This window comes from Labrus mixtus, chromosome 21, assembly GCF_963584025.1.
Source record: "Labrus mixtus chromosome 21, fLabMix1.1, whole genome shotgun sequence".
Taxonomy (NCBI): domain Eukaryota; kingdom Metazoa; phylum Chordata; class Actinopteri; order Labriformes; family Labridae; genus Labrus; species Labrus mixtus.
Genome location: NC_083632.1, coordinates 11950699 through 12022787, shown reverse-complemented (window position 1 = coordinate 12022787; position 72089 = coordinate 11950699). Strand labels below are relative to the sequence as shown.

Here is a 72089-nt window from a genome sequence, read left to right as displayed (position 1 = left end):
GACCCCTCTACCCCATTGCTGGAACAACGACCGCTCGATCACTTGATGGAAGTTCTCCTCTGATTCTCCTGCAACACGATTTTGTGTACTTTGGACATGCATATAACCAGATATATGTATGTAAAAACAATTTGAGCAATACAAAAATCAATTATATTTTTTTGAGGAATCGTATTGAATTGAATATTTCAGACATTTGAGAATCATGGATGGAGTTTAAATAAAAATATAGTTACTTATGATATTAAAAACTTGCAGGGTTTCAGCCAATGTTTTGCAAGGCGGGCAGCTCTCCAGGCCTTAGTTTATCCCTCTGCGTGGTAGTCAAAGTGTTAAATAACTGGATGAGCAACATCTATTGATTAAAATGCTGTGAGGAACCAAGTAGGTTTGAGATACTTGTACTTAACCCTTGTGATGTTCAACACTTTTTGCTTTCTATCATTTAAGCAACCTACGAAACTTTGCAAGCTAGTTAAAAATATAATAAAACTTCCTCTTTGACCTTAAGGGATAATATCAAGGGTGCAAGGTAAATGCCAATTCAACCTATTCAGCCAATTTTTCTCAAAAGGCCAAACACTGGTGGTGGTAATAAGAGAGAGCAACATTGCAGTTCCTTGATGTACATAACCTTAACCCATCCACATTTCAACAAATTGCCGCCTGCAGTCAGGTATTCCTTGATACAGCAAAGCACCCTGTTGTATCTTAAATTAATTATTTCTTTAGGTTATAAAAAAAGGCATCAGATTCATAATTTTGTGTCCTCAATTACATTTTTGCACAGAAATGTTGAAGGAACCTTTTTGCGTTATACCTTTTTTACATTCTCAATTGCACTTTTTTTATGACTCTGTTACCATGTAAACTGTAGGACCCATCATCTGTCCCCTGTCAAAAAAAGATATTTGACCACAGACCATGCCCTTGTCATAAGATGTTTTCCACCAGGCCGAACAACTTTTCTATAGGAAATCCTTAACTTTAACCAAAGATATGCTGATATGGCTGAACATGCTACTGTCATTACAAGTAATCTGTAACGACTAATTCTTTTTTGCTTCCAGGTGAACCACAATGGACATATTACCTTTCACTCATCATGGCATAGTTACATACCTCAAATGTTCCCAATGCATGGTACCAGAGACATCATTGCACCATTCTGGACAGATTTTGACAACAGAGAAACTGGTTGGGTCTACTACAACCAATACACCAGCGGCAGTGTTCTTAATCAAGCAAACGAAGACATTAATAACTACTTCCCAGGCCTGAACTTTAACGCCAGCTTGGTCTTTGTTGCAACATGGTATGAGATGGCCTACTATTCAAACACTGGAACAGTAAGTAAATCATGTAATGAAATAGGAAATACATCTAACATGTTGTTGTGTTTTACCTTCGTCTTAACCTACTATAAAAACTCTGAATCCCTTTCCCCTCCAAGAAAACTACAGTTCAAGCAGTCTTGATCTCTGATGACCAGTACTCATTTGTGCTGATGAACTATGGAATCATAGCCCCACCGGTTCACAATGTGCAGGTTTGAGACATTTTAACTATATGCAATGTACTATGATACTTGTTTTGAATATGAAGCAAAGGACATTTACAAAACATTTAATTAATATTTGTATATACTGTATGTAATGTTTATTTATGACATGTGCTGCTGCCCTCTTGGTCAGGTCACCCTTGTTAAAGATATCTTAATCTCAATGGATTCATTACCTGGTGAAATAAAGGTTAAACAATGATATATCTTTATGACTGCATTTCAGGCAGGATATGACACAGTCCATTCATCATACCATTTCACCATACCCGGATCATTCTCCAACAATGGAACAGGCAATAACTCAAGTTTCCGCCAGAGCAGTAATGTCGACGAACTCGGTCGCTGGGCTTTCCGGGTGGACAATGGAACGAGAGGCTGTGTAATCAACTGTAAGTGATTTTTTCTCCTTTTTTTCTTTTGAAGCAGGGTTGTATGATGAAGCTGTTGATAGTAAGTGTATTTGTCGCAGGAGATGCCCCTGTCAACCTGACCCTTGTGTTGAGAAACCAGGCAGGAAGTTAAGTTTTAGATTGCTGCAGGTATTATTTAATTTAGCAAATTTTAAGAAACTACCACCTAAAAACCAATGTCAGTAGATTTAGCTATACATTATTTATATACTTCTTTGGTGAGCAATGAAGCAGCATTTGAAACATTCGTTACTAGTAAACATGAGTAAGCTATGGACTAAAAGGGAATACTTTCATTTATGTGCTTCCTTAAAGGCTACTGGTGGATAGGAAACACTTTTAAACAGGATTTATTACTTGGATGCTTCTCAATGAAAGAGTTGATTTTTGAAGTGTCAACAGGACTATTTTCACCATACAAAGACGTTTTTTTTGCACTTCTAAGGTCCAACCATTCCTCCTCCGACAACAGTTCGGCCAACTCCTCCGTTGAATCCTCAGGTTATTGGAGGTAAGTTGAATCTTAAATAATAGTATTTGTTTTCATATGTCCATTCTATGAACACACAATCCATGGCTTCATGTCAAAAATGGTTGCAAAAAGTACTGTAGTTACTACTGAGGGATTTTACTTATTTCCAGCGTGTTAGAGATAATACCTGTTTTGTGTGACTGTATGTTTGTTAACAAAACACAGTTGCTTTGAAAAGGATATATTGGCCTCATTTGTTGAGTCAAATTTCAACTTGTTGTACCTTACAAGTGGATTGAGAAATATTAAATGTTAAACATTATACAACAGCTGCCTAGGAGACTAATATTGATGTGCCTTGTATTTTTCTGTAATTGTTGTGTCCATTGTTCTTTCTAGGACCCCTCTACCCCATTGCTGGAACAACGACCGCTAGAGCACTTGATGGAAGTTCTCCTCTGATTTCCCTGCAGCACCCTTTTGTGTACTTTGGACTGACGTATAACCAGATTTATGTATGTAAAGAAAATATTCAGCAAACGTTTTTAGTATTTTTTTAATGTCGGTATAAATTTTCATTCTACAGACAATACAGAGTAGTTTTCAGAAATACTTCACAATACTGGTTTCCCTCCAAGTCCAAGTGGACCCATCCCCTTGGTTTTTCAAACATTAAATGGTTGCCATGGAAACATCTGTTGATTAAAAAGCTAACAGGAACACAGTATAGGCTTTTTTGGACCACAGGAACCTTTCATAGTTCTAGGAATAGTTCCAACCCTCGCCATTTTTATTAATTCTGTAACCCAGGAACTATTAATATTAAAATAATAAGGCCGGCTATGAGGAAGACTTTCACTTGGGTTTCTATTATGACTAAGATGTTCCCCAAGACACAGATCAACAATGCACAGCCAGTTAGCACCTTGTTCATGGTACAGCCAAGCACCACTTTGCGTTTTGAAATTGTCATAATTAGCCTGTACCATTTAATTTGTACACCAACTTAAGACGCAAGTCAACTTTAAGCACTGACTTATGTAGGAATCAGTGAAACCTTTTTTCTTAATACTCAATTCATTAATTCCAACAGGACTTTCAAGTTTTCTGTTAGTAACCTTGACATGTACCTACAGATATACTGATCGCATAACCTTCAATTAACAGTGTATTCAACTCCTTTGTCAGTAGAGTTCTTTTATGATAAGAAGAATTGAAACTATGAGATGATTAATGTACTGAAGCCTTAATGTACTTTTGCCAAAGTTTGTTTATTTTTTTCCCCAGGTGAACCATAATGGACACATGACCTTTGACTCATCATGGCATAGTTACATACCTCAAATGTTCCCAATGCATGGTACCAGAGACATCATTGCACCATTCTGGACAGATTTTGACAACAGAAAAACTGGTTGGGTCTACTACAACCAATACACCAGCGGCAGTGTTCTTAATCAAGCAAACGAAGACATTAATAACTACTTCCCAGGCCTGAACTTTAACGCCAGCTTGGTCTTTGTTGCAACATGGTATGAGATGGCCTACTATTCAAACACTGGAACAGTAAGTCATCATATAATGTAACAGGAAATTGCATCTGACATATTGGTGTTTTATCTTTGAGTATATTTACTACAAAAACTGTAAATCCACCTTTTTTTCAGGAAACTACAGTTCAAGCAGTTTTGATCTCTGATGACCAGTACTCATTTGTGCTGATGAACTATGGAATCATAGCCCCACCGGTTCACAATGTGCAGGTTTGAACAATTAAAATTATCAAGTCTAATTAAAAAAAAACCGATAAGCATTGTATTAAGTTGACACTTATTTAAACTTTTATGCAGAAAAGTAAATGCAATTTTATCTTTGTATATTTCAGGCAGGATATGACACAGCCCATTCCTCTTACTATTTCACCATCCATGGAGCATTCTATAACATTACATCACGCAATGCATCTACCAGTCTCAACCAGAGCAGCAACGTCGACATACCAGGTCGCTGGGCCTTCAGGGTAGACAATGGAACTAGGACCTGCACTTTCAATGGTTAGATCAGACCCACTTTTCTAATGTTTTTTAGGTTTGTGGCAAGAGTAGGTGATGGTCATAACTAATTATGTCAAATAATGCATTTTCAAAATAATTTATTTGAATAAATCGAAGGAAATATGCAAAATAAGGTAGACTGAAGCTGTAGGGAAGGAAAAACAATATAATATAATAATGCAAATACTAATAAGGAGAATTAAGATACATTTTTATTTTAATCACAGAATCTAAAATGGGCTAAACGAGGTCAAATGCTTAAAACACTACCAGTCTAGAAATAAACCAAAACTGAGCTTAAGCCACTGGTGAAGAGGCAGACTACACTGAGGAAGGTGTGGGGGTGCAACCACATGCTCAGGTGCAGCACAGCAAATCACACAGCAATCCTCAACAACTTTGGTGTAGTCTATTTATGCCCCAGTGCTCTTTAACTCAAATGCAACAATTGGAGAGCCCTCACCCTGGGTGCCTAGCTTCCCAACTAAGTGGCTGAAAGAAAAACAAAAATAATTTAAATAACCAAAACAAAGTAAACACAAGCAAATTCCAGTCGGTTGACAGCAAACTAAATAAACACAAAGTTAGAGTAATACAAAAACAAAACAATATACACAGAGCCACCCTACAGAGCAAGTAACCACAGGCCAGCTATTAACGCTGCAGCAACAACAACCAAACAAGGATGTTATTAACACATAAAACCAGCAAGAAACACATTGAATCAAGGCCGTACCTACCAGCAGCAAGACCAAACACAAATACACATGCCAGACAGGAGCAGGAGGCCTGTACCTGGCATACAGCTCCCTTAAATAAGCTCACCTGATTAGTTAGTGGGGGAGGGGACAGGTGAAAGGCTGTGTTCAAGAACTCACTGTTGTGTTGTCTACCACATGTTGAACCAAGATATATTTTTTTGTGCACTGATTACATTAAAATATGGTAACCTATACATAAACAGAGTAGACAGAGAACCTTCTTACATTTGTTATTTGAAGTCCTTCGAAAGTGTTATATGCCCAAGAAGTTCTCAAATGTAAAATTGTTTAGGAATGTCAATGTCTTCAAGTTGAACAAGACAGACTTATTTTTTGTACCAACTTTACTGTCAGCCATTATTACATTAAGTTTTGGAGGGCATTCCCTATGTAACTTTTCTTTTTATTTCCTACAAAGGTTCACCAGTACAATTGTTTGAGTCATTCTGGATCGACAGTACCTGTTCACAGAAGTGCACCTGCACCTCAGCAGGCCTACAGTGTCACAGCCAACCCTGCTCTTTTTCCCAAGTCTGCCAGCCTTCCGCCTTTCAGTACTCCTGCCAGACGGTGCAGAAAGGCCTCTGCACTATAAGTGGGGATCCGCATTACTATACCTTCGATGGCACAGTGTTTCACTTTCAGGGTACCTGCACTTACGTTCTCTCTGAGCAATGTGGACCAGAGCTGCCCTACTATAGAGTAGAGGGCAAGAATGAGCATAGGGGCAGCACTCATGTTTCATGGACCAGACTGGTTAAAGTGTTTGTCTATAATGAAACCATTGAGCTTGTGAAGGGACATCATGGAGAGGCCAAGGCAAGTAACTATTATTACTAAGTTATTAAGTTACTAATTATTACATTTTAATTCCCTGTGGTATTTTTATTTTTTTAAACATTTTTTACAATCATTTTTTTGCTTTCTGGTGTGCTTACAGGTAAATGGAAGTTTTAAAGCAACTCCAATCTCCCTCAACAATGGCGCTATCCAGGTTTTTGAGTCAGGTTTTTCTTTGATCATCAGCACTGATTTTGGATTAGAGGTATCCTATGATAACAACCATTTGGCCAAGATCAGTCTGCCTTACACATACTTTAATGCAACATGTGGCTTGTGTGGAAACTTCAACAATAACCCTGGGGATGACTTTCGGACCCGCCAAGGCGAGCTTGTTAGCTCCGACGTGGTTTTTGCTGACAGCTGGAAAGCATCAGTAGGTGATGAACCTGGCTGTGGGCCAAAATGTGGAGGTCTAAACTGTGCTGCCTGCACCGAGAGTCAGACAGCTTTATTCAGCAATTTTGACCATTGTGGTATAGTCAAGAACAATTCCGGTCCTTTTGCTGCATGCCATCCACATCTTTCTCCAGAGCTCTTTGCCGAGAACTGTGTGTTTGATCTCTGTGTGGGAGGAGGTTACCAGCCCATACTGTGCCAAGCCCTTAACGTCTATGCAAGTCAGTGTCAACAGTTGGGTATTCAGCTTGCAAGCTGGAGGAGCGAAGGATTCTGTGGTACATCTCTTTCTTTCAACACCATAAAACATATTTTGCTGTAGTTGCTTTGAAATTAATATGATTTTTTTTCTTCTTTTGTTTAGAAATCCCATGTCCCTCCAACAGTCACTTTGAGTCTCAAGGAACAGGATGTCCAGCTACCTGTGTCAATCCAAATTCTACCTATAACTGCCCTCTAACTAACCAGGAGAGCTGCATCTGTGATTCTGGCTACATCCTTAGTGGTGGAGTCTGTGTTCCTCATGCTGAGTGTGGCTGCAGCTTTGAGGGTAGCTACTACCGCTCCGGAGAAACAGTAATACTAGATGAGGACTGTGGCAGACTTTGCAGCTGCAGTTATGGCTCCATGACCTGCAGTTACCATGGTTGTGGCCCACTTGAATCTTGCAGTGTGGTAGACGGTAAAAGAGGGTGCATACCTAACAGTTATGCAACATGCTGGGTTAAGGGCCCAGGGTCATATCATACATTTGATGGAAAGGCATATCAGTACCCTGGGGCCTGTCGATTGACCCTTGCCAAAGTAATGGGATTGTCTAATCACCCACACTTTATGGTGACAACAGAGAAAGTGCCCAGAGGACAGCAGGGTTTTGCCAATGTGCTAACGTTTGAGGCAGAGGGAACACAAGTCTCCATTGAAATAACAGGCAGCAGCAGTGTTAAGGTAATATAGAGCTCATGAAGACAAATGTGACCAAATGTATGTTAAAATATTGTCCCAACAATTCCAAAAGATCTTCTAATTATGTCTTTTTACATTGCCATTTAGGTCGATGGTCAACTTATCAGACTACCCTTCAGCTCAGCATCAAACCGAATCCAGATCTACCACAGCAGCATTCACAGTATCATCCTTCACACCTCATTTGGTGTAACTGTGCAGACAGTCTGGCCTCACTATGTGCGTGTCACAACACCTGGTATCTACAATGGCACACTTGGTGGACTCTGTGGTAATTACAATGGTCACCCTTATGACGACTTCCTCACACCCAATGGCAACCTGGTCAATAGCTCTCAGATTTTTGGGGACAGTTGGCGAGATGGCTCTCTCGCTGCTCACTGTGTGGAGAACAGAGATCATAACTCTACAACATATAACAAGTCTAGGCAGGACTGTGACATCCTTGGATCACCACATGGGCCATTTGCCAAGTGTTGGGCTTCAGTAGATGCACAACAGCATGTGGATGCCTGTGTGGATATCATTGAAGCCTCTCCAGATCCAGCATCATTCCATTGCAAGGTCCTACAAGATTATGCACTAATGTGTCAACAGAAGGGTATCATCCTAGGATACTGGAGGAATTTAACTGGTTGTGGTAAGCATTTTGCTTTTGGTGAAGCTAGCTTGAAAATAAATAATTTTAATACATCTGCTTAATCGTTTATTTCTGTTTCTCTCTAGAGCAAAACTGCCCTGTGAACAGCCATTACGAACTCTGCGGAAGTCCTTGTCCTTCCTCTTGCCCCACCCTCTCATTTCCCTTCTCCTGTAACAGTGAGTGCCAGGAAGGATGCCAGTGTGATGATGGTTTTGTCCTTAATGGCAATCAATGTGTGCCACCAACAGACTGTGGATGCTATTATCAAGGACGCTATCGGCAAGGTGGTGATCAGTTTTGGGATGGGGAGGAGTGTCAGAGTTTGTGCAACTGTAATGGCAATACTGGAATAGTCCACTGTAACCCAAGCTCCTGTGGTCCCCTTGAGTCCTGCCGCGTGTTGGAGGGAGAGTTTGGCTGCCATCCAAGCCCGCATGGCATCTGCTCTGCATCAGGTGACCCTCACTACCTCAGCTTTGATGGCAAACCGTTTGACTTCCAGGGGACCTGCCGGTATGTTCTGGCAACACTTTGTAATGCCACTGATGGACACCATGAATTCTCAGTGGAAGCAAAGAATGAACAATGGCAAGGCGCTCCTGTCTCAATCACAGCTGAAGTTTTTGTCAATGTGTGGGGCTATCAAGTGCACCTGTCAGGGGACAGCAATGGCATGGTAGAGGTGAGTCAACCATTTGGGAACTGTTGGTCAATCTAGGGAATCCTTGCTAAAGTACGTTTTTGCTTACAGCCAGTAAAATGGCATTTTAATTTATTGAGTTGTTTAATAAAACTGTTTTGGTTAGTTATAATCCTCTGTTTGTTTTTTTTTTTTTTATTTCCAATGGTATAGATAAATGGAATTACAACAAATTTACCAGTTCTCTTGAAAGAAGGTCAAGTTTCCATCTATGCAAGTGGATCTCGCACATTTGTTAGTACTGACTTTGGCGTGAGTGTCACATACGACGGATGGAGTACAGTGACTATCTCTGTGCCTTCTAATTACAGGTATCTGCAACTTAAACTTTATTTCTACTTATTTAGGTACATTACACAAATACTTTAAATTGGAATATTTTAAGCCAAAAATGTATCTAATTTAATTGTGTATTTCAATGTATTTATGTTGTCAACTTGTCGACTTCTTATTTGTTTTGTCTTTGAAGTAATTTTTTTGTAACAATTTGAAAATTTTGTATATTATTACTTAAAGTGGACAGACATGTGGACTTTGTGGCAACTTCAATGGGGATCCAAATGATGACTTCCACACCCCGTCAGGAATGATTGTCAACACTCCAGATGAGTTTGGAAAAGCTTGGAAAGTGGCAGGCAACTACACCTGCAGTGATGGGTGTGGCTCCTCCTGCCAGCAATGCGCCAATGACCAGCCTGCTAGAGCCAAATGTGAGCTGATTCAGGCAGCTGATGGCCCCTTCAGCTTCTGCCATGGACAGGTGGACCCAGCACCATATTTCAATGACTGTGTGTTTGATGTTTGTGTGTCGGGCAATGAGGGCCAAGATCTTCTGTGCAGGGCAATTGAGGCATATGTCACTGCATGTCAGTCTGCTAATGTTCGAATCTACCCTTGGAGAGAGAACACAACCTGCCGTAAGTTAACACCGTTAAAAAATAAAGTTGACCATTACATCTAAATACAGGCTTAGTAAATTGACTAAATTTTTCTGTTGTAACCATCTAAAATAAATATTTTGTTTCCTCAATTTTAAAGAACTTGACTGTACAACGAACACCCATTATGAGCTGTGTGGTACTGACTGTGGCCACACCTGTGCCAGCAGCATTGATGCAACCTGTGTGCAGGTTTGCTCTGAGGGATGTTTCTGTGATGAAGGCTTCGTAAGGAGTGGGACAAAATGTGTCCCTGTAGAAAACTGTGGGTGCCAATATGATGGCTACTACTATAATGTGAGTAATATACCTGTTGATAAGTAGTTTTATATAATTTCCCCTAAAAATGTATCTGACATTCTGTATTATGACACAAGTCAATACACATACATTTCGTTGGCTAATTGTCAGCTCTTGTTTATCAGAGAGGCAAGAATTCTCCCTCTGTCAACCATTAAAAATATATATATATTTTAAACTTTGTCTAAAAATGTAATGAAGATATGTGCTTCTGTACAGGATTAGGGGTGAGTATTTACATATTAAGTCTATCCACAGATACTCACCTAAAGGGCAAAACATTTCTTGACTGTGTGCACAGCTTTCTTTGTGTGCCCAGTCACACTTTGGTTACTATTGCAACACATAAAGCACATTTTGCAATAATTTGGCTGAATATTTCACCAATTTTTTTTGAGTTATAGTAAAATATGACATATTCATATGTACATGTTGCACATATAAACATTTTTTAATTTGAGGATACTATTTAGACCCTGTTGCATAACCCAAAAAAATGTAAAGGGGGAAACAGTGGTTTCTGTTTTGGTCTACTTCCAAAGGAAAATATTTAGATTATTGAATTTAATTAAACTTTTAAGCATTTATTACTTGGCAACAACGTTGTTGAAAAAAATAAGTGTGGTGTCCTTTATTCATGTGACATATACTATATTTAGTTATTTTTTATTGGTCTCTCTTTTTCACATGCTCCAGGCTGGTGAGTCCTTCAGGACGGACGATTGCTCCCTACAATGTCAGTGCCATGCTCCCAATGACCTGCGCTGTTCTGCTGCATCTTGCACTCCTGCACAAGAGTGCACAATTAGAAATGGCAAGCTAGGTTGTTTTGTTGCAACATCTGCTATGGCTACTTGCACTGTGTGGGGAGACCCACACTACTCTTGCTTTGATGGGGCACTGGCTCATTTTCAGGGCACATGCTCTTACATCGTTACTGAGAGTGGGAGCCACAGTATGAATGAAACACAGTTTCAGGTAGTAGCCACCAATAATCACCGAGGCAACAACCACGTGTCGTTTGTATCAGCAGTGGATGTATACCTCTCAAATATGCCAGAGAGTGCACACATAAGGATTGGACCGAACAAAATAGTTAAGGTAAGCTCTTTATTATTTTTAAGATTAAATTCCTGCTTAATTTAAAAAAAAGAAAGAGGCCACAAGCGTGTTCTCATTCCATTCCTCTTTCATCTCTCATCCCGTCAGGTAAATGGAAGTGAGGTGTCTCTTCCCACCATTGCAGGCACCTTAGTTCATGTGTCAAGGAAGGGAAGCTTCATAGAAGTCAATGCCGGTGACCTGATAGTAGAGTTTGATGGAAAGAGTACATTAATGGTGAGAATCGGCAAAAACCGTGAAAACAGAGTCAGTGGGATGTGTGGAAACTTTAACGGTGACTCTTCAGATGACAAAGTCTTGCCTAATGGAACATTGGCTCTAAATGATAATCATTTCGGGCACAGCTGGATGTCACCGACAAGCCAACCAGGGTAAGCGCTTGTAAAAAAAAATATTTGAGTGGGGTATTCCACACAAAATAACATTCAGACACCATTGTTAGTTGACATTCTTTCATGTCATAAAGAAACAGGTCTTGTTCAAGTTGACCACAATGTAATCATCACTTACTACAGTTAGTTTTAAGATGGTTATGAGAAACACTGGAAACAATGCCTTTATATGACCTACAAAAGCAGACACCCTGTCAGCAACAATATAGACCATTAGTTTTTATTACTTTGTCAGATATGGTCTGAAACATTACATCGGCTCCATTTGCAAGCGCATTTGCACACTTTGTATGTGACTGTAATAATCTCAGAAGGCACTGTGACATTATGCATAATGTGATATTGTCTTTTCTAGATGTGGATCCACAGATGATGACGTTGGTGATGGATTGACCGACTGCCCCTTCATGCACAAATACTCTTACCTCTGTAGTGTCATCACAAACACCAGTGGCCCATTCAGTTCCTGTCACTCACACTCTGACCCACAGCCATTTTACAGCGCCTGTGTGTATGATCTCTGCCTCTACACTCAAGCCAATGGCATGCTGTGTTCTGCTGTGTCTGCCTATGAGTCAACTTGCTCAGTTCTTGGATTAAACATCCCAGAATGGCGCTCAGCTTTGCATTGTGGTAGGTTTCAACTACCCTAAGGGGCATATGAGATATAGAATCAGGAATAAAAAAAACTCCTAGCAACTTGTGTATAGGTGGTAGTTTCTGTTCCATGATTTGTTGCAGTTTTAACACTCCTTTCCTAATCATTTTCTCAACTTTACCACAGCTGAGTCAGACCCATGCGATCAATTGGACTGCTCAGAGGATGAGTGGTGCGGTGAGCGTTATGGAGAGTACGGCTGCTTCTGTGATGAGCAGCACCATCGGGCAAAACATGAGAGCTATGGTGAGAATATGCCAGTTAAACCCTGAATCATTGCATTTAAGTCAAGAAATGGACACGCTTGAGTACATAAGCACACATTTATAGGGATTTAAAGAACATAAGTATTGTCTAAATTTTCAACATTAACTATCTTTTTTAACCAATGTCGACATAGTTTTTGCAGTTAAGGGGCAGCACAACAAGCTGATAACAAAACACTGACATATGAACACCTTAAACTGTACAGTTCTGGAGTAAATCAGAACTGTACTTCTTTTTTTAAATACTTGGTTATTTGCCTTCAAGTCAAAACTACCAACCTTTTAGATAAAAAGGCAGAATTGAACTACAGTACGAGTCTCAAGGTGTACTTGGACAAATTTTTCCAGTGACCTAGCTTGAAATCTTCCTCGGAACGCAGTTTATTGTGGAAGGAAATTTAGAGGATACAATGTTGAAAAAACTGTCAGTTCAATCTGGGTCTGAAAAACTTTATACTTCTTCATTTTGGATGAAATGTGAATGAGTTGTTAGCTTATGCTCAAAGCATACAATCAGCAACCTAACCTACACCGTTGGTTAGTCAGTATAATCAACATCTCTATACAGATGCTATGTGATCAAATTTGTCATATAAAAGCTAACCAATAACCATGACACAGGCAATAGAAACTCTTAAAATGTTGCTTTGTATTGTGTATTTGGCTTTCGCAGACTCGTCAATCACTTGTGTCAGCAGTACAGGCACCATGTCTTTGGCGCGCTGCCAGTTGTTTGAAGCAGGCTTCAAACCAAGCACCCTCCACCTCAAAGATCACTCCTGCAACGGGACAATTCAGGACGGCAAACTAGTGTTTCAATTTGACAATGAAGAGCACAAGTGCGGGACAGTTCTTAGGGTAAGTCTATACCTTATATAATAAATATTAGAACACAATATGAGTTGTATGAACATTCTTTGGATGCGATTTGAGAGGTTAAAACAACTACTGTATTTGAACTATTATTAACCCCTTACATTTTGTCACCTCGTATTTCAGAGCAATGGGACCCACATCATCTACGAGAACACCATTAAGGGTGACATGGACACCCATGGCGATATAATTAGCCGTAAAAAGAATCTAAATCTGAATTTCTGCTGTGACTACCCTCTGACCAGGGCCCTGTCTATGGCTGTGGGCATCAACCCTGTAGAGAGGTAGCAATAACTTCCCCTCTGCATTCTTTACTCTTGTTGCATACAAAATAAACGTAAAACATCTCTTCATAGTGTTTTTTACAAGTATAGCAAGTAGATTTTCATTATTTCCATTTTCCAATAACACTTTAAAGTGTCAGCATCAGCCTAGAACCTTATTGTTTTTATTGTTTTGCCAAACTGGTGCTGTATGATAACAGTGTTGATTAAAAATACTTAAATTAATTTAAAAAAATGTTGTGCCAATTACCTGAACTCTTCTCCGCCACTAATAGCCCAACCCTTTAAAGCAACATTCATCCAGAAACTCAGGGGAGTCTAAACATGATCCATGAGTGGGATGTGAATATGTCAAAAATACTCAAAGGACTACCGTGTATTATGTTAATTGTATTCACTGAACAACTCTTATGTATTGCTGCATATCAACTGAGCTTATAGGTAACCTGCTTCTTTAGTTTAATCACAACATGTTTTTTTGTTTTCAGCATTGTGAACAGGAAGCTACCTGCTGGCGTTGGGCAGTATAATATCAGAATAATACCTTACCAGGACGCAGACTTCCACAGCCCCCTCACTGGTGACAACAACACAGAAATTGAAATCAACCAAAGGATGTATGTGGAGGTTCGGACAGAAGGACTTGATGAACGGCAGATCTCCACCATCCTAGACTCTTGTTGGGCCACGCCTGTCAACATTGCAAACTACCCTGTCCGCTGGGATCTCATCAGTGCAGAGTAAAGCCACGTTTTTCAACTTTAACTTGTCCTCCTCACTTGTTTCTTGTTCTTAACTTTCTGCAGCCATCATCTCTTCTAACATTGATTATGTTACTTTACATGGTCTGCATGTGAACAACTTTGCCTGTCTTCTAGGTGTCCTAACTCACAAGATGGTACAGTAGAGGTGATTCAAAATGGCATCTCCACTGTGTCCCGATTCTCCTTCAAGATGTTCACCTTCACCAACTCTTCAACCATCTACGTGCATTGCCAGGTCCACCTCTGTCTTTTGAAGAATAACGACTGCTACAATGTGAGTACTATTTTGTTTGTGTGTGTGTTGTACAGATTATCAACAGGTGCATCACAATAAGATGTTTATGATTTTCTGCAGAACTGCTACGCAGGTCATAACTGGCGAATTAAGAGGGATGTATCACACCATGAACCTACAGACATCTCAGTTGGACCCATTGTCCTGAGGCAGGCAAGATCATTATACAAAGGTAAAGTTATCTTATTTTTTGCATTTTAGATGACATACAGCTGTTGGAGACATTTCATCTAAAACATTGGTTGTTCTTTTGCAGGTGGCAGAGTGGAAAAGAGCAGCGCCTCGGGCCAACTGACCTGCATGGTGACCTTACTAGTCAGTTTACTGACTGTTAAAACTCTGATCTAGAAGGCTCAAAATTAAGCCCTCGCACAGTCAATTAATGGATGTATACATATTACACCACAACAGAATCAGTCAGCACTAGTTTTCTTTTTGATCATTTTTTTAGAATGCTTAATGGTTTTATCTTTGTCAGGATCCACTAAAAAAGTGGAATGAGATACCTTTTTTGTGTGAAGTGAATGACATTGATTTCCACTGCTCATCTTTTTGTATTTCTTACAATGATTATCAGTTTAGCATTAGATGATGGTGTTAATTATTAATAATGAAGGAAAAGTGGTTAATGAAGTTATGTAAGTGTAAAACATAAATCCTCATCAGGTCAATATATTTTTTATATACATTTGATTTTGGATGTGATTCATATTTTCTAAACTTTGTTCTTGATTTGTTTTTTTGTCTGTCAAAAGGTTGTTTGGGTTGGTCAAAGGGTTGAATCCCTTTGCAATGTTCTTGCTTAGATCCTTATTCTCTGTCATCGATTTTAAAAATCATGCAAAATACATTCAAATGTATTTTAAATTGTGGAGTCTGCATCTTATTGGAAAAGGATTTACCTTTTCATATTTAAAACTGTATCCTGATGCAAATATTAGGTTGTGACATAATGTCTGAATTGCATTACAGTTGAATACAAATTACTATAATAAAGTCAGTCCAGATTTGCTGATATATTTTTCAACTAACCAAATAATTGAATGAATGAATGAAAATGAAAAATGGGGCCATTTGGACCTCAGGTGGTACAAAACATTTGACAGAACAAACAGAAGGAACCAGGAACACATTCTACACTGACTGAAAACAGATCTGCAACCTACTTTTGGTCTTCGGCCCACCAGTTGAGAACCACTGGTCTAAATCAAATTTACTTCTTAACAGCAGTGAAGAATAGAAAATTAGACAAAATCCAGCTAGGACAAAAACAACAAACAACTAGCGGACTAACCCTAACCCACATGCAGCAGCAGAAGAGAGATCAAACTGAAATCTAGAAATCTAACCATTAATGATGTGCTTTCTGTATTTATCTGACATCAACCTTTATCCATTACAAATCAGATTTAGAGTTGATATAGTTCATAACCTTCTGATTATCATTTCTTTTCTCAGCTATTATGAGGACTCCACTGTCCAGACAAAAGCTTTTATGAGTTGTGTCTAGTGACTTTGCCAGCAGAATTAATTCCACACGGTGTAGCTGCCAATAGCCTCGCCCTCTACAACAAATAGCACTTTGAACAGTATAACATCTGCAGAGTTACTGTAGCAGCCCTCTGCAACAACAATGAGGAAGCGTGGAGTTCAACAGGTGCAAATCAATATTCTCACTTCGAGCACCATGAAACTAAAAAAGGCAAATAAAGCATTTCCATGTTCCGGGGTGGAGCTGTGTGCCCTGGAACTAGCACAACAATACCAATAGGCTCTGGTGCCCACTTACAGTTACAATTAAAATTGTTGCCATTGTCAAAAGATCCCTGAACATTACAAATGTCTGATGGAGAGAGTTTTGATGTTATAATACACTATGTCTATAGACATATCAAGCAAAATGTATCTCTAACAACCCCCTGGTCTATATTAACTTAAGCATCTTCTGACTCCAAATTTCCCTATTCCATTACATGCTTTGCTACTTTTTAATTTTTATCCAAATCAACCATGCAGTATATTGCACACAATCAAATAGACAAATTGTCTGCATTTCAAAGATAACCAACTACAGTCCATCTTAAGAACATGGCAACTAGAAACAAGTCAAGAAAAGCGTGAATTAAACTACCACAGCCGATGCAATAGGCAGAAAAGTATACATTTTTCTAAACTCAATACCATAATGATTTTGGTAAGTGAACCAGATCTCCATGCTGGGGCATGAATGAGCACACACACACACATGAACACAGTAACAGAAACATAAGGCAGAACATAAGTATAGAAAATACATTTGGCTCACCCCCTTTCGTTACAGATTGTTACTTGTTCTTGCCCACTTCTTGCCAATCCAAACGTCTGTAATTAATTTTTCCGTTGACGATATGGATGTTCTCCTTGCTCTGCACTGCATTGAACGGTCACCTGTGACCTCCGTGGATACATTTAGAATAGCGCCATACAGTGAAGATCTGAGCAGTGCTCGCTAACAACTTGTTGTCATATTTACTTCAATTACACATTTTGTAGTGTTATAACACTGTAGCTGCGCTTGTTCTCTAAGTGACTGATAGTACTGCTGGTTTGTCAAAGCCTTTTCACCTCAACTGAACCCTCAAGTTTCTACAGTGCCTTCAGAAGTTTTAAAGCCTGGTCCAAAAGTTGTGTAACGACCCAATATTAGGGTAAAGGAATAAAAATATATACAATGGAGAAGGGCTAACTGTTGTCTAGGATCACAAACTGTTAATGAAGCAGCGTTAAGACATGCACAGTTGGGCTTTTTTGAACATGTGGGTCATTTGAGGCCAGATGAGCATACTGTATATCTCTTGCATAAAAGAAAACAATTTAAAATCAAAACGTGTCATGCATATTTATGCATATTTTACCATAGTAAATGTATTATTTTGTAAAAGTTTGAACAATCAAAGGTTTGAATATTCCTTGGAAGAACCTGCCGTTTTTCATTGTAATTGTTTGTCATTTTACTTTTTTTTTTTTCAGTTTTCTCAATGCTTTTTCACATAACCTACTTACCAATTAAACTCACCATGCAGAGTAGAATTACAGTATTATGATTAATTTGATCTGACGGCTCTGACGAGAACCTCTCCAAAACCTCTGCCATAGACTTATCAAAGATCCGCACACATATTGACGGCATATATTTAAGATAAATATCAGGTTAATCCCAGCACATTGGTGAACAAATGAATGCACATTTCCATTATTATATTATATTATTTCCATAATAAGTCTAACAATAAATGTAATACAATGACCTTTTTTGTTATACTGAAGGGCTGAAAATATATGTTATGTTATATTACGAATACATTCTGATTTGACTATTTTTACTATTATGTGCTAAAATCTAAGTTGTCTTATTCAAAAGTTGTGGTGGCATATTCATATATATTTGTAACACAAGAGGGCAGCATAACATTAAATACAAAAATAAATTTGCTTTATGTGCATGAAACTCGTTTTTTAATTTACTTTTCCTAAATTCACTTGTTTTTAAGGGTTTAGCTTTTTTTAACCATTGAATCAGTGTTTTAAAAAACATTTTAATGCAAAAGAAAGAGGTACTTAAGTCATTTATATTTGAAAAATTAGATTTTTAATATCATTGAATTTACAATTAAAATGAAAGATAACAATGATATTGAAGTCATGATTGTGTAAATATGATTCTTATTGTAAATATTTTCCCCTTAAATTGTAGTCTGGATGGATTACAAGAGCACTCAGAGGGTGATTTTAGACGCATTTTTGTGTGAACTTTCAACAGTTTGTATAAAAATATAAACTTAAAATTTGCAAAACAGTATAACTATTTAAGAAAGACTGAAAGAAAATCTAACATCCTTTTATATTGGAGTCTGTACAAGACATAAAAAAGTAACAAAACCCACCATCCAAACCCCAAATAGAATGGTTCTCATTTACCATGAAAGACACTGTCGATGATACAATGGGTCGGGTTACTCTCTTTTGTACTGAACCTTCTTTGTCGCACCGTGCGCGAACCCTGGCAGAGCCAATATGTCCTGTGTCTTTTCCAGGGGGGTTGAAATTCATCTTAGTCCGTCAACGTGTCCTCAACAGTACAGGACGATCACTATCGTAGACATAACAAGACTTACCGCACACCCACAACATGTAATCTGTCTTTGGTGTCATGGGACAGTAAAAAGACTTTAAAGGGGGGGTTATATGTTCTAAAGCACATGGCCCAATAAAAACACTCTGGGCTTCAGCGCTGACAATACAGGTGAGTTATGTGGCATTGACTTCTCAGATCATATCAGGCTTCAAAGAAAGAAGAATATATGTGTGCAGTTTAGTCACATGCGTTGGATACTTGTGTATCCAAATCATATCAATGTGTTCATAATGGTGACCCACGCAGTCTTTATGTTGCACTTATTGTTTGATCACTCTGTGTTTCTCCTTTATTAGTTTTGCTCCACTGACAGAGCACCATTTGGAGGTTAATCCTGCGGCTTATGTGACATTTGCAGGTTTTCAAAGTCAATGTGTGAACATGAATGACAGAAAGAAATGGAGACTCATTCAAAAGAAAAAAACACACAGCTCACAATGGCAGTGATATGTGTAAGTCATTATTCAGCAGACTTCTTTTGTTGAGAGAAAACCTCACAGGAAATCTAATGTCACTCCCAGGTTTTTCAAACCACATGCCTGAGCTCTACGGGACGACACAGCAGTATTGAACTAATAGTGCATTGTTTTACCCAAACCCAAATTACTGACGCAAATTTCAGAATGGGGGACGAGGGCCTAAATTCCCCAATTTTTTTGTTAGAAGTTCTACCAATCAGTTTGGAAAAAAGGGCCTGATTGTCAGAAATAGTTTGATCTAGCAGATAAATTAGAAAAAATATAACAATATGTTTTCAAGAGCCTATAATCACTTTTGCTACCTTAAAAATAGCTCTTTGAGTCTGGAGATATCCATGTTATGCTTTAAGGGTATCTGAGTAGACACACTTAACACAATCCCTAAAGCAGACCTTTCAGCTATCATGTACCTCATATCAACAATGTGATCATGCATCTTCATTTTAGATTAGCTATTGTTAATGTGCAAATATTATGTGTAGGCCTATATCTTTTATGTAATACTGGAGTACTTGTACAGATGTGCAGTAATTAAAATACAGAATTTATCACTTGTTTTTACACAAAATTTGATTTTAGATCAATTTTATGGAAAGAATGTTGATCAACCCAACGCAACCTGAGCATGGACCTGCTCTCCATGGATTCCTGAAGGAAAGAGCACAGGAAAGGAAAAACGTTTCCTGATATGATGGCGCTTGATGACAAATCCTTGAAATCCTTAACATCTCATATAATTTCAAAGTATCACAATCTGTGTCAAACTTATTGACCCATTGACAGAGTTGAATGAAAAAAATCTGCTGCAAAGAACAATATTTGGGAAATCTCTGCTCTTAAAATCAGAGATATAATGTGTCCTCCTGAAGGCCTCACTGGGCTTTTATCCCTCCTTGGTCACTCAAATATTTCCTTTCAGTTCCATTTGTTCAGTCTTTTTCTTAAACACATCTATCCTTTATCTAATTGAATTAGATAAATGTAGTTACAAAGGCTTCACAGATTTTGTCCCACCTTTCAGAACCCACCCACACATGTCAAAGGTAACCACATCCACATGTTACAAGTCAAACCTTGTTTGTAGTTTCTAAACTGCTGTCACAGTCGCCTTATCTTTCTCTACTCAATGTAAACTTCCTAATGTTGTCTGGCTTAAAGAATAAAGAACAAGCTGTTAAACTACATCAAACTTTTTGGAAATTCTTAACTTTACTATTAATATGAATATGTACGGTATATATACAGTTATTTGTGAGTTTAAATAGCAATACATCATCAACCATCATTTAAAGGAACAATATCTATGATTTCAGTTTGTTGTACTTTGGCGCTGACCAATGGTCTCTGAGTGTAACTGCACTGTCACACAGTGTCGTAGCCTCCCCCTCATTGAAAACGTGCATTTGCTGACAAACAGAAGCAAAAGAACCATGCAGACTAACAAAGAACAGTAATGTTACCGTATTTCGAACAAATATGACTCTGCTGGCGTCTTTAGCTTGTTTTCAAACTCTTTCAATGTGGAGTATGTGTATGTTTGTTCAACTCTTTCCTTTTCACCTTGATGTCTATGTGACAAAATTGTTACATTGGAAAGGCTAATTTGTGAAATGCTTTAGATAGGTTTTAAAGGCTTATATCAACAATGTGTTTACTTCTGTCTTAAACTGTAAAGTTATACAGCTAACTTGAAGATCGACAAGGAAATAGACAACTTTTTGACTTTGGATGGATTTTATTTATTTATTTGTATTCAAGTCTGAGACATAACTTGGGTTTAATGAGACAACAATGACACAGATAACAATCCAGCCATAACATCTGTTATCAATTATGTCTGCAGGTATGTACGCTCTGCTGTTGGATTTTTGCTTTCCCACTTAGCTGTAAAATGGATCATAATACCTATGTGCTGAGCAGTCGTTGTTTGCAACCTGTTTGCAAGCATTCATAGGCTAATATGCTACGTTTTAACGTTCTGTTTATGCATCAGCAACATGTAAAATCCTTTCAAATATTTCCTCTTGTCCGGCTTCTTTGTTGGTCACTCTTTCTTTTTCTATTCGAAGCTTCATCCGTCCTCATCCTCTTCCTCTTAGCCTCTTAGCCTGGTGTGCGAAAAAGTGTCGTAAAGCTGTAAGCGCTTCTCTTGAGATGAAATGCAAAGTTAAATAGTGCTAATAGCAGATGACTGATCTACGCTGTGGACATGAGAGAGACACTACTCTCCCTGTTGAAAGTCATAGTACCTTAAGATCGACTTTTAATGCTACTATTTTTTTTTAAAGATTTATTTTTGGGCTTTTATGCCTTTAATGTAGAGACAGGACAGTGGATAGGGTCGGAAACCAGGGAGAGAGAGAGGGGAACGACATGCGGCAGGGGGCCACAGGTGGGATGCGAGCCCGGGCCGCCCGCTAGAGACGACAGCCTCAATGCATGGGGTGCGCGCCCTAACCATTGCGCCACCAGCGCGCCCCAATGCTACTATTTTAAGGTGGAAAAGTGATGTACTGTTCCTTTAAGGCTATTTAACATCATGAACACTAATACGTCTCTTCAGACCTCAAGTGTTTTTTTAAAACAACCTGTGGGAGTTTTTGTTTGCCTCAGGAAGGATGTAAAAATAGAGTTTAAAAAAAGATGGTGAGAGAGAAGGTGAAGGCAGTTGGGGGACAAAAAGAAATACTTGACTGAAAGCTTGTTGACTTTAACAAGATACTGAGGCCTTAGAGGCCTAAATTGGATTTGCTTATTGGGTCCCCTGTGTGGTGTGTTGGAGGGGCCAGGAAAGGTCTTGTCTGGCCTTTGACCTCTCCTATTCCCGTCATGCTACCCGTCATGTCAGCACAGTGAGCACAGCGCCCTGCAGCTGACACCACATTTACATCTGAACTTGAATCCTGTTATACGAGGTTCCGTCTTCTGGGATTGTTGATGAAGAGAGGATTTATACAAATACTTTAATGAGTAGAAGTTTAAATTGTGCTTACAAAAAGGCACATCAACCAAGTTTCTAGCTCCTTCAAAGAATTCCCCCAACCTCTTTCAAGCGGGTTTGTAAGCGAGTATGTATGAGGGATAATGATGTGTTATTGCCGTTATTATGGCAGAATGATGTAATAAGAATTGAAAATGAATACTGCAACTGATCATTTACAAGTAAAATATTGAATTCATAGGAAAGCTATGTACTGTATGTTGCACAACACAGGAAGTCTTTACATCTTAAATTGTAATAAATAAAACACAATTCCTTTTCTAGTCTACATTTTAACATTTCAAAGATTGTCCTTAATCTATTTCTAATTGTACCCTATAGTTTCTGTTTTTTAAACTTATTTATGTAAATGTGTGGATTTCCTTGAATGTAGAGTAGGGTTTTGTGGCACCACTTCACCAACTACCAAGGTGCATGGAAACAGAAACAACATGTATGTTGGGAAAAAAAGTACAACTAAAATAATTCGGTACAATTTATTGTAATTCTGGTTTGAAAGCAGTTCTACTCTGTATAAAACTGATTAAACATGTTTTTGTTTTTTCAGATTGTTCCGTGGTTGGTCACAAGGCCTTTTTACTTGAATGGCCCTGGCTTGATAAAGACGTTTCCGGCCATCTACGGTTTCTATCCAGAGTAATTAGATTTCCCTGGTGAATTCTATACTCCTGAGAAGGACAGTCAAAGAGACTGTACTTGCAATCCTAGAAGTCATGAAATTGACTGAGCAAGCCATGTGTGAAAATTCACCATGATTCACCACGATCTTTAATGTCCTGAAATTACATTTAACATGATGGAAATCCATCTTTTTTAACTCTCATCTTCAGTCTAAATTTCTTTATTATAACCCGATTATGTCCCATTAAATCATGAAATAAAACAAAAGTCCTATCAGATCCTATCAGCCACTGTTCCCCACTAAAGGTATAACTGTTGTGTTGTATGTCGTCATAGTTTTTTAGTCAATTATTTTTCCATAAAAATCCATTATGATAAAAAAGCCACCATCACAAATGATCTTGTCTGTGACACGTTATTTCCATCGGCTGTCCATTTGAAATATTGGATAAGAGCTTTACCAGAGGGCTTCCTCCAGCCATCTGGTTCTGCTGACATCCATGACTGCTTCCTCTAGACATACAGTACAGTCTACACTGTCTCACTTAAGATTTGTAACATCTTAAAAGCAATGGGTACTGCCTTTTTGTGTAAATCCATTTCAAAAACATTCTCACCACATGTTCCATTTATTTCCAGTTCATGCTTCATGGCGAAACATCAGCAGCAAGAGGGCGGGGCCGGCAGGGTCTTGTGCTGCCCATGAAAAAGGCATGACCCTCTCCTTAGTAACCATTCCCCCTGGTAATTTTGTAAAAATCACATCGACATGAAAAATATTTGTGAAACTGGCTTATACATGTATACAAATTTTACAACAATCTTTTTTTTTTAACTATTTGAGTAATGATGTTCCACTTGTGATGATAATTGTTTCCCCTTGATGTTTAGTGTGAACTCTGGCTTTTTAAGTCTGTGTTATTTAAATTCTTATTGCATTATGTGATAGCTAATATTGGAGTTAGTCAAACCATTTCTAGTTCAACAGTTACTACATATGTGGTTTCAAAAAGTGAAATGCAATACATATTGTTAGCTCAATAGTGAAGAATCAATAAGCTGATTATGGACTGTTTTAAAATTTTAAGTCGGGTAGTGAGCAGAAAGTAAGCTACTTCTATCTTTGTGTGTGTTGGACTTCGGTTACCTTCAGCTGGCAGGATGCTGCTAGCTAGCAGGAGTTGTGACATCAAATTACAAAAGAACCAAAGATGACTCTGATTCACTAACTAACTAAATATTGTCATTTAATTGCACTGCTGATTACTTTGGAAAACCGTGGTCTTTTTGGTGACTGAGACTATGGAGTGTGATGATACATATCTGTTGTTGGGCAGAAAAGTGTCTTTACAAGAAAACATTATGTAACAGTCAAGTTGATCTTTGAATTTTTTTCAAAATAGTCAGCATTTCATAATTTCATCCAAAGACAGCACATGTCTTTAACCTTCAAATTGTTTCTAAGATGTGTTTTAAATAATGGGACAGATGTGAGGTCAAACTGACCATGACGTTAGACCATCACTACCTTGTGTTCTAAAGAACATTTGTGCCAAATTTGACGAGATTCTCTTAAGATTCCCCTGAGATGGACAGAGAAACAAAGAACTGAAAAACAAAATTCTGATATGATAAACAGTTAAGATGTGATTCTAACATTATTCTTTGATCTATAAGTCCTGACAACGAAGTCTAAATCTGAAATGTGAAACAGTCCTTTAAACACTCAAAGGCTATACACTGGTAAGTATACATTTGTAGAGACACATTCATTTTGTATTCCCCATCTTTATGAAATTTTGTCAGACCATTTTTTCGCTGTATTTTCAATTCGCTTAAATGCTGTTAGCTAATTTGTCTACATTGTCTTTATTAGATTAAATTTTTTTCCAGTAATAAGTGGCCCTGACCAAGGCTGGTGGAGAGAGTGTTTGAGTGTGTGTTTGAGTGGTCAAAACACAGTGACAACCCCCCTGCCTTCCTTTTCCACTGTATCACCAGTGTCTTTATCCCTCGCCCTGCCCTCGCTCCACTCTTCCCCATCATCAGCACTTCAATCCGTCCAACAGTGACCATGGGCTGTTTATCGACTGGCTTCTTCTTCCTGTTTGTGGTACTAAGAGGCTGAAATTAGATCTGCATTGCCGAGGATTTGAGATAAATTGGGCAGCAGATCGGTCCTAATTCAATTTTCTCTTGGTTTTCTGAGGGGGAAAAGAGTTGGTAATGATGCATCAGAGGAAAACACCCGATTGGATGGATTAAATGTTCTGATGAATTTTGGGTTTGGCCAATTCATGTTGCACAGATAAGAAGATGTACGTTGGTGTGATCCAGAACAGCTAATTCAGAAGCATTTGGCATTATTGATGGTCGAATATTCCTGTAAGGTCATGGGGAAAACATATTCTTAATAATGCCAGATTTATTGATACCCATGCTCTGCTAGGTCTCATCGTTGGCTGCATGCAATCCTCCAATGTGCCTCCCTTGGGTTGGACCAAATGGCAGTGGTACACAGGGGTAATCGGCCGCTCCCATTACAACTCCCTTGGGAGGGGGGTTAGCTCTTTAGCCTCTTTGTACAGCTAGGAGTCCGGGTGTGGATCTCACTCTTTTCACTATCCTGCTTTGATCTGACTCCAATCCCTGACAGCTGATACTGTAACCGAACCTGACACTTTGCGCTGCCTCTGTGCAGATCTGGAATGGGAAGACGAGAATGGGATTGAGACGAGCTGGGCTGAATGCCAGAGTATCAGTTGTTTTGTGTGCCAGACAAGATGACCCTCTTGGTAAAAACTGGCCAAAGAAGTCACACTGAAGAGGAGTAATGCCCTGAGGGTAAACAAGTGTCTGGTGATGTTTTTTTTGTTTTGTTTTTTACTTTCATTTTGTCACATCTTTGACCAAAGGATTCTGGTCTTTCAGGGGAATAGATATTGTGCATATACTGTATACATTATAAACAATATATACAGACCAAAAAAAATATTAGATAGACATATGCAAAAAGGCAGCAAACACACCGTTCCAAAGATTTCACATTCATCAATTTTGATGGACATGGATTTGTAAAGTGGATTAACATAGCGGGAATGACATACAGTCCCTTTCCTTACATTATGTTGTTTTCTATAGGTAGAATAAGTAATCTTGAGCTTATAACTGTAACTGATTGGCTAATATCAGCCAGTGGCTTTTGAGGGTTCAGTAATACTATCTGGATCCAGAAGATTACTGATTGCCAGTTGAAGGCGGGATATTTGCAGCCTTGTTATGCCTCACGTCTAATCTGTAACGCATGGAGACAGAATGGTGGAGCAAGGTCCATTCAACCCTGATCCACCATCATAAGCGTAGAGGGGGTAAGGCGATGGCAATGTGTAATGCTGGAGCCAGCAAGGAGGTGAGGATCAGCTCTGTGTGTGCACGCTGTGAAACTCCCGCTGTGTGTTCACAAGCCTTGTCGCTTCTGAAATGCTATAATGCAATGTGAATTCACACACAGGGACACCAATTTTACATGAGAGTGGAACTTCGTCAGGGCAATATTGTGGCACTGTAAACTTTACAGTGCTGTTGTCTCTCTAGGTGTCAGACGAAAGACTGAACAAAAGTAGTGTACACAGACACTATGGGGAAACCCAGTGGTTTGTGAAACCAAGTTTTTGTAGTAATTGGCCTTTTTTAATGAAGTGACCAGATGTCAGGGTGGATACGAGTTGCTACATCTCCATGCTGGTCAACAGGACTCCATGGTTGGAACTTGTTCATCACAAGTAGCAAGCCCTGAACCTACCATGCTTTTATGTCTATTTAGATCGAAGTAGTGTTTACTGAGCTAATCATTCAAATAAAATGAAGGGTCATTTTCTCAACTGCTTCCAGACAAGCAGAGTCTGCAACCAATGGACTCATCCTCTCCTGGCCAGTAGAAAGAATGCAGTTTAAAGAGACTTTGACATTGTCTTAGCTCTTTAAACAAAGTGACTCTGACCACTTCTTCGTTAGAGTCTATGTATCAGATTTGGAGATACAACTAAAAATAAAGGATCTCCTGCATTTTAGTGAGTAAAAACCAACTCACTTTTAAATACCTGGTGTGACTTTTACATATATTCAATAAACCAGTATTTCTATTGTTCACATTTTCAACATTCTCTCAATGATAAATTCATTACATGGATCTGTGACTGTAATGACTATGCATTCTACAATTCTGCAATTCACTTAGCAGATGCTTTTATCCAAAGTGACGTACATCAGAGAGTAAGTACAACACAAGCAAGGATCTAGAAAAAAGGGAACAATGTCAGTAAGAGCAAACGATCAGCTTTGAGTCCGATTGGACACACAGGTGCTGACAGGCATTGCACAGAAGCAAAGCACAACATTGACGACAGTTCTTGAGAGCTCTAATCAGTATAGAAACCATCTTATAAGTCGTCGTTATCAAACAAAAACCATCGTCACAATCATCATCATCATCAATAATATCGAGACCATCATCATTAAGTTAGTAGGTATTCATGAAAGAGCTGGGTCTTTAGCTTTTTCTTAAAGGTGCAAAGGGACTCTGCAGATCAAATGGAGTTTGGAAGTTCATTCCACCACCGGGGGGCGACAGAGGAGAAGAGTCTAGTCAGAGACTTAGGACCCTGTTGTGAAGGTTGGATCAGACGCCTTTCATTGGCAGAGCGTAGTGGGCGGGAGGGAGTGTAGATCTGGACGAGAGCGTTAAAGTAAGGAGGAGCCGTTTTTGTCGCTGTTTTGTAAGCGAGCAGCAGAGTTTTAAATTTGATGCGAGCAACTGGGAGCCAGTGTAAGGAGATGAACAGCGGAGTGACATGTGCTCTTTTAGGAAGGTTGAAGACCAGTTGTGCTGCTGTCATGGGACATCGGTGATGTGCAGTACTGTATACAGTTGAAGACAAGAGCTCACGTACTACTTGACTTCTTGTTTTGATTGATGACCAAATATTTTACCATGTTTCTCTATAATGATTGTCAACTGTTTTTCTAAGACAGCCAAAAATAAAACAATGTAAATTAACAATGACATACGGCCTTTAGTTTGCATGTGGGTAAAGGCAACTAAATTTGCTGTTAAGTGTACCATAAAAGATCAAAAGATGTCAAAAAAGATTTGAACATAGAAAGAGCTCAACTTTCTCATACCTTAGTCCTTGATCGTATTTCTACAGGTCTGATGGATGCATTTTTCCTGGAGGGACATTTCAGAATGAGTCTGAAAGTTGTATGACCAGTCCTCCAGGTACTTCAGATGGGCCCCCAACAGCATTAGCTGCAAAGCTTCGTTATTGGATGAATGGTACGGAGCCATCAGCAATCTGAGCCTTCCTGAATTAAACAGAAAAGCTTTTTAAGCAGCTACCCAAAGATCCCTTGGGATACACACAGGACATTCACAGACATTCGTTTCCTGTATTTTTGTCTGATGAATCAGTTGTCTCTCTGGTAATCACACATAAGATAAGCATTTGTATGCGCTTAACTGAGCTTACAAAGGATCACTGAGGTGTTTTGGGTACGACTTGTGTTTTCTAAGAAACTCTAAAAGGCAGGCCTCCCTCTCAGTTCACAAGATCCCTAATACAGTTTGCATACATGACGAACAGACAAGCTGCTACACATTCTGCCTCAGGTCAGAACTAAAACTGATGTTGACCGATTGAGCCCCTTGCTGTCATCACAGACCATGAACATACCTGAACAATACAGTCTAAAGAACCTAGAGATGTACTTTTGTCAGGTACTTAATTATGATGGTATCACAGAAGATCACAACACAGTCAAGACCCAAGAGGAATTTAACACAACAAAAATTCGGAACAAAATGTCAAGGGATTTTTTTTTAAGTGTCCAAATTAACAGATGAAAATACAATTAGAACTATGAGGACCAAATCCATAAAAGAAGCAAAGTTTGAATATGTACACATTAACAGGGGAACACGAGGACTGAACACTCAGAAAAGAAGAGGGCAATTACGGTCAGGCTAAGGTACAGGTAAAAACATTTTGGGCAAGGCAAACACAATCACTTAAGCAGATAAATACCAATTAGCAACTTCAAGTTTTCTGAAATGAAGCCAATGCCTATAAACCCCTTTATTTCAGCCCTGCTCAGAACAGGCTGTTTCTGTGCCTATGGCTTTAAATACAAATGAGTGTCTGATCACGCGCCTCTCTGGAAGAAGGTGTGGCTTGGGCCTTCTTGCACCATGCCCAATTGTTTACAGTGAGTAGGCACGCTCAGAGGGCAGAACAAACACTTAGTTGTGGGAGGGGTTACTGCCATTTGTGATATCATGCAGGGAAAGTCTCCAAACAGCTTGTTTGAGCACACATTTTCTGAAAAGTGGAGCAGGCAAAAGACAGAGAGGCTGGACTGTTCTCACAAATGGGGGGGGGGAGGAGGAGGAGGTTTGTAGACAAGCCGGGGGACACACATAGGTGTTAGGAAAAACATGGTAAAAGGTATTTTGCATAATATGTGACCTTAAGGGCCAACATGACAAGATGACAACACATTCCAGTATCATTTTGCATTATTAGCTGTTACAACCAGAGAGCCATTTTTAACCACTCACAAAACATTTGGCTATCTTTATCACAATGGTCTTTATTCCTATGATGCTATTAGAAAAACTCTCTCGCTAACATGACATAAGTGTCTTCATTACATTGAAAAAAGTGAATAGCAAAACCCACAGGCTCTTTCTCTTTCTTCTATTTCAGATGTGGGAAAGGTCCATGTTACACTAGCGAGCTGTATTATCTTTTGGAGTACAATAATCTACTCCCGTGTCCTCTTCCACATCCACAGAGCAACATTACATCACTCCTTTATTTAGAGGCCATATCAATGTGACATCATGATCATCACTCTATACCTGCATTCACCACAGAGACGGGTGGCTGTGATTGAAACTCAAGCTTGTGTATTATATGAGATGCAGAACATCAATGCATGTCCTTGGCTATTCTGGAGGCTAATCAGATTTCATGAAGCAGAAAACAGTGACAGAGTTCCAGTTTCCAGAGCAGATACACAGGCCACACTGCAGTTACAGTGGATGTCCCACAAACAACACATGTTTTTCAGGGATAATCATGCTGGTTTGCATGTTTTGTTCAAGAATGGATTACAAACAAAGCTAAAAGAGCCATTGGTAGAATAAGTGTTAATATATTTAACACAATAGTTTAGAATTTTGGAAAACTGCTTTATGTCTTTGAGATAAGACTGAAACAACTCACACTTTGATGTAAAAATGAATCTAGCACCAGTGGTAATGGACCATACGTCCCGATTTGCCCAAGAGCGTCGGGTTTTAAAGCTCTGTGTCTCGAGTCCCCACAAATATCTATTAAACCCTGATATGTCCCCAATTTTGAACAGTCCCTGTCCCAGCTTTAACAACCAAAACAATAAACCATGCTGATTTGTCTATATGTTGTTGCTGTTGCTCTTTTAACCAATAGAAAAACATCAGTAATGCAACACAAGTCAAAGTTCAGTACTGCCTATAGCTTATCATACTAACAGGACCTTACTGCGTAATGACAGGTAGGCTAGCTGTCATACTGAAAAGGAAGTCAGTGTTTTCCAAAGAGCTCTAGGAGAGTGACAGCTTCCTTCGAAAAGTAACACGCAATACATATGCTGCTTTTTGAACAGACTGCGAGTGTCCTTTTTCAGTCTCCCACTGTGGAAATGCTAACATACAAAGCCATATTGGAATGGGCAAACACAAACAATGGGTACAGACTGAAATACTGTTGTGATCTACTTAAGTAAGGCAAATGCCAGTGACAACCAAATGAAACGGGCTGCTCATGAGGGCACCTTTGCCTACCACCTTGTGTGACCAGTGCTGTGGATAATTACATGTGGGTTTGCAGTAAAATTAAAGTGTCCTGATTTGGAGGTTTGAAAATATGGTCACCCTAGCCAGCAGCTAATTAGCTTGGGTTAGCAAAAAGTCGACAAGACAAAGAAACAGCTATGAATCAAAACAATCCCAAATGCTTACTAGTTTAAAGATATATACTTTGGTGTACTGCAGTGTTAAAATAAACACTTTTTGCTTTTGCGAGAGGTTTTATGTACAATGTCTTAGAAAGACTTACTTTCTAGAAAGTAACATATAGGCGCACTTCAATATTCCTTCTCTTTTTCCTCTTCAAAGTCCATGTTCTTTGACAGGCATTTGAATGTACAGCTGGCTCAGAGTATCAGTGACATTCATGCAGTGTGTTTGTACCTCCAGGATAAGAGCAGGCTTTGAGCCTATCTTGGTTGTCTCGGTACGATTGTGACTGTGCTGTAGATCTTTTTTCTGTTGTGACATGAAGGCTCTGTTGGTTCAGTGACTCACTTGTCAGGATGGGCTGACAAAAGATTCAAAGGAATATGGTATGTACAAAATATTCACGTGGATGTGAGATGAAAAGCACATTCAAACAAAACATTTTGCTCATGGGTGAAATCTGATGCTGTTGTGATGTAAAGATTATTTCTCCTTTTTCAAAACAGGACAACAAACAAGGTGTATCTGAGCATTTTCCTGACTGTGGAAAAACACTTTCTAATGTGGATCTATATGTGACAGGCACCTGGTAAACAGACACATGGCGACACAAATAGAAACAGGGAACGTGGGCTTTCACATCAAATGCAATTAAACCAGTTTTAATGTTTTAATGGCATTTCCCCCTGAGCTAACCCATGACAAACAAATAGAACATTTCCTGCTCACCACAGCACCACAGCTGGAATGTCTCACCAATTAGAAACTTCTCAAAGACGCTGTCAGTGTTTCCTTATTTTGTCACTTCCTACTAAACACAGTGAAGCTTCATCAGTGCTTAACATGGAATGATTGTGGCCTTGATCTTTAAAACATACATTCCTGTTGTTAAGCTTTAATTGCCTCATTTAAGGCTGCAGACATTTTATCACCTTTCAGTGCCTTATAGACTTGAATGTAATAGACATTTTTGACTTTTTACTAAATGTTTTATCAGTTTGGGGATACAGTGAGGTATGCCATGCTTATATACATGTCTTATATGAATCATGTGGATGTGAAATAAAAGAAGGAAGAAACAGTGCAGGTACAGAGAAAGGAAAAGACTGTATCAAGCTGCAACATCTTTAAAGACGACAGAGGAGAAAGGAAAGGACAGGAGGAGGAATTGTATAACAGACTGATGTAGAGGAGGTGAAAAATGGCTCTATTATAGGCCCTAATAGAATTTCCCCGGCCCCAGAGGGAAACAGAATGGACTCTCCCTCCTTCCCACTTTGCCTCTCTATCCCCCTTCATCCCTCCATTTGTCCGGGCCGGAGATATAATTTCATCACTCTCCACTTAATTGTGTGCGTGGCTGGCAGAGCCTCACTCTGTGTTCCAGCAAACAGAGGCAGGTGGGAGAGGAGGAGGAAGAGGAAGAGGAGCGAATAATAGAACAGAGTGGGAAACCACATCACTTCATTTTTATAGATGGACAGCTTGTAAAAGCAGAGGGTTACGTGGTCCCCTCTGAGTAGCCAAGTGTAAACACAGAAGAGCACTGAGTGGGATTTCAATGCGTCATACAGGATATAATGCAGGTTAGATTTCCAGTACAGCTAAATATTTGTGTTTGGCTTTGCCTAAAATACCTAAAGACTAAAAACCCAATACAACAAAAAAAAAAACATTTTTATTGCCGGTTTAACATGTGACCAATTCTTCTGGACAAGAGAAAATGTAAAAAAAAAAAAAAAAAGTAGTTCTTTAAAGAGTCAATATGTTGAGTTATTATACTACAATATCTAAATAAATGATATTTTTGGTTGAGTACTTACTTCAAATATTTCAACAAGTTATCAGAGCCAGAGAAAATCCTGAATTTTGCGTCGCATCATGTCAGCTGCCATGACACACACAACATGTTTATCATTGCTGTAGAAACACAACGGGTGTTATGTCAATGACTGCTACATGAGGGAGCAGGGACTGCTACTCAATGCTGTCATACTGTCGCTTTATGTGCTACTGTGATAAAATTGTAGTGTAAATTATATTAGGATACATTACCTCGTCCGTAAACATATTCTCTTCCTGAGGTCTGTTTCCCACGTTGTCTTGACTACGGTCAACTCTGAGTTTGTTGTAATCAGGGATGGGGTGGAGTAGCAGAGAGAATCAGTCACATGATTACCCCCCATGCCATTATGCCATCTATTGGACAGCCCTGTAGAGGTGGAATTTACAGACTGTGCGTTTAGGGTTTTACTCATTAAAATGCATCACTTATCTGTATTTCTTATCATAAATTGTTCGTCACTTAGGATACAATACATTTCTTTTTCAGTCTAAGACTGCAGTGCTGCCACATATTTAGCTGCGCCTATGGCATTTCAAGTGATGCACTTTGTTTTGGGCAGAAGGTGGTAAAAGAAATGTTATTTTCTACAAGGGCAGAACAAGAGAATGAACATGCGTTACATATTTGTTGGTCTTTAAAGTGCGAAGTACTAGCATGGTTCAGGCCAGAGTTAGTTAGGGTATTTAAGTCAGTTCATTCATTGATCTGTGATATATGATGTAACTCGTGGCTGGTTTAATCTGAATCAAAAAATGATTTCATAGGCTTGTCGTGGAAAAATCCTCAGAACTAAAGCCAAAAAAGCTTATTGGTTAATTTTGAGAGCTTTGCCATAGCTCCCCAGGGCAAAGACAACAGAACATTACATACCATGACTACAAAAAATATTTTTGACAAATGCATAAAATCTGAGAAAAGGCTGTTAAGAAGAGTTTTTTCAAACTTAAAGAATAAAAAAAGTCAAATCAATTACTCCTACTTGTCTCCATGGTTGAATTTTTTATGCTTTTGAGTGTGAATGTAATTTTTTTTGTAATAGATTTGGAAAGTAACTGTTTCTCATTCCATTAGCAGTATAGACCCAGTGGTTTAGTGCAGGGAATACGGACTATACCCACTTATTATTCTTTCTCCATGATTGAGTGACAATATTCAGTAGTATGCTGCAATTTTTAGAATAGTGAAGGGATGACCCTCCCTACTCTGTCTCTAATTTGCTAGTATGCACTTAATATGCAAGAGTATTGTTACATATAACTTTTCATAACAGAGGCAGTTTATCCTCTGCTGGATGGGACACTTGAAGAAAAAAACATTTGGGGGGAAAAACACGAGTATACCCACTTCTTAAGGCACCACTACACTACTAGACCCCTATCTGGGTCAAGGCATTGTACACAAATTAGAGAATCAATTGAAACTGAACCAAATTCACGCTTATTTGTGTAAAAGAAATGAAAAAGGATCCAGATCCACCTCTATAACCTTGTCAGACAACAGCTTTTGACCTCAGAGGTATTAGTCATACTGCCTCACGCTGCAACACCATTTTGCTACTTTCAAAGGTTGTACATTGTGTTTGATCTCCTGTTCAAGTTGTCTGTGACCAATGAGAACACATGTGCCTTCATCTGGATGGATCTGCAGACTCGCTACAGCCAGTCATACATCATCATGAGCGTCCACAGAGGGCCTCAGAGAGATGCTCTACATTCTGTTGTTAAGATGAAGATGGTTCTGATCTTTGACCTCATGTCAATGACTTTCTTTTTACAGAGGGCTGTGCTGACTTGTATGGTATGACGCACAAAATGCAAGATCGGAGTCAAATATTTACACATTTTTCTTCCTGGAGTCCAGTTCAGGCATCAATACAAAATGTGATTTTTTTTTTGTGATAAGTGATTTATAGTTATCGATGTCTATCAGGATCCTGGGCATGGGAATATTTATTTTTTCTTATCTAGAGCCCTTATGAATACATAATTTTAAAAATTATAATACTTGTTATTGAGCAAGATTATAACTGGGGAATGAAGGTGATGTCTAATTCCCTTAAATTTTGAAAGATGTAGGTCATGCCCATTTGTTTAATTGTTCATATTAATTTGTTGCGACAAAGTATGACATTTAAGGAGTTCTTGAATATGTGTCACAGAAAAAATATACTGATGATTAAAATGCTTCAGTTTTGCTGTTTTAATGAAGATTGAGGGCGCTGTCAGATTTTTATTATAATAATAATAATAATAATAATAATAATAATTTATACTTTATTTATCCCTTGAGGAGAAATTAGTTTTTACACTCTGCTGTCTATGCTACTCAAACATAGGCTGAAATACACATGCACAAACAGGATCCTATGGACATGCATTAATGGAGAGGTCTCAGAGTGAGGGGGCTGCCCACAGTGAGCGCTAGAAGTATGTTTAAGTACGTTACCTGAGCACAAAGTTTAGTGAAAGTTTTTAAAGTAAACAATCTATCAAACATTTGTAGTTGACTGTTAAGGGTGCTGGTCGACATATTTTGTTACCTTCAGACAAATTCGACGAGCTGATTCTCTGTTTCTAGAGTCTATGTTATGCAGAGCTAAAATAGAGTATTCCACAAAGTTGATGCAGTTGTTTTTAAACTTCTCAAAATGGTGGAAAACTAGGGCTTTGTATCAGACAAAGTTTAAACTAAATTCCTCAGTACATATTATGTGTCTTGCTGTTATTTTATGCAAGATCTGTGAAATGGTCTTTTCATGGTAAAGGATTCCCAGTCTTGCATTGCAAGACAACCCTGAGGGATTTCATTTTTCATGTTCTCAATTTATCCCAGAAGTGATTTGTAGACCTCCTGAGACTTAAAAACACATATAACTGGTCATCACATGTTGTAAATTAGCCAAGTTTACTTGGCAGCAAAGAGAGATATAACCTGAAAATTATCACCTGCTTATTTGCCCTCCGCTTTAATTGGATTCACTTTTCTTTATGTTTTTGTTTTCTTATGAATAGCTTTTGGTTAAAGAGCAGACCAGTTTTAAGCATTTCTTTTGTAAGTTTCACTTTTCAAATCTTCTCAAATTGTAATGTTACATGAAAATATGTCCTACTTTTAATAAAGTCCTTTTAAATTTACTGCAGGGAAATTTCATTTTCCTTAATTTCATTTTGATATTCATACCTTCCACAGCTTTAACATATTAACAGGAAACATTAAACCTGTATTCTTTTAATGAAGGCTGAATGTTAATTTAACATTGCAATATGTATTGCAATGCCTTTAAATCTGAGTGAACCACAGGAAATAATGACTTCTATAGCATGTTGTTATTAAAACGATTCTTACAAGAAATAGTTAGAGATAATATTAATTTGTCATTATTAACAAAGATTGAAACTATTAAAGGGCCTTAGTCTCTTAATGTGAACAACTTTTTTTTCCATCTCTTTAACATGAAGCTGAAACTCAACTGGTCAACCAAACTCAACAGGGCCTATCCTCTTTCACCACCACATGTCACTCCTGCACACATGGCTCCCTTCACACATCAAACATTCCTCACTAACGACTCACTGGAGGTTAGCCACAGTTCCCAGTTTGCTAGGAAATGTGTTTTCCATTTGAAACATGGTTCACTTAGAAACTGATCCTGGATACTGGGACTGGGTCAGAGCGTTGATGCTATTTCCTTTCTGAATGGACCAAGTCAGGCTGGAAGTCTAACTCAATATTAATTAACACAGGTCAAGAAAGTTGAACACTTAGTTTGATTCAATTTAATTAGACTGGGAGCAAAGTGAAGTAGGAAGTTTGTCTTTCTTATTACATGGTAATTTTGGACAATTTGGTTATGGTCTTGGCGGCATCAATAGCCTAATTTGTCCCTGTTGAAACCTTTATGAGGTGTTTTAAATTAAGTTGTAAAATGAATTTCCTCTCTGCTGATATATAAAACCCTTCTTAAATCTTCAGACAGCCATAAGTATCTATATATAATGTAAAAACTTTAATTTTCATCCATAAAGTGTGCTAATCCATTACAATAACTTCAGGCTCGTTATACCTCAGAGTTAAATCCGTAGTGACATGAAAATATGAAACCAGTGGGAACCAACATGCTAGCATGTGTCATTTCATGCACCATTACCTTGCCATATCACTCACCAGTTGGTCTAATTGCACTGACAGGCTTTTGGTATCTATTATTATAGTATTGTGTTGCTGTTGCTGCACCGACCACACGCAATGCCATAATTCATGCAGTCAGTTTGATGAGGCTAAAGAGGATCTAGTCCACCTTACTTCACCCCCTTTTTCTGTCCCCCTTCCCTCTCCAATGCCTCCATGTGCTGCAACTGAAGCCTCGAGTAACCAGTCTGTCTCATTTGGCTTGGATTACAGGTCAGAAGGACTTCAGAGGCTCTAGAGGAAACTGCACAGGCCTTCTCCAACCAGAGGGCAAATTACAAAAAATCTAGGGCTGTTTCAACACTAAACCACACTGTTTTCGGGTGGAAGCATAAATATGTAAGGAGCCCCCAGGTTAAACTTAAAAAAGACATGTAGCACATTTTTATGAACTTATTTTAGATTGAAATAATAAATATGTTTTGATGTAGTAAAAGCTAGTGGGAAAACTGAGATTTACTTCAGTAGCATATTTCTAAGGATGTCTGACAGAAAAAGATGGAGCAATTTCAAAAAAATTTGAGATAGCATTTCTCTGTGGTCGCTCTAGCTATCAGGAGCTAGCTGAAGTTGCTATCAATTGCTTTTCATTTTATTCTGCAACCCAGCCAGCTAGTTAACTAGCTATATTGGTAGCATGTGTAGCCTTGTTAAGCTCAATAAAAATAGAGGTCAGTGTAATGTCAGTGTAGCTATTTATTTTTTACAGCGGTAGGTTCATGTTTTTTCAGGACAATGTTAGCGTTGTTGTTTAGCTAACAAGAGCTTAGTGGCTAAATTTCAAAGCAGGTTGAGCTCGTTAGCTAAAGCATGAGGCTGACATGAGTAGACATGCACTTGCTGACAATACTATGCTGTAGAGTATGTTAAAATACTATAAAGTTAAAATAGGTATTCTTGGAAAATAAGTTTTTTTAAGAGTAGAGTTTTCAGAATAATAACTTGAGGTTTTTTACTTGAAACTGTATTGTACAGAGGTGTAGAATCGACTTTAGTCATTAAGTAGTGTCAGGCACACTACCACTACCACTACAAAATTTAAAAGAAAACTTGGTTAAAAACAAACCGGTCATGTAGGCTACTTTCTGGTGCCTGTTCCCAGGGGCTTATTCTGGCTCATCCTGCATATTTAACTAGCTTATTGTAAGTATGTTTGTTATTTCTTCTGTAACAATTGTGTCCATTTTGTATGTAAAACTGTCTGTGTGTTCTTTTGTATGCTATATCCTGTAGGCTGTCAGCTACAGTCGCTGCGCCACGATTCCAATTTTGGATGGGCCCACATAATTTTGTCTGGGCCTGTTAATAACAGAAGTTTAAATGGTTTCCCCTTCTTATAGCCGCCTACTTTTTTTTTGCTTGTGATGTTTCTCTGAAACTTTTCTGAAAAGTTTCCGGGGCAGCATTTTGTTCACCTGCCGACTCATAAATTACTTGACACGCAGGTAAAACATGCTACCTTTATTACCCAATGCAAAAATAATGATCAATAAAAGTAATAGCCCAACCTGTTATTTTTTTGTATGGATGGTTAAGACCAATGTGTATTTTTTTACCTTCTATTTAAAAAAAATACTTTGTTGTTGAGGACCTTGAGGGTTTCATATCTGTTTATGTTGATAGTGGGGAGGGAAAGCCATATCATTGATGGGGGAGCTCATTGACTTTTACAAAGAGAGTTTATTAGTTTTTGTCAAAAGAAATTAGAGACACCAGGCAGGGGACTTCGGCACTACCTCCTGTCTTTCATTGTTTTGATTTGTCAGTCTCAGGTGATGAGTTAAAAAGGTGGCCATACATCCTTGAGAAATGTACTGACTTCTACCTGGGTGGAAGTTGAGTCCCTGTCCTCCACATGTAGACCTCTCTCTGTCCCATCGAGCTGAGTAAAATAGCCTGATTTGATTGGTCTTCAATACTTCACATGAGATAGAATGAAAATCATAATCTCTTTAAATTTGTAAGGGGGAACTGTATTTGTATTGTTAAATTGCATTCAGATATCAAATATCAGTATTTAAAAGTATAAGTAGGAAAAGTCTATCTTCTCCTAGTCATGGTGGGCCAATAGCACAAGTGGGTGGCCATAAAGCCATAAAGAAATGTAACTTTTGTGCTAATTCCAGCCTATTCACATTGACGCGTATTGCTGATATGTTGATTAATGTGCACCGACCTTATTCTATAAATTTGATAAATAAATAATTTTGCAATACATTAAATGTGTATGCTGATACAAGGGTATGCAGTTTTAATGTGTGTATGTGCATTTAGGATCAATAGATAGGTTGAGTGAATAAGCTTTATTTATTTAACTGATTGTCTGATGGTGGAATTTTGCAAAATCCACGCTACATTATTTTTATTAGTATGCAAGGAACATTCAGTATTTGTCAGATCTGTACAATTCAGTTCTGGTGCAATATCAGTCATTATGAGCTACATAACCAGGGCTTTAAAAAAAACCCACCTCAGCTGCCAAAGACAACCTTTTCTTCCCCCCCATCCTCAAACCCCCATCTGCAAGATTACTTTGTTACTCTCAAGTGCAATATCATGACATGTTCAACATCAGTTGGGTTTGCTGTACAAGCAATGCAAGTTCATTATAACTTGATTTAACTAAATCTTTACTATTTATCAAACAAAATACTGTCCAATGAAAACGCCCCCACCTTCAGCAAGGTTCTTGCTGCACAGACTCTGGATATCTTTCTGACTTTGCCATGGTACTATGAGCAAGGGACTGTTGATATGACACAAGTTTAATTCTAAATAATTACACCTGACATATTTATGACAACGTCCTGCAACAATTACACATTTGTAAGGAGCTCTATTTTTCAAAGCTTAGCGTAGCATAGCACATTGGAAACAGTTGAAAAGCAGCCATCATGTCTCAAACCACATTGTCAGCTGTAAGACTTAATCATTTAAGACACATGGCCAAAACTATGTGCTCACTTTTTATGGTCCGATTGTTGGGCGCGACCTGAGTGCCACATTTTGTGAGTTAAATCAGGATTGACGTTGATATGGCAGTGACATTTGTCAGTAAAGTTTTCTTTGAAAACTCCCACATATTGAGGTTAAAGTCAGATCTATGTGTATTTCAGTTTCAAATACAAACACTGTCTAAAACACTCTCACTTTCTCACATGTACACACTCAGCATCACCATCAAACACATGCTAACTAGCTAGCTTAATCATAACAAAAATGATCTGGCAAATGGAGGTCCACATCTACTGTATTTCCTGGCAACGTTTCCATCGTTCTTTAGTCAGGAGGGCAAGACACATTAAAAAGGAACGCTTGCTGGGGCCAAAAAACCTGACATTTGGTAATCAGCTCGTGGCTCTGCTCTCACTGTGTGACAGTATGCAGTCGTACAACCTATATTTAAAAAATGCCAATCGGAAATTAATCTGACCAGTCCTGAGCTGCTGATCGAGCCTTGCTCTGCCAATGTGCACTACACAGTCAAAGAAGCAGGATTGGTCTGAATTTTGTCCCGAATTCAGAATGAGTCATGCAACTCATAAATCAGGGCTTAATCGGTCTGAAATCGTATAGTGTACACCTGGCTTTAGCTAAGCTTACTGGCTGCCTACTGTAGACTTATAAAGATCTACATATAAGGAAACAATTGACATACTCTGCAAGAAAGTGGGTTTGTGTTATTGCCAAAATGTTAAATACGCAAGAGACAAGATTTACTGTACAGGGCACATATCATACAATTTTATTTCTGGCTGATTTAAATGGCAGGCGAGTTTTTTCAAATGGACATTTGGAACTTTAAATTTGAAATTAATTTTAAAAAAACAAAACAAGTCTGTGTTCTTATTTATGCCCCATCTTCATAAACATTAAAAAAAAACACACCTAATGGCGATTCATCTGTTGATTGCACTATAAAGGCACCTCCCTTTCTTTAGCCCTTCTTATATGTTTTCACACAGCGTTGACACTGTAGAAGTTTCCCATTCACAAAGATATTGTACGGTAGCGCCTTCTGGGCTTTCACTCAAATAAACTAGAAAATTAATAATTATTTACAAGTACAAAACAAAAACTTAACAGTGTATAATAACAACAAACATCTTAAAATAAAAATGTATGACATCAGCGAACACCTGAAGTAGCTCCCAGGCACTTGTGATGCAAAACAGGCATACATAATGACACATTTAAGTGCTACAATCTAGAACAATAGGAGAAATATAATACCATTTACAGTTGTTATTTGGGCATTTAAATACAATTACCCTTATGAGCAAGAATACCTTCATTTAAAGTAACACTTCAGCATGAAGCTCAGTGTGCTACATGTTAGTAACAATGTACAGTCTTCACCTGAGAGGAACAGGTAAAGAAGGTGTTGTAGGAAACATAGTAAACTAGATGCTCCTTCAAAATTTTCCTCCAAAATAAATGTGCTAAAGAGCCTCAGTTGGCAGCCAGACTGCTTTGACAGATTTTGTCCGAAAAGATGGTGGCAACAAGCAAAAATGTCCACTACGAGAAAAATGCATGCCTGCACTGAAACAAGCTGATTAATGCAAATGCTGATTCTTGGGGTTTCGTTCACATTTTTGTAATCTAAAACTTTTCCGCTCTCACTGTCTGGATTCATCCCACATCCTTTGACTTGTGTCTCCCCTGACTTGCCTTTTATCCAGAGGTCATTGTTGCAAACAATGGAGAAACAAGACACCCTTTTTTCTTTTCTTTTTGGCCTGATCCCCTGTCTTATCCACCTGTTTGAAGGATTGTCAGTCGCTGCATAGACAGACATAGTCTTCTTTGAACAACTACAGATTGTGGACTTAATCACAGAAATTCTAAAAGTAGTTGTCATAATGGCGTTGTAACACAACCATGCAAGATACCCTGAGAAGTTAAGCACAAAGACGATAGAATTTTGTTTTGCATCCTGATTATTCTGTTTGAGCAAGTTGCTTTTGTTGGAATTTGTGCCCTGGCTGAAAGCAAGTTGTTTGTTTCTGCATGCAGTTTACTGTTAAAGTAGTATCTCAATTCTACAGAAATATACAGAACATTATATTGATTTCGGCATTGATTTTAAAGACACTTAAGTTCCTTATATGGCTACTTAATAATGAGAGTACACAGTATACGGTCCCCTTGTGAGAGCTTTCTATACAGTATATGGCAGACGGAAGTTTTGTACCACTTCTACATAAACAAGAATGTAAATGTGTACATGATCTGTGCGTGCATGTGTGTGTGTGTGTTTGTATTTGTACAGTAAATGCATGCATGGTTACCTATGTGTATATACAGTATGTTTTCATTTGTGTGCCTATATACAAACACTTTACATAGTTGTTACTGGATAACATGAGTCCCTTCCCTTTTGGTCCGAATAAGGGGTCTGTAGGGGGGCTCCTGTGTTATGCAGATAGGCAAGATACAATATGCTCTCATGTTGCCTCTGCCTATGAACTTTCTCAGAGTCCAGCCATCACTTCTTATAAGTTGTCTGAAAAAAGAACGCTCCAGAAATCACTTTGGCAGATCCAAAGTTTGGGATTAATACCACGTGTGCTTCAGCTCAATGTCTTCAATCAAACGTAGGTTTTTTAAAATAAGAGTAAATAGCTTGACTTGGCTTTCATTTGTGCTGAAGGAGAACAGTCTCATATCAAACCAGTTCAAGCGTCCTTCCTCAAGTTGACATATTTGTAAAGTTCCAGATACTTTGTGGTATGCAGGCCTCATCGGGTAACAGTAACAGACACGAGCCATTTGACATGTTCAATTCAAAGAAGTCTAGCATGGCATGTAAATAATGTGGCTTGACAGGTAAGGTCTTCGAGAAATGTAGTCCTCTTTGGTATGGATCATGGCATAGGATCTCAAAGAAAGAATGAGGGATAAAAGACTGTGTTTTTAACACGACTAGAAAAGGAGACACTGACAAAATTCAAGAATGAAGAATTAAGACTCAAACAATGAAATTAAGATAAAAGAGACAAATATCCACCACATCTTCAGCTCAAAGCCCAATCATGTTCCTTGTTTTTTTAAAGGTCAGAAAAGGTAAGCTGGATGTCATGGAAGTGAGTTAAAAATGGAATGATTAAAGACTATTTCCTTCCTCATTTTAAGTTCTCATTTGAAAAATGAATGATCATAAGGTTGAGTGGTATGAGGGTAAGTGACTTGGCTTCTTTTGCATTTATATTAATTCATTCAGTCTAATATCTAGCATTTTCCTGTTGTATTGTTTGACTGAACATTAACATTAAGCTAGAATTACACTACAGAAGTGGCGGTGGGCTTTGTTACGCTCGGGCTCAGCACCAGGCTCTGAGCAATGTCGTCGCGGTTGATCTTGCGCAGCGCCGTGCACAGGGCATCGATGCTGGCAGAGTCCTTGCTCGCCCAGTCGGACAGCAGCGCGCGGACTGGATGCTCTTCTTGCCCGAAGGTGGCGATCCGCTCCTCCTCGTATCCCAGGAGGCCCGCCAGGTTGCACCAGTCGCTGTCATCCATGTGGTTGCAATCGTCTCCTTCGCTGCCATTGAACAGCAGCTTCTCCACTTTCTCTCTGGTGTGGAGGGGAAGAAGCAAACACGGCTCTTCATCCATCGTGACAACTGCAGAGGAAGAAAATGTGTTAAAGCTTGTTCATTATATGAAGACTTAATTCATTCTATGTAACCTACAGTATATTAATCCTGATTTGATGTTGAAAACTGTTGATATCTTAATCATAAAAACATGTATACATCTATTTAACAAGACTTCGAATTTGATAAAAGTAAATGACATTGTTGAGAAAGAAATATTCTTGGAATTCCCAACATATTGTTAAATGTTTGTTCTGCTACAACTGAACAAAACAGAACTCCAACTACATCCTGAGCAGCTTTTGAATTTGCTGTAACAAAGTTGGGCTGTTCATTTCTACATAAGGTGGTGAGGGCTAACCCTCTGCAATGACCCAACAGATTTTAATAAGGGGAAACTGGCAGTAAATTCAGAAAAGATACCAATTCATACAATTGTGAATATAGACAATGAACCCAAATATATACAACAATGGAAAATAAAAAACATGCTGCAGAAAGCCCAAATAAATCAACAGGAGACACACTGCAAATACTTTAACAATGCAATGTCAACAATGCAAAGAAACACTTCACAACCAAGCTTCACAACATGAGTCCTTCAGGCCTGTAGGAGACATTAGGTAAAACTGGATTCGTGTACACTAGCCTTTTTGGCCATACATTAACATTAAATCAATTTCAACCATTACATGACGTCAAATAAAAAGATGGCTCTTAGGCACACGTCTTGTCTGAGGAAACAAAGATCGTTCTTAAAAAACCCTTCACTCAGCCCATCAATTATGACTGTTGTTATGACAGTTCATAACAACAAAGAAAAAGTAAATTATACTTTTCTCCTGATTGCAACACTCTGTTTTTTTCCTCTACAATTATCTGGTTGTTGTAAAAAAAAAAAAAATCTTTCAAACTGGTTTGTCAGGGCAGGAGTGGAACCTACAAAAAGCATGTGCTCCCAAAAAAAACACACACCGTCGCTGTCAGTGTCATGATCCTTGTTTGCTGATGTGCTACAGTAAGTTTGAAAGGTCATATTCAAGGTGGCGCTGAAAAGGACACAAGGCTGCTCATTCCTGAGGGGAAATTCTTTTCTTTTTGACTGACGTGGTAGGACAATTCAGCTGTCGGTACAATCACAGAAACCCAAAATTCAGGTTCGTTTTACATCAGATTCAACTGTGCACTGAAAGGAAGTCATTAGCCAGAGCGTCGGATGAACACAGTGTGTTTTGACGACATGTGCTTGCGCACAATTTTAGTTCATTGGTTTGATGTGTATCGCGTGCTGTTGTATTTCTTGGTTTTAAAGGAGTGGCCTGTGTTTTGGCTCAGGTATTTGTGTGTTACCTGTCTGTGCCTGAGTCTGGGCCAGCTGCTCCTGCAGACTCTGGCTGTCCACAGAAATGCCGCTGTCACTGTGCAGCTTCTCTCCCTCCGGTGACGGGGTCTGGTTCTGGTTGGCGGTGCAGTTGTTGGCGCCTTGTTTGTTCTGTTTGCAGCTGTTCCATCTGAATCAAAAATAAGTCAGTGGATTAAAAAAAAGAGAAAAAGGCAATTGAAAAAAATTGCTAAAACTTTATGCATGTGCAAGTACTTTTTCAAAGTTAGGAGACTTTGTCACTAATCATAATTATTTTTTAAACTCCAGAGCAGAATGTTATATGATCATTTCCAAGTGACAGAGCTCTTTGGTAGCCATAGTAATGACCTTGTGGGTAAGGAGAAAGTGATTATTTTATAAGGAAATTAAGTCTGCATAAGGAAAAGGATTAAGATGATGAAAAAGTACTTATCCAACCCAAACTATGATATTGTTCTAAACCTATCCAGTGCAGGGAAATGAAATGAAAATGCCGATTTATTTGTCAATGATTTCTGAAATGCAGATAAAGAACATTGTCAAAGAACATTGTCAGAGACAAAATGAATGAAGAGGCAACTTCTCGTTGAAAGAAATCATCAGAGAGCATGCATTTTTTTCCCCCTCTGGTGTGGACAGGACTGTCTTGTGCTCTGTTCACATATTTTTTTATAATTATTAGTGATCAGCGAGAGGCATCAGCAGACACAAACCAAATCGACCCTGAATGCTACGGACAACCAGAAAAACAAATGCTAGTTAGCTAGTTCCAACTTCCAGTTCAGACGGTCGATACATTCCAAGCATACTGGAAATATCCTCCTAATAACTTTTATGCAATTCTCAGCATAGCATACGGTAGTACAGAACAAAGACAAACAAAACAAAAGTTGTGAGTCAGTTAAAACATCCATGCAGTGCTCTGATGTTGACTTAACAAGACCATTAGCCAAGTGATACAATCAATAAAAGCATGTTAATATAAAATGGAGTACTAATGTGTTGCCTTGAGAAATTCCTTTGGACATTAGTACTTAAAGGAGAGCAGTGACTTTACACCACGGAGAGGTAGCTCAAAGTGAAGGAGGCAGTTGCAGCTAACTGTGTTGAAGCCTTCAGGCTGTATGTGTTTTAAAGTTGAGACTAGAAAAACTCTCCTTGCAATACAACATAATTAGATAAACATATTGGGTATTCAGAATTCAACACACTGGCAGGCTGTCTGTGTTGGCAGTAACACAGCAGCATGGGTTTGAACTATATGAGATGAGATGAGAGTGAACAGTCCATATTGCGGCCCACAGGACAATATTGTGCTCTGACTAAAGCAGCAGACGATTTCATTAAATATGAAACTGTGGAAATTCATAATTGAAAATTGGCTTGTGTTGTCCATGCTGTATGCATTTGAAATGACCATCTGTTTTATTCCACTTTATGTCAGCTGTTAGTGGGGAAAACTGAGCATTTAACTTATTTTCTGCACTCACCTCTTGAAAATGATGAAGGCCACAAGGCCAACCACGACCGCTGCCAGGATGGAGCAGTAGATGGGGATGAGTTTGTTGTTGAGACCCTGGTAAATCCGCTCCTGGGAGTCACCGGTAGTGGTAGTGGTAGTGGTGCTCTCTGTAGAGGCTCCGTCTGGTGGAGGTCCCTCTGGGGGTCCGTCTGGGGGAAGTTCATCAAAGGGAGGCATGGGGGAACCATTGAAGGGTATGGAAGGAAACACTGATGGGTAGTTAACTGTGAAGGAAAAAAGAGAAATGTTGAAGGTCATCAAAACGTTAATGATCATTTGGCTACCAGCAGTGAAAACAAACTGTGAACATGACAAAGAAATGTATGTTCATTGTTTAATTCTAGAAGGGGAACTTGTTAGCTAATAATTGCAAATCCACACTCCAGCTAACATGAATAAACAGAATTAATTTGAAGTAATGTTTGTTATGCTCTGTTTTTTGGTTTTTTTTGCACCAACAAACTCCTGAATTAACTATCTGGCTCTTTAATTTTGGAGCCATGGGATGGACTTTCCCCCTCCAAGCTTAAGGCTAGAGGTCTGAAGCTAGTTTAGCTGCTGCTAGCTTAACTGAATGCTGAACAAGTGTGTTATGCAGGTCAGAATTAACGTGTGTGTGTGCATGAATTTAATATGGAATAAGTCTTGTAAATGGATTTTAATAAATGAAATATCTGTTATTCCTCAAAAACTTGACATAGCGGCACATCAGGTAAAAAAAAACTCCAAACCACTGTTAGCCGCAGAAGGAGAGACATGCTGTTGACTCTTCAATACTGCAGACCAGGGGTATTTTTAAGTTGCTAATATATGATAAGAAAAATGGAATCTGAAATTGAAATAAGGCTTCAAATGTAAAATTAAAAAAAAGATAATCCATTTTAAGCTCCTATCCACCATGGTAGTCATAAATCTTTCATGCTGCAAACACATGCAGCAAGCACAACCACACGCAGTAAAACCCACATCACTTGGGTCATCTCCCCTCCTCCCAAGAGAGCCATTATTGAAAGGAAGAGCAAGTTTGTCCTTCCAGGCCTGCCCTTTTTGCTTTGACCATTATGTTCTGTCCTCACCGCAGATGTGGAAACCATCCTGGCCTGTCAATTACTTAAAGTTACTCACAACATTAACAGGAAATCATCTCGTTGGCTATAACTACCTCAGGAGACCCGCAGAATGGGAGGTGGCTGTTTTCACTAATGAGGTGAAACATTTTTTAATGGGAACTTATTTAGATGGATGCTTGGAGCTGCTTATGGGGCTTTTAGGTAAAGGAATTTTGTGGATGTGATAGACACTTTTTAGCAACATTGAACTGAAATATCCTTTAAATGAATCACGCTTGATATTCATCATTCTATGTCATTAAAATTATTGAATTGTATTGCTAAAAATGTCTATGATGCTAAGCACTTACAGCTACATTAGTTGCTAATATGACTGAACAGTCAGGGGATAAAATAAATTGTTGGCCATTTAGGCACCATGTTTTGATAGAAAGAAAACTGCTCCTAATCCATCTTAATTCTAGTTGCTTTAGGCTACATAAGCCACTAGCTGTTCTGCTAGTAGTTCTACAGTAATAGTCGCTAATAGATTAATCTTATTTAGTTAATTTATATTGTATGTAAGGCTAGCAAGGTTAAGATGGAGACACAACTTTGGTTATAGCCACTGTGTGTTGCTCCTCATTCCTGCTTCAAGCTATAGCAGCTTGAAGCGAGGAGCTGCTACTTGCATAAACTACTATAGTCTGTAAATATTGATGGACGAAGCCTGAGTGACGTTAGCCATCTGTTACTGCAGGGGGCTCATTGGCAACAGCCGCCATGCTGGAAATCCTGTCTCAACCAAACTTTCAGTCAACCTAACGACAGGCTTAGAGCTGGAGCTGAGGCGGGTTTTAAGCCTCTTGACGAACCATTACATCGCTCCCACCTGTCAATCATGTCAGCTACGCGCCTAACTATGGATAGCACATATTTCAAAATCAAAACGGAGCCGTTTAACCCCCCCCATACAGTGTGTGCCAGTGATGACAATAACTAATCAGACCTATTAAGTTTTTTGTACCAGGCTGTAAACATGTTTATTTATGCTGTAAAAACACTTTTTTTGCCAGTCATGTGGATGTGACTTCCAGTGTTCCTGGAGCCAGCCTCAAGCGGACACTCGACGAACTGCAGGATTTTGCACTTTACCATTGGCTTCATTTTATAAGACCGGAGGTTGCCGCTTGTAAAATGTTCATAAGTTAACTTTTTAAGTTGAATTTTGAGATGAGATTTTGTTTCAATAAACTTGCTGTTTTTTGCTAAACCTTTTTGTCTTATAAGAAAACTTAATGCAAGGTTGACTGAATATACTCTTAACCTAACTTGCACCTATGTGGCATGATCAAATAGACTTTTGATCAAGTAATTTTTTCCTTTGCCATCAACCCCCACTGCAAGTCTCTTTCTCTTACCGACTGTTTTGGCTCACCATAGACACATGCACACACACTCGAAACCAGACACCATTCATTGACAGCCATCTTCTTTGTCCGACAGAAAAACCCCTCCTCATCTCCTCATCTCTTCATCCTTTAGTCCTCATTCTATTCATTTGACCGCTCACTACTTTTGCACACCCCTATCAGGCATGTCTTTCCCTGTCAATCAATCACTGGTCTCCTTCCAAGTCTTTTGTATCTTCCCTTAAGTCCCTCCGTTGATGCTAAACACAACATCAGTGTTGTCCAGCCTGCCTGGTTATATATTTTATTTGTTTAGCTCATAAACCATCCATCTCATCTGTTCAATCTTCTCTCTGCATCATTACTCTGCCTCCTTCAATGATTAACAGTTAAAACAGGGCCCTAAGTGCATTTACTGAACCACTATAGCTCAACCTCTCACACTGGATGGTCTGGCCTCAGAGGGGAGTGACCTTCTCCTGCTGAGCTCAGCTTGTTTCCACTAAACATCGAGCTCAGTGGTTACTGGACCGTTGCTCTCAGTCAGAGAGTTATCATGTTCAGACATTTTAATGATCCAAGAAGCAACCATTACCTATTGCAATATCTTTGAGTCATTAGCTAATTCTAAATTGTCTTATTTCAAAAGGAAAATATTAATAACCTCTGTCCATATATCAGAAAAGAAAAATAGGTAAATTAAAAATATATATTTATTGAAATCCGCAAAAAAATTGTTCAAAGAAAGAGTAGCATCTAAAAAAGAAGAGACTATTTTGCAAACCCTTTTAAGAAGACATGAAGCTAAACATGTGAAGTTATTGCTTTCATTGTCAGAGGACAATACACAAGGAGTCTACTATTGCATTGTTTCATCAAACTGATTTGGCAAATTGGAAGTAATTGAAGGAGTATGAGGGGAACAGTCTGTTAGAAGGAAAACAATCTTTGATCAATAAATATATAAAGTTCTGTATAAGGAGTTGACATTTTATTTGGGAGATTCATGATTTTCATTTCAAATAGGAAAAAATAATTTCAGGATTCCTTTGTTTCTTTCATTCCTCTAATATTTAGCATCATCCTAATTTATTGCTAATTTTATATGTTTTTTTTTTCAACTTGACTAAAACTGAGTATTGAAGACTCTCTTTAAACACCCTTCAGGTTCCCAACACCCAAACAGGACAAACACTTTAATTTTCAAGTGCTTTTGAAAAAACATTCCCTGTTTGAAAATGAAGGCGTGAAAACTCTGAGTCCGACTCAAAGAACAAAAATGCATCGGGTAAAAGATTAGCAGAAGCTTGTCATTAAGAACATTAGCACTGAAAGATTTGTATGTGTCAGATTTACAGGTTAAGTCAACTGTGACTATTGTTGCGCATTATTTAGTTGTTAGTAAAATAACTGGAATTTTCCCCCTGGCTTTGCCTGGATACTCTTACTGTGTGTGTGTGTGTGTGTGTGTGTGTGTGTGTGTGTGTGTGTGTGTGTGTGTGTGTGTGTGTGTGTGTGTGTGTGATTCACTTTGTGTGGGGTAGCAGCCACACCTGAGTTCCAGCCTCCTTCAAACAGACGCTCTGAAACAGGTGTTGCAATGGTTTCAGCACTGAGTACTTTAACAGCTGGCTTTTAAATTCAATGGAAAGGAGGAGTTTCCGACATAAGTACATTTTTTTATTATATGTCATTACAGGACGCTGCTGCCAAGACCTGCCAAAGAAAAACCTGAAATGCCTTCTCTCATGATAGACAACTTGATAGTATTTATGTTGTAACAACAAGCTGAAGTAAAGGGATTAACTAAGATGTTTGAAGAATGCTGTTGCCCGTTTCTTCATCCCCTCCTGACATTTGTGATTTCTAACGATTAATAATCCTCTTCCCTCTTTTTAACACTTTCTCTTTTCTCCTTGAGCCCTCTGGCTGGTTTCCTTCCTACCTTAAATGACCCATCTCATTTTTCTGCCCACGTGCTCCACACCGAACACACCCCTGAATCAGACTGTGTGCATGTTTGTCAATTTGTATGGGGGTGCAGGTGTGTGCGCTCCTTCGCCTTTGTGTGTATGTGTGTGCATGTGTGTGTGTGTGTGTGTGTGTGTCTTCTGCAGCAGAATGTGATCAGCACTCGCAGAGGTCAACCAGAGAAACCTGAGAGTGCAGAGGAGTAACTCCAGCGCTTTTATCGACCCGACCACATTCTCAGCATCTGTCAGGCATTCTCCATCTCTCTCGTTTTTGCAGCTCTCTTTTCTCTTCCCTGTGTTCTGTGTCTCATTGACATTTGTTTTATTTCATATGTAACCATTTATTATCACTTTTCTTTATGATGAACGAGTCAAAAGTTGCAAATAGCTTCTGTTTTATTGGTTTACAAATCATATATCAAAATACTTGTTTTTGGTTGCCAGATAGTGAACAATCTACAGTGCAACAAACCAGCCAACAGCACTAAATTCCATGAAATTCTTGCTTTAATGCCACAGCACAGTCATTCAGCTTTCTGCAGCTACGCTAGATAAAGAGATAAATATCACAGTGTGAAAAGACTGTGTTGGAAAAGGTACAATCCTCAAATAAATACTCCAAATCTTCATGAGGGACAAAACCGTATTTCTTCATTGGCTAAGAACGAATGGCACGAGTGGAAGCAAAAGTGTTGTGCTCGCCCTTGGACCTGGAAGGCCACCCATGCCAAAGCACTCTCTACAAACTTTTCCCTGGAATGTCGAGGGCCAAATTCCAGAGGGAAGACAGGCGACTTCACAACCTGAGTCATAGCCTCAAGGGCTTGATACTCGTCAGGCAGCAGAGAAAGAGACACACTTTAAACTTCAATCTATCGTTACAATGCTCATGCTGTGTTGAGTAGGGGGCACAAGGGTCAGAAAAGAGAAGGTCAACTGTGGCCATAGAGCCCAAGTGAGTAGAGATATAAGTCAGAAGATGGGTGGAGTCCACCCTATAGCCACACAATGGGTGACTGTGCGATACAAAGACAGTGACTTGTTTAGTAAGACTCGGATTGAGGATTCTTCACAGCTACTGATGTGGAAATGCTTTGGATTCAGGAAATCAGAAATGTCGATGGCATTCCGCCCATTTTCCCATTTGTCTCTCTTTATCTATCTGTCAGATGCCTGCCGGAACCCACTAAGCCCCGACCAGAGACAATGGTGCTTAAGCTTAAAAATCATTACGTCAAGCTTTGGAAATACGTGTTGAAAAAGGCAACAAATCTCTTACAAAAAGAAAAAATACATACAATTTTGAGAATTTCAAGGTTGGTGTCAATTTTTCGAACCTTTCCAAACCAAAAGAACTGATATAATTGAGTGTTTGTCAGCCAAACGTTAGCATAACTGGAGAAATTACTATCTAAAGTCCTGAACTACTAGCCTTAGTATTACTCTGGGCTTCTATAGTGTTTTTCTAGCTTCTGACAACTCAGAGCGCCATTCACACCCAGTCACACACTGATGGCAGAAGATGCTATCTAAAGTACCCTAATTCTTGTTGACGAAACATCGGGAGCAACTTGGGCTTCAGTGTCTTGCCCAAGGACACATTGGACTTGTGGCTGCTGGAGCTGGGGATCAAACCCCTCTCCTTTCTCTCCACCAGATTTTCCTATCTTCTGTGTTTTTGTCTTGAGAACAGGTCCCTTTCTGAGTGCTGCGCATGGGACTAGTTAGCAGATTACTCTTTCTGATTTCTGGAGGGCAGCCCGTCGATCGTTAAGGTCAACCAAACTCAGGAAGGAAACAGCACCCTCCTCCTACACACTTATCATTTCAACATCCAAATGCCCTTCAATCACCCTCCCCCTTCTTGTTTCCTCTTTACCTCACCCACTCGACCTTCATCCTGTAACATGCTGTCTCACATCTGTAATAGTCAATAAGTCGTCTTATTGAAGTTGGAGTATCAGCGCCTGTTCATACATATGACCTTGTGGGTTTATTTCATAAGACTCATAGTTAGTAATCCTTTAAACTTCCCAATAGAACGTGTACATGCATGAATAATATAATTGCACGTGTGCTGCAAACTTCAACCTGTTGCCCCGTGCTGCCACAGGAATAGAAACGCAGGCTTTGGGTGATAGGTGAGCATGCTAAATGCAGTCAATCCAGGCCAAAATGTCAAGTAGGAACTGAGTAAAAACCTCTGTTTCCCACTAGCCTTGAGGCCTGGGAGCCAAAACCTAAGGCAGAGATAGGAACCGACAGAGACTGTACTGACATAATCAAGCATTGCTCATTTAACTTTAACCATGGTAAAGAGCCTTGTCACAGTGTGTTAGTATGGTTGGCCACTCTCACAGTGCATAGTTCTCACCTGATAGGAGTTCGTATGAGATAACTAAAGTTGCTTCAGTTTGTACGTTTTTTTACTGCCATAGATATCAGATAATGTTTTCTTAATTTTTTGTGGTGTATTTCTTATTAAACCTACTGCTTTTCATCATATAGCATTTGAGTGTATTCTTCAATAATGTTCTATTCTAAAATTCTTATATCTGTCACTTTATTGTTTTTTTTTTTTGCTGTTTTGAAAGATGCTATACGATTGCATTTTTTTTGTAATATGTCATTGTTACCTTTACAATCACTACCTATGTTATGCCTCATGCAAGGCTTTATTATGTGTGTGATTATATTGCAATCAATGTTTGTTTTGGCAATAAAGTGGATGCATTGGTAAAGGCCAACAATGGCAATTTTGGTTTAAAGTTAATGATCATGTGAAGTTTGAAGCATTTGGTGACACATTTTATGTTAGACTAAAGTAGTGATATTTTCTGAAAGTCTAATGCTGATGGTACAAAACATAACTATAAAAAAATATATAACTATAAAAAAGGTGATAATGCTATGGTTGCAACGAGGGAATATTTTTTGCATAAAACGATAGTTTGGCAGAAAATAAATATATCTGAGAAATTTCCACAGAAAAGCTCACATATAGAGGTGTTCCAGATATGTTGACTAAGACTTCCTTATCCTATTTACAGAAAACACATTCAGCATTTTTTTTTCTTTAAAACTTATTTGCAATGCCATGTCTTGCATAAACACCACATAGACAAAGTCGACCCAGTATCATTTTGTCTTTGCTGATTAAAGCTAACACGTTGGATGTGACTTTGAAGGGTGGCTATTAAGCGCTAATCAACTTCACTTGTCTAGTGTTGTTGTGGCCCCTGAGAGGACCGGAGGATTATACACCATGTCGTTCAGCGCATATCCCCAGGGGACACTCATACTGCCTGATTTTCCCACAAAGACCTCCTTCCCATATAGGCCTTCCATGACCTTAAACCTCTGACCTTGCTCGGCCGCCTGCAGAAGAGTGGCAGTCATATCACACTACTTTAGATAAGCATCCTTCGGACCCTCAACTCTGTGGGTCTATCCTGATAAAGTCTAGTTGGCATAATGGTGTGTTACCATCACAGAGAGAGGTGAAGAGTTTTTTTTCTAAATACACCTTTTGAAAGTGTGGGAGGAAATTGGATTGGATTTTTACACCTTCTATCACCTGAGCTTGTATCCACATGAAGGGGTGCCTAATCGTCACAAGAGCAAAGTCACAATCAGCCTAGATTACAATAACAAACCAAATCGCTGCAGCAGTTGACACAGCTCTTTCTCTAAAGATAACCTACAGTAAGACTCTCCAATGTTTCAAGTCACAACTTGTCTTTCCAAGGGCAGTGGCCATGTTCCTCTCTCTCTCTCTCTCCCTTCACCCTCCTGACAGAGTTTAGCCTTCAGGCTTGTGTCGCCTGACTCCACAACACTAATGGAAATGGACGTCTGGCAGTGCTATAGATTAGTACGTGCTGATAACGCTTGTGCTTCGACCAAAATATTAAATTAGGAGTAAAGAGCACATGATTGAGTTAGTTGAAGAAATAATATATGATGATGAAGCCTTTACGATGCCATCATGTTTGGAATCACAACAAAAACACATTCATCATTACGTGTGCTGCATTAGTTATCTCAAAGGATGTTTTAGTATTGGGGATCTGGCAGCTTATATCTTGATCTTGGATGAATCATCCCTCCAACCACCATGTCTTCCCTCTTAGACCAGAAAACACAAATCAAGCTGCGACATCATAACTTCACCATATTCACATGGTGGCCATTTTTTTCTTACATCACACTCAAGGTAGGCCGTTAAAATGCTGTTATAAATGTACACTTCTGTTTTTAAGCTTTTAGAGTCATGTATAAATGTACAATCAGACAAATAATAACCATTTTACCTCTTCTCAACACTGAATGAAAAAGCAGGAATAGTGAAAATCCCGCTGTATTTCAAGGTTAAACGACGTATTTGATGACTAGCTACTGACAGCTAAGCCGTATTAGCTAACCTTGCACAACCAGTTCCTCAGGGCTATAACATTTAACAAGTTTACTTTAACACCTCTACCTTACCGTCACATTATAGTTAACATAACTGAAGAAGGAATTGACTCATTTTGTATCACGTCTTGTAACTCTATCAAACAGAAATGTTAGCAAGGAAAAGGTTGGATGCTAATATTAGCATTTGTCTAACAGCACCAAATGAGCAATTAAACGCGTTTTCTTTTGCTATGTCCCCCCAAATTTACTAGTGATTGTCTTTACAGTTACTGATGAACTGGGAAGCCGTGAAATCACAGCTATTTGTCAAATACCTTGCGTCAATACAAATGATAACCTGAAAGACAGCAGTACAATATTGTGATGATCAGAGGAAAATGTCAGGACACATTCGATAATCTTTTCTGTTTGTGATTGTTATGGATGGAGGTAGCTCTCCATGATAGGCTCGTTAGAAGCACTGGAGGTCACAGGCTACCTCCATCTGTAACAGTGATATTTTCATGCATTTTATTAAGTGGGATTTAAGGATTTAAAGCATGTTGCTTTAAATCACATTACATATTTAAGTCACAATGTATCACTTCTATATTCACATTATACCGTTAGATTGACTGTTCACAATGTTTGTGTTCACCAGATTTGTGAAAGTCAATTAAATTATCCAATCGATTCATCTTTTAACAAGGCAAAGTTGAAAACAAGTTTATGGCTGAAACATGTGATGTCAGTGTCCGAGATAGTCAGTTGTAGTTTGTTCAATTTAAACTCCTCTCCATCAGGATCCTCCCAAAAATAAAGCTCGCTGGGCTGAAATTAAGCCTGACTGAAAGTCCAGCCATGGGTGAGGTATTGTGGGGGAAAATATAAATTTAAGGCATTCATTGTGTGCCTGTTCAAGAAAAGAACTTTCAATGATATTTTCAGGATCATGACCATGAGCCTTTAGATAACACAAATCATACAGTTTGACTCTGGTTGAAAACTCAGCAGGGAGCATACATACAAAACCGAGGAAAAGTCCCTCACTACATGACTTTCACTGTCTGTTTCATTCATTACTGGCTCCTTCAAGTAGCCCCATGGGCTGAACTGAGAGTCCTCACAGGCCAAACTGGATCATGGGAGAGGCACAAAAGACTCCCTTTAGCCTGAGACTCGCTCTGTACTCACCACTGTGATAACAACATCCTTCAAACCACTGCACCAACAGACTGAGCGGCTCATCAACAGACTCCTTTCTTTGTCAATTCACAAGAGCGTTGATTTAATCTGTTAGGCATCAGGTCATTGGAATGACCAGTGACTTCATATGGAATTCCTGATTTGGAGTGTGATACCCACAGGGTGCCATGATATAAAAGAAATTCAGAGAAGCGTTCAGAGATATGACCTTCCTCTAAACCCTTGACAAAGAAAGAGTGTGCTCTTTGTATCGTTGAATGAGATGAGCCTATGAAGACAATAAGACAAGCCACTTCATGGCATTTAGGTCGATGAGCCAACAATTCCTACAATGGCACATTGAGATGATGCGATTATGTGGCTGACAATATGACTGACAAGTGCATCACACTGTCCCGTACAGTGAGAATATTTGCTCCCTTGGATTCTATTCAGGCCGTCATGACCCTGGGTGATACACCCCATCACTCAACTTTACTCGCTCTGCACAAAGGTTCATAATAAATTTGCCCAGTGTTTGGATAGGGTCATCCTAAAGTCATTCACTAAATAGCTGATAAAAATAAATCTCTTAACAAATGGATTCATTGGCCTGTCAAAAGAGTATATCAGAAATTAAGGAATTTCAAATGTTCCTTCCGTTTCACAAATGTCTTTTTAACCAGTCTACTGAAAGTTAAGTGATTTAAGTGTTCAACAATTTGAACAAAATATCCTACATACAATGGGCCAAAACAACACAGATATCCATCAATTTCTGCTGTCACAGAATACAGTACATATGAATTACTTTTTGTTTCACTTATGTAACCCGACAGCAAATGGAGTCCTTGGAGCAAGTTTCAAGTCATTTAAAATTCCAAGGAAAGGATTGTCAGCAAAGTAGGTCAGTAACATTGCATCAGTGTTGCTGGTCTTGTGTTGAGGTAATAATAGTAATCAATTCTTAAGCTTTAAGACAGCAAAACCTGAATATCTGAGAAAATAACACCTCTAACCCTAAAAATGACTAGAGCAAAAGCCAGGTCATGCCCGATGTACGGAGGCTTTAGTCCTTCAAGTTTAATTCAGGCATTGGCAAACGGATCTCAGTTCTCTCCAGCATGACATGACGGAAAAGAAAGAAGAGCAGAACCAAGGCTATGTCAGAATAAATACAGTGCATTGTATCATATCGTTTCGTATTGTTTCGTTTTGTATCGCATCGTTTTGCTTAATATCGTATCATATCGTATGTTTACAGTTGGTAAAGCTGTAACTGCAACATTTCCCTGCAGATTTTCAAATTACTTTAACCTTGTATCATAAAGTCGCTAAATACATTATGTGTCTGCCTAATATATTAACATTAAAACTGACAAGATAATGTCCAATAACAACATTTTAATCAGATTAGAGTAAAACTAGTCCTTTCTTGCATGTTGTCTTACCTTGGCAGACTGTATCAGTGACAGAGGTGCAGCCTTGTAACAGTTCTCCTTCATCACATGTGGTGCAGGGGATGCAGGGCTCCCGAGAACTCTCCTGGTCCGAGTATGTTTCCCCGATGCACTCCTCACACGTTGTGTCGTGGGCGTAGTCACAGCTGAACAGCATGCCCTGGCCTTCAGGACATTTTGTGCAAGGTTCACAGCGCTGTGAGATTTGACTCAGATAGTAGCCGTAGTTACACACACAGTCGGCGTCGTTAGAATCGGTGCAGGGCGCCTTCATGCGGAGCAGACCTGTGCACACTGTGCAGGGCTGACATCTGTCTGTGTGACTGAAGTTTTCTGAGAACGTTTCACCTGAAAGGACAGAGGGAGAAAACTCACATTTGAACCTTTCTCTTCCAGGTTGTTGACACGGCTCGTTTCACTCCATAGCATGTGTTTGTAACAAGCTAACATAGATATCAATGCATTTTCAACTTTATCTTTAACAATGACAAAAAGGTTTGCGTTTGTAGGTATTAAAGGTTCTTTCCTTTATTAGTCCTTTTCCTTAATTAGTTTTTTTTTAGGATAAAATGGTCAATTCTAGAGAAAATGATGAGAAACTGATCCAAAGCTTAAGTTTGGTGGCCAGAAGCTGCATGCATTATGTTGCCAGGGTCTTATTAATTGTGGGGGCAAAAAAAGATGTTCATCTTAATCATCCACATTAGGCGATGGCAAAATGCTGAATATTAAGACAGAAAACATCTTTACCTTTGTTTGGTTTAAAATATGTAACAAAGTGCAATTGTGTGTTTTTTAATTCAACTTCCAAAAGTCTTTAATTGAAAAAAATGTATTTTTTTTCTTTCCAAAATCAGTTTGGGTCCTTTTTCCTTTTGCTGTGTGTCCACTTCATAGAGATCATTTCGGAGAAGAAAAGATTCCCCAAAAATGCATAAATAGCAATACTGTTAACTGACAGAGATTATATACCTGTGAAATTTCCTCGGACAGATTCTGTATCTGTAGAGGAGGCAATCAATATTGCATGTTTTATGGAATTGTATTTCGGCTGGAAAGAGAACTGGGAAACACACTAAATAATGCAACAGACCTATTTGTAAGAGTAGTTTGTGTGTGTGTGTGTGTGTGTGGTGTGTGTGTGTGTGTGTGTGTGTGTGTGTGTGTGTGTGTGTGTGTGTGTGAGAGAGAGAGAGAGAGAGAGAGAGAGATACAAAAAGAGGGTGAAAAGGAGAGAGAGGGAAGAAACTGTTATTTCATACAGAAGCCTATGTTTAGACATATGGGAACAGTCAATAATAAGTTGTTAGTGTTGTCCCTAATGTCAACTAAACTAAACCAAAGCCAAGATAATGCTGCAGCTGATTTGTTTATGATTGAATAATCTGCTGATTATAGTCTAATCTGACTTTTTTGTCATTGTAATGTTAACAAAATGTCCATCACGATTTCCAAGGGCCTGCATTGCTTGTTTGGCCAACCAACAGTTGCAAATCTATCCATGTTAGGTATATAAACATACAGGACAAAGAATAAAAAAAAAGCAAATACTTTTGTTTTACAAAGCTGCCTCAACAGAACATTGCAGATTTGATTTCAAGAACTAAACTGTGTGTGGCAGGAGACAGAAGGGTGAGGACTCTTTGCAGCTCAGTATCTGATAGCATATCAAGTTTTCTGTCTGCACCATCGGCCCCCCCACCTCGGCAAATGCTCCAATGATGCAGAGATTAAAACAGAGATGAGGAGTGATAGACACTGAGATGCAGAGATGAGAGAAAATGAAAGCAGAGACAGGGTCACTGAGAAGAATCCGCTTGTGTGGTTCCCTCCAAAAGACGTGGTGTCAAATTTTTGTCCTCCACATTTCTGTTTGATTATGTCTTCATAGGAAGTGGACAAACTATACCCACCCCCCCCCCCCCCCCCCCCCCGCTTGTGGTGTCTAGTCATACAGTGTCACCCCCCGCCCCCCCCCCCCATCCCCCCATCCCCACCCCATTATCTCCCCTCTTTTCAAACAGATACACACACTCAGACTGCCCTCAACCTCCCTCCCCATGAGTGCTCTCAGAGCCATTATCATAATGCCATGCATCAATAATGCAAGTCAATACATTAATAACGCTAGGCTGCAGCATGGGGAGATGGGGAGGACAGTTAGTGAGGGGGTGGGGGGACACGGAGGGAGGAGAGGGACACAGACAGCCTTTTCCTGGCTCAGTATACATATCATAACAGGACTTCTGCCTCTGCTCTAACAACCTTTTGCTCTCTTTTCAACACCCATAAAAGGACACTGTCTGCACAGTGTGAGGTGTGTGTGTGTTGGGTGCATGTGTGGGAGTATTTTGCGTCTGCTTCTATGAGGCTGTGTAAGTGTGTGTGTGTGTGTGTGTGTGTGTGTGTGTGTGTGTGTGTGTGTGTGTTTGTGGGTGTATATGTGTGTGATGGCTGAGAATTCGGCCTTGTCTCTGCTCCAGCAGTACAGCTGTACATGCTCTGTTTCATCTCCACTTATCTGTTCATTCATCCAAACTGGTCCTTGTGTGTTTTTTCTTCTGCATCCTGTCCGTTTTAGCACATCAACCATGTACGCTATCTGTGCTAAATGAAGCGTGAGGGCTGGTTGGAAAGCAAGGCGTGCTTTAGTTTAAATAAATGTTTGTGTACGCTTGATAAAAACTGTGGCCGGTTTGCCTAAAACAACATACGCAAGGAGAATTGAAGGGCGAGAGGAGATGTTGAAAGAAAGATTGTCAGAGATGAAAGGCACCTTAGCTCTCCTGATTAATACTACCATGTAATAACTGGTAATTCGTTACGTTGCTCAAAAAGCAAAAAACTATTTTTAATTGATGAAATGAAAAACTATTATTTTTATTCAAAGAGTCCAATCCTTAACCCTTAAAAATCATCAGAAAATGGGGCATCGGAAGCCTAGTGGTTATATTACAGAGGCCGTAGTCTTCGTTGCAGCGGCCGTGGGTTCGAATCCGACCTCGGCCCTTTGCTGCATGTCATCCCACACTCTCTCTTCCAAATATTTCCTGTCTGTCTTCAGCTGTCCTATCCAATAAAGGCAAAAATGGCCAAAATATATCTTATATAGATAGGCCTACAGAAATAGACGTTCCAAATAGGCCTGCTTGTTAAGCTTTTCAATCTCAAACAGAACATATGACAGATTAACCAATCATAATAATATTGGACTTGATATTAAACAAAAGCAGGCTTTTCTTTGAAAAATTCTGACAATAGATTTGTTGAATTTACCTTTTTTTTAAATGTAAATTCACATGAAATATCATAAAGGCCTTATATGCGTAGGCCTACTTCTAGCTTGTTCGAGAAGAAAAAACACCTTTCAATCCACTCGTACTGAGAAGTATCAGAGGTTAAAAAGAACATTATCTTAAAACTTTCTCTAAGGTTGAATACCCTTATTAAAACTAGCATTTCAACAGAAGAAAAAAACTTCCAGCATGACAGTCCGGCCGTGGCCAGCTACAGTTGCTAAGCTAGTTTAGCTAATAGTCTGCAGATAGAAATAACACAATGACGTCTGAGACTTCAAAACAAGTTGTTGTTAAAACGCTCTTTCACATGCACACTCTTTCAGGCTGCATTAGCTAGCTAATCAATATGTTTGATGTGTTCTTAAAATATCATGGTGATGTTGTCTGATGGAGAGCTCTCTGCGTTGCTTTTCTGTTTTTCCACGAGCCGGTGCAAAGCATGTCTGGCCTCATGACAGCTTTGAGAGCCTGCCTCTGTCTGTGTTTGTTCATGTCTGAGCAGAACAAGCACTGGAAGAGTGAACATTTACCAGCCTGAAAACCTCCAAGTTGTGCAACGGAAAGCAGCACACTCACAGACATAGCCTATGTCAATAATTCAAATCATTGAAGCCTAAGATTATACATTTTTACACAAGAAGTCCTGAGGATAATTCATGATAAGCACACCAGGGCTTAATGTTTTTAAAAGAGGCACATTTATTTTTCTTGATCTGAGAAACACTTATAAAAGTATAAATCATTCCAAAGAAGCCCACAAAAATGCAAATAAATCCTTTTTCCATGTCCACATTCTCTGTGACTTCTCTCACGACCTGACGTTTTGAATCTTTTCCTAACTGTGGGGCCAACCGTCTCTGACCCAGCAGAAGGTTTACAACTACTTCCTAGCCTGGACCCAGGATAGTCAGGGAATTCATGTGAGGAAATCTCTGGGAACAGCTCAGGACCTGGCTGTAGACCAACTCTGGCCTCTGCAGGCTCGAGCTGACGTTTGACCTTGCATGATAGAGTTACGAGTAAACCTTCAATCATCATTTATTTTCCCCTGAACTATAACAAAAAGTGTACCTCCTGAGAAAATCCTGAGTATCCTTAAGCTCTTTAAACACCAACCATGTTTACTTACATTCATCAAATTCACAGTGCTGCTTACCATCTACCCAACAACACTTGGAAGTGCTCCCACTTGTACTTCCTTCCAACATCACTGTCCACATAAAGTCTTACAGTTCAACACTTGTCTCCCTACATGGTATGGGCCAGGAGGAGGGCAGACATGCTGGAGCACAGTCAGATCTGGAATCTAGTGGACTTCCGTCTTTTCTTCAGAAACACTGCTAAGTACCTTTTCTCTGGTCAGAACTGATGAAGCAGGTTTGAAATGTTGGGAAGGCATTTCTCGGATGATGGCAACTTCACAAACATACTAAGTCCACCACGCTTACTCATATACTGAAATAACTGAAAAGGAAATGGATGGATTGAAATTACATTAGGTACTGGTGTTCTTGGCCTTAAGGGGATTAATCCAGATGACTTTGGTGATCCTCTATGTTTTCATCAAGAGCCACATAAAGGTCAAAGTTGTATCTTGTTCAAATTATTAATCTAAACATTATTTGGATGTATTGGCATGGACGCTGTTACCAAACAAACAATAAACTGCAAACTACAAACATTAAAATGCCATTCCTGCAAAGAAACCGTCATAGCATCTCTACAAAACTATTAATAATGTCAGGCTTATACAAGATTGTTTGCTTCAAAACTACAGAAGACATCACAGATGAATTGACTGTTATATAAGTCAGGAACTTAGTTTATGATTTGTATTGAAAACTTGCAGAGCCATTGTTGTCATTTAAAATCGCAGTGTGACATAGACATAAAACAACAGTTTGACCTACGATTCTTCTCCAAGGACAGTAAGTACAATACAGTAAATACAGGATTTGTATAAGGGGGGCATGATTTACACAGTTAGTGTCAGATGAACATTACATCCCTATCAAATATCATCTACAAACTGAATACATTACATATGTGTGTCTGCATCAAGGCAAAGAACCAGCATTTTCATCAAAGTATAAGTACACATCTGTACTTTTGTTTTCTATTGCATGATGCTACCCATTAGTATATTTAATACTGTGTGCATGTGTGTGTGTGTGTGTGTGTGTGTGTGTGTGTGTGTAAATGACATTCTCACAGCTGTTTTTGATGTTACTTACTGTCCAGGCAGGGGGCGCAGACAGTCTGAGTGACTCCGCATGCTTTGATGACTCCCTCTCCGGGCTGGCACTGCAGGCAGCACTCTCCGCTGGTCATGTACTGACCAGAGAAACACTCCTCTTTATTGGCCAAAACCCCGACCTGCAAGACAGATCATTCAAAGTTAGACAGCACGCTCTGCAGCATCCACGGCACTAGCAGTACTAAACCACACAAGAAAAAGGCATTCATTATTGTGTACAGTGCAATGTGAGAAATATCCAATATTTTCCGGTATGTTTTATCTCCACAGGCACAAAATATTTGATCTTTCTCCGGTGTTTCGCAAGAAGGAGAAAAAGAAAGAAACTCAAAATCTGTGAAGCTGATTTTGTTAATGTCTCTGGTTCATTTCAATTGTTTGCACACCCTTTGATTTACTTTTGGACCCACTAAATCACTGGTTTCCTGGCAAGGGGTAAGGACTCTGCTCCAATATGCAAGATAAGTCGAAGGGGATCTGGGAAATGATTGAGATAAATGAAGATATCAATAACAAATTCACAAAAAAATGTCTATTTTCCAGGTTCTTTCTGCATTTTCTATATTCTTGATGGGTTTTACTAATCAGGGTCCGAAAAAAAGTAAAAGTCTAAGGAGATAAATGCACCATCTGTTTACTTGTTTTTGACACACACACCAATAGTCACCAATGGTTTTTGAAACCTCTGGTCTGATCCATCACTTTGACTTGTTACACAAGACTCCATGTTAACCCTGTATGAGATATAAGCATTTTAACAGAACCAGTAAGGTCTTAAATCACAGGTAAAGTCATAAAAGTAAATAAATCTCTCACACAGGTCAAGCTGGATTATATCTTCTCTGCGTTCTTCAAACAGTAACCTGTTGAGTGTTTTACCTCAGCTGTTGACAGATGAAGATGTTTGTGCATGCCTCCACATACACAAATGTAAGTGCAGGAGCCTACTTGTGTTTCTCAGAGTCACTATTTATGTGTCACCTTTGAGTTTGTGTGGCCTTTTTACATTAAATCATAATAAATCTTTCCTCTCTCACAGCGGGTCTTTTTCATCTTCTGCACAACTTTATCCCCAAAGCAAACCTGGATAAAAACCGTCGTTAACCTTTGACAACGATCCAGGGGAGCGTTCTGTGTTTCGTTCCCTGCAGATATATGAGAAGTCATTGTTTTGAGGTTGTCAATCATGAGATAAAGGTGTTCATCTGTTGAGCAGCTTATCTCTAACTGGACAAAAGGTGAGTGGGAGATTAGATGGTGAAAGAAGATGGCCTCGTTTTTGTCCTATATAATGTAAAAACCAGCAGAGGTGGGATTTTAAAGTGAATAACATCTTCCTCTGTAAAGCACATTATACAAACTGTAAGGCAAATTTCTCTTTGACAAATTTATGGGCAGCTTTCTGTTAAAAAAAATGGAATCGTGTGTGTGTTTCTCTGTGTGTGTATGGCAGAACGTTCAGGTGTGCGTGGAATGCTGCTGACAAGAGCGAGGAGCGTTAAAACATCAAGCATCCCCTCAGGCACCTCTGAGTCAGCTGGCAGGTAATGTGTGTGTTTGTGTACACTCTCTCTCACACACACACACACGCACACACAAAGAACATCAATGGTGTCACGGCCCATTCACCTCCAAGTATTCAATTATACATGTGGCGTATGTTCAAGAATGTATCGTTGGTTTTGTAGGGAAATGTTTGCCTTACAATGTTGCTTAAAACACACCTGACGATATCTAAACAATTTGCAGTTCAAAACACATGATAAAATGTATTTTGCATAATATGTGACCTTTGATACTAAAGTTTTGACCAGTTTTCCGGTATCTGTACTTTGCGTTTTACTTTTAACACAAATATCTTCAATTTTCATTTTCTGTTTCATTTCTAATACATTTCTTTATTTTGATTTTGCATCATTGCATGCCAACTTCACAACATCAAAACTAAAGAAACTATACACTTAGGCCGATCCATGTGCAACAAAAGAGATTATTTAAATTTGTACTGTTATACTTTGAGTGCGATTCACAGCCTTTTCACAGAAAATTTCTACTTTTACAAAAGCCATTTTTTATAACACAGATGTCAGTCAATCTACTGAATTGAAGTGTGTATCATCATTTACCAAACTGAAAAGGTTAACAACCTTTTCACCACCTTGCACACACACACCTTACGCAACAAGCCTTTAGTCATATGAATCAAACCTGTTACCCCACAAACTAACCTCCTCTCTCTTTTTCTTCCCCTGATCTGCCCCCTTGTATATTGTACACACCCATCGGTACACATTCATGGTGCATAAACAACCTCACATGTGAACAAACCTGCTCCCAAAGATGTCTGACTGACACTTTTGAAAGCTCTCCAAGCATTCCAGTGTTTGGCTTATTTATTTCCTCTGACCCTTTTTAAGCTTGGGGTTAGGGTACATCACCGGAAACAAAATCCCAGACTAGAAACTAATCTTCATCACTAATGACTGCATACGGATAAATTAAAGTGTAATGTGATTTGAGGAATGAGAGAAAAGGACGTGCAGCTCTTAGCGAGTTGTAACTCGACTTCTTCTGTTATTGTTTTGTCGATGGGAGTTTGCACTTCTCAACTTTTGTCAGATGATCTCCCTGAAGCTTCAGCAAGCTGATCACACACTCAACAAACACACACACACACACACACACACACACACAGAAAAATGTATGGGCAAGAAGCATCTGGGCACATATCTTCAGAGTACAACCAATCTTACTAATGCTGCAGTCAATTTTCAGTTGAAGGCACTTAACCTCTGGACCTCAGCTGTCAGTGCTGGTTAAGCCATTAGAGTTCCTGCAGCAGCCTCACAATAAAGCTGAGCTTCATTTAAATCAAGCACTGGGATCTAAGGAACAATTAAGAGAAACAGATATCCAGCTAACGTCTTCCCAAACAAAGCTGAATCATCATGTTGATGTGAAAGAGAAGAAGAGAGTGATGTGAGCATGAGGTGGAAGGAGGAGAAACATTGTGTGTATGTGTGTGTGTGGGAGGAGGAGGGGGGGGGGGGGGGGGGGGGGGGGGGGCGTGTCAGGCTGTATCAATATTGCATGCACTGAGCCAGCAGAGGATGCAAAGCCATCAGTTGGAGCAGCTGTCAGATACCAGTGATGCAGCCTGTTCCTAAACCAGGACCTTAATGTGCACCATGATGCAGCCATTGGCTGACATGACTGATATAAGAAAATATATTTCCTTCCTCCCTGCCTGCAGGGCCTCAAGGGAATTAGAGTTTTTATATATCCTCTTCAATTTTTCCAGTAATGGAGATAAAAAAAAGAACTAAGTTCACTCTTGTCTACTGGCTGCTGAGCTCTTTGGAGACCACAGCCACATTGTTATTGTCATGTAACTGAGAAGGGTGTAACTACACATCCAGCAACTGCAGCTATAAAGTGTCGACCTGAATGGCTGCATGCATACACTGAAGACAGGTGCAGGGACATCGAATCTTTCTTTCAAGCCCTATTTGGATCAGATTTTACAAGTAGCACATAGAAAGAGATCAACCCAGTGGCATTTAAACTGTGTAGAAAAAAAGTGCCTTTAACTTCAGTTAGAGCATATAACTTAATATTTTTCTGCAACTTTCATGAATGTGGAAAGAATAATAAATATTCTCACAGCTTGATCTCCATCCCTCTTATTTGGCTTTGTCTGTGCGTAATTACGCAGGTGTTCCTGTCAGGGTTTATTCAAGTTAACTTGATGGCAAACAATCAACGCACACTTTGATTATGTAAGAATCTACTCACCAATCCGACTAACAAGGCTATGAATGAATTCATCCTGTATCTCCTCTTATCTTTCAAAAAGGCAAAACCGGATCGGATGTAGCAGGATGCGGGTCTCAGCAACTTCGTAGCAGGGAAATAAACTCGGCTGTCATCGCTGCGTCTGCGCACAAGTTAACTTAAAGAAGGAAACACTCCCAAAAACTTTTTGCTGCCAAATGTGTGTTTAAAAAAAGATTCAGTCCTTGAGAATTAGAAGCTGCGGCCGCGGACAGAATCCAGACAGTGCATAAAGTCGCTGAGATTGACCCATTGGATGTTCAGCTCTGTGCGCTTTTTTCTCTGACTGGGCTCATATGACAGACACGCTCAGCTCTACGGCTTCAGGGAAGAAGGCATCTCCATGTCCACGCCCACCACACACACACACACACACACACACACACACACACGCACGCACGCACGCAGGCACACGAACCTGCTCTCTCTGCTCTCATGCTCCGGGATGATCTTGCTGAGTCGGACAAACCAACGTCTTAAATTTTTTCATCTGACAAATTAAGTCTTACATCTTCCATTAAGAGAGTGGTTTACAGACTGCACTATGCCAACTGAGTCGATCTATATGCAATTGAAACAAAATGTTGCTCTTCTGCAACTTTTAACCCATTGAATAATGAAAAACAGATTCATCCACATAAGCTGCTGAAAGAAGCTGTTTATGGAATTTTAAACTGAAACAGGAATTTCCCTACATTGCAAATAAGGGTGCAGTTTGTTCGGATCCTTTGGGGCTTGGATACCAATAATAACTCATGAGTGTTCCGTGATTACTGACAGAAAGCTAAAGGATTGTCCAGTTAGTTTAAGGCACTGGATGTCTGGTTTCTCTCTGCCTTGAACATGTTTTATTTTTTCAATATTTGTGTTGTTGTTTCTTGATGTAATAGTTTAAAGTCACTCAACATTTCCTGGAGTCCGCCTCCATGATAACATAAAATGTAAAAGTTCCTGTATCCTGCAAACAAAATAATACAGTATGTGTCTGCCATGTCTGGTGATTTTGTCTCCGTGAAGCGTCTAAGTTGCCTTCTTTTGCTTCCTGTTAGTGCCTGAAGAGTGAGGACATGCAGCTACAACAGATTTTAGTCACATAATGGACAGTGAATGCACCTTTAATCCAAAAACCATACAGTTAGGTATTGGACAACTGCTCATGCTTGTTACAACAAAACAGAATAATACTCTGAAATTTGATCATCTAACTCCACAGTCTAGATCTAAAAATAGCATTTTTCTCATTCTGTAACATTATTTTTGCGCCGTTCTAAGTTTGATATAATTAATTCATGTAAATGAGGAATCACAGGCTAACACTGCTGCCTTTATGCATCAGAACAGGCACTCTACTGTTGGATCAGGCTGACACCTGAGGCCAAATGTTGGCCTGATATAAACCGAGGAGCACTTCTTGTTCTGCAGCAGGTCATGACTATACATGCCAACCTGTTCAGTGTGTTGAATGCACCGAGCAGCAGGTTATTAAGAGCATTGATTGAGATGTTTGTGAAGTTTACGAGATGATGTTTTACTGTCTGTACTGTTTATGCACGGTCTTCACAAAGTAATTGTCCCTGCAGTAAAAATAAAAAAAGATGTCTTTATCTTTTTTTTTTTTCACTGGGTTCATGTATTGTTTTGGTTCAGCTCGAACACAAAAAAACCCTAGAGAGTACTGAGCAGGATTATAAGAAAAACGAATTACAGAGATGACAACTTTACTTAAGGAGTATTTATTTCTTTTTAAACATGCTCCAGGTTGACATCTTAATGCTTTCTAAGCCATATTTGTTCTCTGACATTGGCTCCCAAACACCCCCTGCAAGTTTTCATGTTTTTACTTTGTGCATCATAATGAATGTTCATTGTATATTTTGCTGAGTAATAGTATGTACAGAAGGTCAAAAATTCACAAACATGCAAAAACTGATTAAAAAAAGTCAACATTTCATGTCTAAATAAATAAAAATCATATGATTATGATGACATAAGGATTCTAATCTGCCTTTTATTTTGGCAGACATTACAGATAACTGGCTATATGTCACATGTTTTATTGTTTTATTCTGAAAAGTCTTCAAACATAGCTGACCTTTATTTGTTTAAAAGATTGAAGATGGTTCATCCTTATGATGATTTATATAGAGCACATAAGGACCGGGGGCAGTGGGGGACATGGGGGCAGGAGGGAGAGGAAGCTGGGTTGCTGTGGGCGGATAAATAATTTATGAATGCAAAGAGAGAGAGAGAGAGAGAAAGAGAGGGAGGTGATACAATCTATTGCACAGTCACTTACTGAAGAATAATCTCAGCATGGCTTCTGTCGTAGATAAAAAGATTCAGCGCTTAATTCACCTTGAATTGCTCTGTATAAATGCTGCTTTTTGGTGCTGAGAAGACTTACATTAACAGAACACCATGAATAACAACATACTCAAAGACCAATACAGATAGTTCTCTTCTGCAGGTTTAAAAAAAAGGGGTTTAAGTCTATGACAACATATTGTATAAGACTTAGCAGGTTATTGTTGAAGAATCTTCAATTTCTTTTTGTCAATGATAATTTCAATGTATATTTACTATGTCAGACTTAAAATATCTCCCTGATTTTAATGATATTGTCAAAAATGAATCAAAGCTTGCAGGAAAAAACGTCAAAAAAGAAAAGAAGTACACAACAAAAGAAGTGGTCATATTTATAAATCTTATTTGATACGACTTTGACTCTGTGTCACAATGACAGAGTCCTTTCTGTGATGAGTTAAAGTGGTTGTTTATTATAATTCTCTCACTTTTACTGTATTTTACAATTATTTAAAGATCAGTATTATAATATGTTTTAAGGAACTGAAACTGCCAAACGAGTTCAAATGTAGAAATTCTCCAAGTTGAGATTGTGTAATCACTTGCACTTCCCTGTTACCTGGAAGAAGGAAAAAAACAACATTTATCAAAATGCTTTTTCTTCCCTCCACAGCTGTAAGCATGTGACCACAAAGAGGGAGACACACACACACACACACACACACACACACACACACATAAATGACCATCTGTTACCAGTGAGTGGACAGAGGATGGGTGGTCCACGAGGTGTTCACTGTCCCGTCTCTGGTTGCGAGAAAAAGGATTCAGTTCCAGGTGGCTGGTCCTGCAGAATAACGTGTGTGTCAGTGTTTGTGTGTCTGTGTTAAACAGCATTCATCTCCCTCGTTGTAAGCCTCTGTGATTGTGTGTAGATCTCATGTTTATAGTCCATTATTACATTTTTAGATAAGCTCGATAGCGCCACCTAGCAGTTATCAAAGTTAAAGCACCCATCTTTCCATTTCACCTACTTTGGTAGGCTTATTGTCAAGATCTCTTAAAGAGCCTCTGGGTACCATACTTTAAACCGAAAAGGAAGTCTGCCATTTTTTATTAATCCTTAATAGGTAACACTTTACAATAAGGGTGTACATTAATTAACATTAGTTAAGGCATTATTAAGCATTAACTGATGGTTACTAACAGTTAACTAATGTGTCTAGTAATCATTTATTAAGGGTGTTCATGTTAACTATGGCATTAATTCATACATTATTTAATCCTTATTAAGGATGCTATTAACATTAGTTAATGCAGTAATAAGCCTTAATTAACAGTAAATTCATACAATAATGAACATTAAGAAACCCTTAACAGATGTCTCTTGTTAACATTAATTAAGGGTTTACATGTTAATTAAGCCTGTTAACTAATATTACTAAATGCTTGATAAAGATGTTCATTTAGATGCATGTCTTGAGGTTCACAGCTAAGTCATGTCATCAAGACAAAAGTGTTTGTTTTTATTCATGTTTATTTACAGTTAATGACTGTTCACTTACTTGTCCGTCCTCCAACTGGTAACTTATTTTTGCTAAAGGTTGAGATCAGTGGACCACACCATGGTCTTCATGTAGACGTCAGATTGTTCCTTTGTCTTCATGTAGACGTTCTTAACTTACAGCATAACCTATCATTATTGTTGATGTTATATAAGCATTACTAATCCATGATTAACCATTTATTAATGCTCAGAATAAGCCTTACGTAACCATGATTAACCATTTATTAATGCTCTGAATAAGCCTTACTTAACCATAATTAACCATTTATTAATGCTCTGAATAAGCCTTACATAACCATAATTAACCATTTATTAATGCTCTAAATAAGCCTTACGTAACCATAATTAACCATTTATTAATGCTCTGAATAAGCCTTACTTAACCATAATTAACCATTTATTAATGCTCTGAATAAGCCTTACTTAACCATAATTAACCATTTATTAATGTTCTTAATAAGCCTTACTTAACCATAATTAACCATCCAGGTTCTTGTGCAAATAAAAGTACACACAATGTATAAATCTGGCTTGTTAGATGGTTGCCTGGCAAAGAAACAAATAATTTGATGTAAAATCATGACTTCACATTTTTTTATTGTTTTAAAAAAAGACATCATCACTTCCACTAAAGAAATTGTTCCTTAGACTCTTGTGTTAATGGTCTACTAAGCCATTTTATCTCAACTATAACTGGACTGATCTGAGAAGGAATCATCAGCGCCTCTTCACTACCAGTCTGTTGACATTTATTTTCTATTCTCCAATCTCAAACTCTAACATCGTACCCCA

General features: G+C 38.9%; 2 protein-coding genes across 2 annotated transcripts in view; one reads left to right on the top strand and one right to left on the bottom strand.

Annotated features, from left to right (window-relative positions):
- LOC132955589 (alpha-tectorin-like) overlaps positions 1–15721 on the top strand; it is a 19955-nt gene extending 4234 nt beyond the window's left edge. Inside the window, exons 5-31 of the mRNA XM_061028491.1 lie at positions 1–116; positions 1071–1349; positions 1454–1549; positions 1788–1953; positions 2420–2485; positions 2846–2961; positions 3734–4012; positions 4114–4209; positions 4332–4500; positions 5680–6080; positions 6202–6778; positions 6865–7448; positions 7554–8106; positions 8193–8791; positions 8963–9120; positions 9326–9726; positions 9848–10044; positions 10744–11148; positions 11257–11540; positions 11917–12194; positions 12346–12465; positions 13159–13343; positions 13485–13645; positions 14134–14385; positions 14524–14683; positions 14765–14876; positions 14961–15721. Coding sequence (XP_060884474.1) covers positions 1–116; positions 1071–1349; positions 1454–1549; positions 1788–1953; positions 2420–2485; positions 2846–2961; positions 3734–4012; positions 4114–4209; positions 4332–4500; positions 5680–6080; positions 6202–6778; positions 6865–7448; positions 7554–8106; positions 8193–8791; positions 8963–9120; positions 9326–9726; positions 9848–10044; positions 10744–11148; positions 11257–11540; positions 11917–12194; positions 12346–12465; positions 13159–13343; positions 13485–13645; positions 14134–14385; positions 14524–14683; positions 14765–14876; positions 14961–15052 — 6902 coding nt within the window. The 3' untranslated portion in view covers positions 15053–15721. The remainder of the gene's footprint in view (positions 117–1070; positions 1350–1453; positions 1550–1787; positions 1954–2419; positions 2486–2845; positions 2962–3733; positions 4013–4113; positions 4210–4331; positions 4501–5679; positions 6081–6201; positions 6779–6864; positions 7449–7553; positions 8107–8192; positions 8792–8962; positions 9121–9325; positions 9727–9847; positions 10045–10743; positions 11149–11256; positions 11541–11916; positions 12195–12345; positions 12466–13158; positions 13344–13484; positions 13646–14133; positions 14386–14523; positions 14684–14764; positions 14877–14960) is intronic.
- Positions 15722–40794: 25073 nt separating this feature from the next.
- Positions 40795–67736, bottom strand: ngfrb (nerve growth factor receptor b). The gene is made up of 6 exons (XM_061027999.1): positions 67388–67736; positions 63570–63711; positions 58028–58384; positions 46528–46783; positions 45025–45185; positions 40795–43701 (listed from the first exon to the last, which is right to left on the bottom strand). Exons 1-6 carry the CDS (start codon positions 67418–67420, stop codon positions 43358–43360), a joined length of 1293 nt encoding a protein of 430 aa, XP_060883982.1. The 5' UTR covers positions 67421–67736; the 3' UTR covers positions 40795–43357.
- Between the last annotated feature and the right edge of the window lie 4353 nt (positions 67737–72089).

Coding starts and splice junctions, on each gene's coding strand:
- ngfrb (XM_061027999.1), bottom strand. CDS start 67,420: ATGAATTCATTCATAGCCTTGTTAGTCGGATTG. Junction 58,385..63,569: donor CTGCGCCCCCTGCCTGGACA/GTAAGTAACATC, acceptor CTGTCCTTTCAG/GTGAAACGTTCTCAGAAAAC. Junction 46,784..58,027: donor CACTGATACAGTCTGCCAAG/GTAAGACAACAT, acceptor TTTCCTTCACAG/TTAACTACCCATCAGTGTTT.